The following is a 72,089-nucleotide window of genomic DNA, read 5'->3' as shown; positions in this document are numbered from 1 at the left end:
AACGTCATCACCTGTTTGTCTGATGCAGCGGGTCAGAGGAGAAGTAGGCTGACCCGTTTGGCGTGGCGCGAGGAGCACTGCGCAAGTGTTACACACTGAAGGATGACGATGTCCATTCAGCATTGCAGATGTTTTCCTTGTGCTCTGTAAACACACCAAGACAGACTCACATTAATAGCTGTGTCACTGTCTGTGTTCTGCTGTTCTAACTTGTTTGTTTAAGACCAGAATTACATTAATTGTGAACAGGCAAGCTAAAACTATTCATCATCACACACTACTGTTTATATTGGAAACAATAATTCTCAGGCCAGGTTACTGATGCTACAATGGTGCTACAATGCTAGCGCGCCATTAGCATCCGTTAACTAAAAAGCACTAGCCTTAATTAACTGTCTTCTCATTAACTACTACACACTTAACTATCAAAATATAGCACCGCCAAAGCGAGCGACCAAAACATTAATATATATGGCGCTTTTATACTTTTCTTACATGTAAACAACAAAACAGTCTCACATTAATAGCTGCGTCACTGTCTGTGTTATGCTGTTCTAACATGTTTGTTTAAGACATTAATTACATTAATTGTGAACAGATAACCTGAAACTATACATCATCACACACGACTGTTTATATCTGTCACGGGACACAACATGTAACTGTCTAATCTTTCATGGAACAATGTAATTCTCAGGTTACTTATGCTAACATGCTAGCGCGCGATTAGCATCCGCTAGCTAAATGGCGCTAGCCTTAGTTAACTGTCTTCCCTTTAACTACTACACACTTAATAACCATCAACATATATCACCACCAAAGCGAGAGACCATAACATTAATATAGATGGCACTTGTGTACTCTTCTTACCTGTAAAGACACCCTGGCTGTGTCTACTACAACACACTTGAGCACTTCGAGCACTGACTTTCAGTGCTCGAAGTGCGCCACACTGACAAAACCAGCAGAATTCAGTGCACTGAAAGTACCCGGATGGTGCACTGCAAACGGGCAAAAAATGTAGTGTAAAACGAGGGACACTACTCGCCCTAAACGGCCGCCATCTTGGCTACGTAGCGGAAGAGGAGGAGCCCTTTCGCCAGCTTTTCATTTTATTTCTAAAACAATGGCGGACAGCTCAAGCGGTAGACCACGAAGCTACAGACCGTACATGTAAGTATCAGCGGTAATTACACATTGTACTGGTATTACAATGTACTACTAACATGCCATTCTCAGATTAGTTAGCATACCTAGGTAGCATTAGATGCCATTGGATCTGCATGGCAGTTATGATAAACTAGCTGGGTAATCCACCACCCGGTCCTCTTGCCAGTCCGACGAAGGTGCACTTTTATCGGACACTTCGCTTGACGAGCGGGGGCAGGTCGGCTCCAGGCGCTTGCTCCAGCGGCAAGTCCGACGACAGATAGCTATGTCAGTCATCGGACAGTGTTAAACAACGGCTGTTCTGTTAAACAATCGAAATAGCAATTTTAATAATGGATTAACAATGGATATGCTCAGTTTAATAACGGGTTAACATGACACATAAACGTTGCCCACGCCGCCCGATAATTAATACCGTTACGATAGCTATCTAAGCTTGTTCTAGAAATAATTGTAGCTTTCAATCATCGTTGTGTGTTTTTTTAATGTTGTGTATGTATGTATTTATTTAAATGTAATCGTGGTCTGGGACATAGCACTGAATGGCTATCCTATTTCTGTTTTCTGCCCCAGAGACGTTTCCTGGAGGTGCTGGTGCTGGCTGGTCCTCTGCTGCCCTCCTGACATCTGCATCTGGCTCCAATGACCTCTGGCACAAACCTCACATCCACCTCCAGGGCCTTTAAGAAGATGGACCGCCATCGCGTCTTCAGTATCCCGAAGGACCTCTCCACAACACACCTCGCCTTTGACAGGCAGCAGTTGTAGCTTGGAGGTGGTTGTGGACAGGCTGCCTGAAGGGGTCATGAGGCAGATGGGTTGGGACAGGCAGGGGTAGCCACCATCCCCAAGGATACAGTATCCTGGTGGAGGGTATGACTGCTCATAGAAGATGGGGCTGTTATTCAGGACCCTGGCATCATGCTCTGAGTCTGGGTAGCCCACACGCACATCTATGAATTTTCACTTATCATCACAGATGGCCTGCAGCTGGATGGAATGAAAAAGCTTCCTGTTAAAATAGCAGGCAGCATCCTCCGCTGGGTGCTTCACTCTGACGTGGCAGCCATCAATAGCCCCCACGACTCTGCTGAAGGCTTCCGACCCAGCTAGACGGGCGAAGCGGGCACCTCGGCGTGGGAGTTCCTCTCCTGTAGGGTGGCGGACAACGGTGTCCAGGAGCGTAGCGATCTGCCCACTCATCCTGTGCACCAGCCGGTGAACGGTGGCCCGGGGCATGTCGAAAGCCCTGGCCACCACCAGATAGGAGGTGGTGCTGGCAAGCCAAAAAATAAAAACTAGACAGGAGATCTCGGGGCAGCCATGAGGGCGTTGAATGACTCTCGGGTGAGCCTGAAGTCCACCCTCAAGTCACTGTGGCCATCAAAATACAACGCCAGCAGTGGCATTGCAACATTGATACGGCAGCGCCGCCTGGGACTGGGTGGCTGCTGTAGAGTGTGTGGGGAGGGGAAGGGAAGATTATATTAATATGTAAGTCATTTTATCAATAAAATGTTGTCATTGAGGTTTTGTAGTCTTTTATTGCATTTTCTGATTTATATTAGAATTGATGCATGTTTGTAACAATAATTAATATGCCTGTGTGTTCAATTGCTAATTGATTCCTGTATCAGGGTAAACTTCACTACAACAGAGATGTGTATAAAAGTACAGTCAGTCAAAGTAGGCCTATTACTGTGTGAATTCAAGCAGATGATGCCTATCATTTCAGTGGATAATTCTTAAAACTAATTGGAATCTGGGACAAACATGTACAGATTTGTCATGTTTTATTTCCATATGGTGTGTATGTGGATTGCAAAGAAGAAGGCTACTTCTGACAAAGATAATTGAGAATTTTGCATACCTAGCTAGGAGAATTTAATTGCAACTACTACATGAAGCTATGCTGTGAAGGTAAGGCAAAATCACACAATTACATTTACATATACCATCTCGACTTCAGCCAGAAGGCGGAGGCTCCTGCCGCGATTGTGGAGGTATCGCAGTTTCCACATGGGGTGGAGAAAGGGGTAAACAAGGGACAAAAAGAGGGCAAGAAGTGCATTCATTTTGTCAGTTTAAGTGTTAGGGCAGGGGTGTCAAACTCATTTTCACCGAGGGCCACACCAGCCTCATGGCTGCCCTCGAAGGGCCGGTTGTCACTAACATGGAATTCTAACTACTCCAGAACATATTGTTAAATAACTGTCTTTGCATTTGTTTATTGTTTATTTAGGTGTACTTATATAAATGTATAACTATATATGCAAATGTATTTAATATTATAAAATAAATCTATTTAATTTCATTATATTTATTTTAACCCACATTACTGTATCAAAGATCAAACGAACATTATTACATTAACTTTGTTAAAAGCTTTGTCACAGTTGAGACAGGTGGTTCTCCACTGGTCTGGGCAGTGGTTCTCCACTGGTCTGGGGCTGTGGTTCTCCACTGGTCTGGCTTTGGGACGCACTATCACCCCTGAATGACAAGCTATGACCGAAATCGAGGGACAATTTTAACTTCTCAAATGTATTTAATGAAAAGATGGTGCAGTTTGAACCTGAGAGTTCAGAATATCACAGTATGCTCAAGATTCAAGATTCAAGATGTTTTATTTGTCACATACACACACAGGGTGTGCAGTGAAATGAAAGTGGCAATGCTCAGCAGGAATGTGCAAGGGCAACAAGTACACACTATTTACAAATAAAAAACAACACAATATTTACAGTAAGTGTGTGTGTGTGTGTGTGTGTGTGTGTGCCTAAGAGGGGCAGTTGTGTGGGTCTATGTGGGGGTCCTGGTGAGGTCGGAGTTCACAATCCTGATGGCCTGAGGAAAGAAACTCCGTCTCAGTCTCTCTGTTCTTGCAGCGTGACTACGGAGGCGCCTGCCTGACCGCAGCAGCTGAAACAGTCTGTTGTTGGGGTGGTGAGGATCCTTCATGATCCTGCCGGCTCTGGTTCTGCACCTCCTGGTGTACAAGTCCTGCAGGGTGGGGAGTGTAGTTCCAATAGTGCGCTCAGCAAAGCACTACTCTCTGCAGAGCCTTCCTGTACTGAGCGGAGCAGTTGCCAAACCAGGCTGTGATGCTTCCTGTCAGGACGCCTCTACAGCTCCAGAGTAGAAGGACTGAAGGATCCTCTGGGAAACTTTAAATTTCCTCAGCTGCCTGAGGTGGTAGAGGCGCTGCCTTGCCTTTCTCACCAGAGTGTCTGTGTTTGTTGACCATGTCAGATCCTCGGTGATGTGGACTCCCGCCACCCTCTCCACAGTAGTCCTGCTAATCCCCAGTGGTGAGTACGTCCTCTGTTGTTGTACCTTCCTAAAGTCCACAATCAGCTCCTTAGTTTTGGTGACATTCATGATGAGGCTGTTGTCCCGGCACCAGAGTGACAGATCAGCAACTTCCTCCAGGTAGGCCTTCTCGTTGTCGGAGATCAGGCCCACCACCACTGTGTCATCCGCAAACTTGATGATGGTGTTGAGCTGAACCTGGCCACACAGTCATGTGTACAGGGAGTACAGTAGGGGCTGAGGACGCAACCCTGGGGATCCTGTGTTCAGGGTGAGGGATTTGAGGTGTGTCTGCCCACCCTGACCACCTGTGGCCTGGCGGTCAGGAAGTCCAGGATCCAAGCACACAGGGGTGTTCAGTCCCAGCTCAATCAGCTTGCCGGCCAGTCTGGAGGGACTATGGTGTTGAAAGCTGAACTATAATCAATGAACAGTAGTCTCACATAGCCCCCTCTGGCTGTCCAGATGAGAGAGTGTGGTGTGCAGTACCTGGGAGACAGCATCATCCGTGGATCTGTTTGGGCGATAAGCAAACTGCAGCGGGTCCATGGAGGAAGGAGGAAGGCGCAGATGTAGTCCTTTATCAGCCTCTCAGCATTTCATGACCACCGAGGTGAGGGCCACGGTCGGTAGTCATTCATACATGCTGGAGAAGCATTCTTGGGCACAGGGACAATAGTGGATCTCTTGAAGCAGGCGGGGACCACGGACTCAGCCAGGAGAGGTTGAATATTGTGGTGAACACTGGAGCTAGCTGGTTAGCACAGGTCTTCAGTACTCGCCCAGATATGCCATCTGGACCTGCAGCTTTCCTGGTGTTCACCCTCAACAGAGCCCTCCTCACACTGTGCTCGGTCACAGAGAGTGTGTGTTCATCCCCAGCGGTAGAACTCACCTCGGCTACGCTTACGGTGTTGTTGTGTGGCGAGCTAGCGCTGTTGTTGCTAGCCTCAAACCGTGCATAAAATGAGTTCAGGTCGTCCGCTAGGGATGCGTCGGCACTCACCATTGCGCGGGGTCTGCTCTGGTAGTTTGTGATAGTCCGTAGCCCCTGCCATAGGCGCCTGGTGTCGCGCTGCTCCATCTGTGATTCCACTCTGTCTCGGTACCTCCTTTTGGCGTTCTTCACCGCCCTCCTCAGTCCATAGACCGCTGCCTTGTACTCGTCCATGTTGCCGGATACAAGACCGGAGTTATAGGCAGCAGTACGGCGTTCACAGCTTGACGGATGGATCTATCAAGTCACTATTTTTGACTAGGAACTACCGTAACTTTTACCGTGGGGACGATGGTGTCCGTTAGTTGCTATGAGGCTCATTGCTACTTCCGCTGCCGCCACTGGAACGGGATTGGACCATGTCCCAGTCGACAATACTCAGACCGACCTGTAGCCCAGCATCTGGTTGGTCAGACCACCGATTCGTTCCTCGTCACTACCGCTTCCCGCGATCCTTTGTTTATACTCCGAAGCAGAAAATGGCGGCATGGTCTGATTTCCTAACGGAGGAGAGAGACAGCCTTATAGCCTCTCTTGAATGGCGTATAGCAGTGGTCCAACGTTCTTTCCTCTGGTAGCACACGAATGTGCTGGTGAAAGTTCGCATGACTTTTTAGGTTTGCCTTGTTAAAGTCAGCCACCACCACAGCCGCTGGGATACTTGTTCTGATGCCGACATAACACATCATGTAGGTCCGATAGTGCTACGTCGGTGTCCGCTTGGGGTGGAATGTAGGGGGGTGGGGTGGTGCCCGAGCTGAACTCCGGGAAGGTAGAATGGGCGGCATGAGATCGTCAGATGTTCCAGGTTCATGAGCAGGAACGAGAAAGAGTCTTAATGTTCTTGGGATCGCACCACATGTTGTTCGTCATGAAGCAGACCCTCCACCCTTAGATTTACCAGACTCTTCCGTTCTGTCTGCACGGAAAACAGAGAAGGACTCGGTTGGACATATGGCTCGATCCGCACCAGCGAGGTCAGCCAAGTTTCCGTCAGACAAAAGATGTTACAATCCCGCATGTCCCGTTGGAATCTGATCCTTGCCCTAAAATCATCCATCTTATTTTCCAGAGACTGGACGTTAGCAAGAAGGATGCTGGGCAGAGGTGGACGGTGGGCTTGAACTCTCAGTCTGTTCCGAATTCCGCTCCGTTTCCCTCGATGTTTTCGTCGTCTTCCCGTAGTAGCGGCTCCACTGCTGTTGTTGTGGTTCGCTCAACAAAACTATTTAGTAATATTCCCTTTTACAGTCAATTATGAACCAACAAGTGAATCTTAAGGACACAAGGTAATACAACATACATTACTACTCAGTAACTTCAGACTTTAAAACATGTCGAAACAGTGCTTTCATGCATAAACATGAAAAAAGAAAGTCTGGTTTTAAAAAGCCTCAAAAGATGTAATTCATGTCTCACTCACTGAACCTATGACACATAAAGCTGCTCTACAAGTCAGAGTCTTGAGGAGCAGCTTTTATACACAAACTCTAAATAAATTAAACAAGGGTAATTAAAAAAGATTCACATATTCAACATTAACTTTTCATATTATAAATACTGAAAAACATGAAGCAGCACTCACTTCAACCTTAGTGACCACTGACGTAGACCTGATGGAGGAATTCATAATAGGGGAACTGGGGATGTTTGTTAATACAAAGTCAATGTGGTCACGCGCGCACGCACGTCTGGATGTCCGCCGGGCGCGTGAATGACAGGACGCGAAAAATGCGCCTCATTCGGGCTGATTTTTTAAGCTCTGGCGGTAAAAGTAGGCGAGACTGTTGAAATGCTCCGCGTAACGTGACAAATAGTCCGGCGAGTGACTCACGCGAGTACATTTAGTAAAGCAACGCAAGGGTTCGCCTCTCCTCTGGCGTGCACGCAGCATGAAGGAGCGTGAACAGACCGCAGTCCGCTGCAAAAAAAAAGACCTTCAGAATAAGAGCACAAGATTTTTTTCCTCCCTTTTTTAAGAAAAGGCATCATATTTATTTCATACCGTCACGGGCCACATAAAATGACATGGCGGGCCACATTTGGCGGGCCTTGAGTTTGACACGTATGGGTTAGGGTATCGCAAGCAGATTTGCATACGTCACTCCCGGCTTAATTTCGCGGGTGCCGTGAACAGATTTGCGTCCGTCACTTCCGCCAAGTGGTTAACGCAAGTGTTCCATTTGAGACAGCACTTATCAGCGACGCAGTGCACTGCAATACAGTGCACTGAATTGTAGTGCACTGTATTGCAGTGTACTTCGTAAAGTGTGCGGTAGTAGACACAGCCCAGGTCTCACATTAATAGCTGTGTCACGGTCTGTCTTGTGCTGGTCTAACTTGTTTGTTTAAGAATTACGGCGCCAGTCATGACAAAACTCACTACCGCCACCTACTGGCGAACACATGTATCGCCCTGCAGCTCCTTCAAGTGAAAGCAGGTGAGTTATAAGTTAACACAAAGCGTTTAAAATGATAATAACAAGATAATAAGGATGATGGGGGCAAGGTACTAACACAATACACTTCAATAACAATTCTGACTACAATATTTGCCCTTAAAATGTCCAGGCTGCCACACGAGCACTAAGTGGAGGAGGAGCATGTCGGGGCGAAATTCTCACAAGAACTCAAATAAATTCTCTGTCGGATATCAAAACACATTTGGGGGGACTTGATGACAGAGAGAGTAACTTTTATTCTTAAATGCTGATAAATAAAGAAAAATGTGGCTATTTTTTTATTTTCTTTATTCTTTTTCTTTATTTTAGATTAATTATCAGATTTATTTGATTATAATAATTTAGGATAGGAATATATAAGCATTTTTACTTCTACCTATACATTTTCAGTCGTTCTGTTTTCTATATTATATAGAATAATATTGTATTGCAATGATTGACTGAATAAAATACACAACAACAAAAACAACAACAAGTTAAAAGAAACTAAAAGTTAAGAGACGGTGACATCACCGAGTTATTCTAAGAAACATTGACATGTTTGGGAAGCTGCCTCCATTTCTTTCATCTTATATTTAGAAGCAGTGCGTGGTGTCATCAGCTCTTTGAGTTTTAAATTATTCTGTAACCTTTTCCAGGATGAGGCTGCAGACTTCACCCAAAAAACTTTTCCCCATTTCCGCTCTGGCATTTTGTGACGGTGAGCATCAGGAAGACTTGAGAAACCAAAGTGGATTTTCTGACACTTTTCCGCGTGATGAAGACACAGGTAGTCTGGGAGTAGACCAAGGATCGTCTGACACGTGAAGGTGGACCAATGACGGCACCTACGGGTGTCAGGGCGTCATCAAAGTTATTACATTCATCTTGAGGGAGATATGAACATCATCAATTCAGGTACATGAGAGGATAAGGTACATTAGGGAGTTAAAAAAAGAAGGAGCGTTTGCTTCCGGAGCAGCGTCCCCCGGTTCCCCCTGTCGGAGAACGGCGGCAACTGGGAGGGAGGGAGGAGAAAAGGAACAAGCCGAGAGAACCGAGGGGAGGAGAGAGAGACAGAAAAAAAGAGAAGCGACAGCAGCGCAGCGAGGAGGACGCGAACGCACCGTGGAGAAGAGGTGAGCGATGTGGTATGCCGAGAATCTTAGCTTGAATACGGGGAGCCGTCGCCGTCGCCTTCACAGTCGACCCGCTCCTTGAATTTGAGTAGAAACGTGAGTTGAACTTCGCCGTATTTTCCCGACGAGACTCATTGCTGTGGCGTCCGAAGGGCCCCGCTGTGTCGCGAGCGAAGTCGGGATGGTGGGGCGAGGAGACCGGGAGGCGGCGGCACCGGCGGAGGGGGGTGTCGGTGGGGCATTAGCGTAACCCAGCGTGTGTGTTTCTTTTTTTAAACTTAATTTTCGGGGGTGGAGGTGTGGCTGTCATGCGACCGAGTTCCCACGTAGTGTCGTGGAATGCAACGGCAGCGAGAACGGCCGCGAGCGGCCAGCCGTTGACCACGGCGAGGTTAGCTAACGACGAATCGACTGCTGTGTGGTGGGTTTCACTCTGGGAGGGGGGTATGGAAACTACGGAGCTGTAGAAGGACACGAGTGAAAGCGACTCTTAAACTCGCAGAAGGCCTATCTGCAGGTCAGTAGTAGTAAGTAATAAAGTAATAAACTAGCTTCTTCACCAAAAGTGACGCAAGCGGACCAAACAGAAAGCGTCCGAGCATAAACACATTCATGTACAGTACCTGTCAGAATGGGTTGTGTTCACTGGCCATCGGACCAAAACCGAAAAATATACTTAAATCTCCGTTCTATAAAATAGTGAAACTCATTAAATTCCTTACAATGTGATAAATTAGGAGGAGAACACGTTTGGCTAGTCACATTGATTCCCAATATTCTTTCCGTGAGTCGACTTGATGAGAGTCGACTAACCGTTTCAGCCCCCGGCAGGACGGTCGGTCCTCCTTGTCAGGCTCCAGAGATGCTCCGCGGCTGTGTCCTGTGTCTGGTCCCGTGCATGTCTGTGCTGAGCAACACTTTTAGTCATGAAGAGGTTCATTGTGAGACAAAAGTTGCATGAAGGAGGGTATTCTCTTGATTTACGTGGAACAGTCTGGGGGCTAAAGGCCACGCAGCCTCCCCCACCCCGCCCCCTGGGGCCCGACGCGGCTTGTGTCGGTGCATGGTGCTGGCTGGACGCGGCTAGCTAGCTAATGGTTTAAAGCCCTGCTTTGCTAGTTTCCCTCGAGATAACACGCATTGTTTGTTTAAAAAGAAGAAAGAAACACAGACATTTAAAGTCGTGTTTATGTCGTGTGATTTAAGGCGTCCAGAGAATGGTGTGGATAACTGTACTTGTTGTTTTACTTCTCATGCTTCTTACTTGTTATCCACGATAACTGTTGTGAAGGTGCAATAACGCGTGGGACCGTTAACGTTACCTAGCCACCGCGTTTGTTTCCGTCTCCCTACACGGAAATAACACGAAGTTGTTGACAGTAACACAAATTAGCAAAGGAACCGTCTGCGTTTTCTCTCTACGAATGCCCCACTGGGATTTCTCTCTCACCCTCACCGCCTCCCCGCCCTTCCCCTCCAGGTGACACCTCTTGAATTTAGCTTTATGAATACAACCTATTCGGTGCTGCACGCGAGACTGTGAACAGCCAGCGCGCGCTGTTTGCCAGGCCGTGGTTGTGGTGGCTTTACAGGGGTTACTCTGGTTTGCTAAAAGTATTAGCGCGGACTGCAAAGAGTGAATGTGTCACTGAACGCACCACCGGAGTTGAAATGGTGCACTGTCATCTTCCCTCCCTCCCTCCCTCCCTATCCATCCAGCCTCCTCGCCCCGCTGGCTTGCTCTTCATCCCTGGCCTAGCTCTGCAGTGTGTGTGTGCGTGTGTATGTGTGTTAGTGTGTTTGTTTGTGTGTGTGTTGAAACATGATGTCATTGCTAATTGCTCAGGGCTCCTGCGCTGTCCAGTCAAGGTTTATACTCTGCCCCCCTCTCCCTTCCTTTCTGCTTTTTTATAAACAATTAAAAAACAAAACATCAATACTCTTTCCCTTTATTTACTCTCCCTCTCTCTGTGGCGTTTTCTACACACCAGTTGCCGAGAACGGAAAAAGTGACATGGACATTATGAGTTTTGGGTCCAAGCTGCTGCGGTTCTGGCGTGTTTGTTTAGCTTTGGTGTTCTAAAAAGTGCCTCGCTTTCAAGATCCCCCCGCCCCCCCCGCCCCCCTTCTGCTGAGGTAACCTCTGTTCACAGAACAGAGACACGCATGTACACGGTGCCTGGACAGAAATAGCAACGCAGTAATGGAAGCCGTCACCCCGTAGAGCCGGGAGCTCGTCAGTCACCCAAAAATACCCAACGATATCTTGGCTAGCCCCAAAAGTGTTCTGCAGATTGGACGTAATTATGTTGGCATGGCAATACATTTGTATGTGTGTGTGGGGTATTGGGGACTTTCTTGCCTCGCAGCACCAACCCGTTCAACTCTGTGTGTGGTCGAGGTCGTGCACAACAGCTGATGAGAGAGGACGAGGAAACCGTGCGTGAGTGTGTGTCTCTGTGTTTGTGTGTGTGTGTGTGAGCGATCAGATAAAGAGCGTGGAGATCCGTTATCAGCACCCTGCTTCCCCTGTGAAACAATACCACCGGTCCGCCCTTGACCAAACTAGTTTGTGTGTGTGTTTGTCTGTGTGTATGCGGCCATGTGCATATTTGCACGTCAAGTTTCGTCCCAGGCTGCCGAGATAACCAGACTGTGGCTTGTTTGCGTGTGTTTATCTGTGTGTTGTTGCCAATCTCTGTTGTTATGTGTGTGTGTTTGTTTATGTGTGTTGTTGCCAATCTGTCTCTCTCTTTCTCCTCATCTCTCTCTCTTCACTTTCAGCCCCCCATCGATGCCTCTCAAGAGGCATATTGTGCCCACTGTCAGGCAGGCTGCAGTGTGTGTGTGTGTGTGTGTGTGCATTGTTGTAGCAGGGAGCAGACAGCCGTGAGGTGTGTTTGAACAGAGAAGGAGCACAGAGGCCCAGTTCATCTTGGAGGCTGTGAAGCTGAGCGACAGGGCCCCCCGTCTGTCCCCCGTCGTCCTCCGTCTGTCCCCCGTCTGTCCCCCGTCTGTCCCTGCCTGTCCCCGCCTGTCCCCCGCCTGTCCCCATCTGTCCCCTGCCTGTCCCCCGCCTGTCCCCCTGCCTGTCCCCTGCCTGTCCCGCCTGCCTCTGCCTGTCCCCGCCTGTCCCCGCCTGTCCCCTGCCTGTCCCCGCCTGTCCCCATCTGTCCCCTGCCTGTCCCCTGTCCCCCGTCTGTCCCCTGCCTGTCCCCATCTGTCCCCGTCTGTCCCCATCTGTCCCCCTGCCCCCATCTGTCCCCGCCTGTCCCCGCCTCTGTCCCCCATCTGTCCCCCCACCTGTCCCCCGCCTGTCCCCGTCTGTCCCGCCTGTCCCCCCTGCCCCTGCCTGTCCCCGCCTGTCCCCCCGCCTGTCCCCATCTGTCCCCCGCCTGTCCCCGTCTGTCCCCGCCTGTCCCATCTGTCCCCGTCTGTCCCCCGTCTGTCCCCGTCTGTCCCCCGTCTGCCCCCGTCTGTCCCCCATCTGTCCCCCATCTGTCCCCCGTCTGTCCCCGTGCCTGTCCCTGCCTGTCCCCGTCTGCCCTGTCCCTCGTCAGATACAAACTCTCTCCCGCTCTTTTGTTTATATGTTTCTGCTCCCGATGTTGTCTTTTCTACTTGACTGCACTTTCTCACGTACTGTACGCTCCAGTTCAGCTGCAAAGGGTTTTCCACCTCTCTTTCTCTCTCTGCCCCCCCGACTTTCAAACCCGTAGAGGAAGAGGCTGAAGAAGAAAAAAAGGCCTCACGGTCTCAAGACAAGGATGGACTTGGTAGTCTTGACTTATGACCCGCCCTTGTGCGTTCACCATGGACCCTGTAGAGAAGTGGACGTAGTCTCCGTGACGTCATCTTTTGGTTTGGCCCCTTTTTGAAGCCTCGCGTTCGGCATTTTGGCCGTCGCCATCTTGGTGCTCTTCTTGTCTGGCAAGGTAGCCCCTCCTTCTCCTATTCTCCCTCCTCTGTGAAATGCTGCAGCAAGCCTTGCTCCTAGCTTCTTCTTTTACATTTTTTTTTACAGACTCTCCCTTCTGTCGTAACAATTAACCTTGGTAGCTCAGAATTGTATGAAAGTCCATGACGTGCGACAGGAATGTTGAATCACGATCGCAGTCGTCATGTGAATCTGGGTTCCTGACCGGACGCGCTCCTCCTTACATTCAACCTCACATCCTGCTGTGGAGGCGACAATAAGTCAACATCTGTGCCGAGGATGTGATTCATACGACTGCCACAACATGAACTCCAATAAAAAATACACAATTTAATTAGTTTTGTAGACCAGCTTTGAGATGACGCGACACGGTCCTGGAAATGCTGTGTCATGCCCGTCCAATATTGATGCCCATTTCAGAGAAGAATGTGCTGCTAGTGTTGGGGGGGGGGGGGGGTGGACGACAATGGCTTCCACTGGTTGGAAGGGAGAAAGAGACGGGCCGTTGTGTGACAGGACGAGAGCGAGGGAGGGGATGATTTAAAGTATTGCCCAGGGAGCGATCGTTGCAGTGGCGTCTGTGGTTCCTTTGGCAGTGAAGGGACATTCCTTTTCTGATGAGTCACTCTCTCTCTCTCTCTCTCTCTCTGATATGTTTTCCTTCCCCACATCTCTTCAACCCCTCTGTCTCTCCTTCTTATTGTCTTGATCTCCAGGCATTTTGTCAAAACTTCCAGCCGATCAGGTCGGGCCAAGGTCCTGATATTAGTGCAATCTCGTGGCGTTATCGCGGAGCGCCACAGGCATCTCTCATGAAATGCGAGATAACAAGGCCACGTTGAACTCCCCAAAACACACACACACACACACACACACACACACACACACACACACACACACACACACACAGTTCGAGCTGTGTTGTTTGTGTCTAGACCCCCCCCCCCCCGCCTGCATCCTCTCGGATGTTCTGCCCCATCTCGGCTATATTTAGGACCTACAGTCTCTTCATCGCTGCCCTCGCCTCGGATCCGACGGGGGCTTTTTTACTCTTTGTGTTTTTTTTCACTGAGAAAGGGAGTAGGATAAAACATTTAAAAAAAGAGTCACACAAAAAACGACTACTAAAGTCAAATAGGAATCAGAGCGAGAGAGAGCGAGAGAGAGAGCGAGAGAGAGCGAGAGAGAGAGCGAGAGATAGCAGACTAAAAAAGAATAAGAATGAGAATAAACTATACAATATCCACACATCATGACAATATATATATATAAAACAATGTAATAAAATATACACTTTTTGAGACTATATATATATATATGTATATACATACAATATATATATACAATATATATATATAAACAATGTAATAAAATATACACCATGGCCATAGATATTCACAGAATATGTTCTGACGCGGTATCGCTGCCTGGCGGTAGAAGGGTGAACAGTTTGTGGCGGGGTGGTTATGTCTCTTTCAGCCCGTTTTTGGCCCTGGCCGCACCGCTGGTGTATATGTCCAGGATGGAGGAAGCTCCAGCGATGTACTGTGCCGACCGCACCACCCTCTGTAGTGCCCTACGCCCAGGGCGGTGCAGTTCCCGTACCAGGCGGTGATGCAACCTGTCAGAACACTCTCGATGGTACTGGTGTAGAATGTTCTGAGATCAGGGGGCCATGTTGAATTTCTTTTCACCACGTGAGTGGTGCGTGGTCCATGTGAGGTCCCTGAGAGATGCACTGAGAACTTGAAGCTGCTGACCTTCTTGACGTTGAGGACGAGGCTGTTCTCCTGGCCCCACTGTACCAGTGAGCACCCCACCTCCCTGTAGGCTGTCTCGTCTGCCGCCGGTGATCAGCCCCAACACTGTTGTGTCGTCAGCAAACTTGATGATGTGGGGCTTGCATATGGCCGCGGCCGTGGTGGGTGTACAGGAGTAGGAGAGAGGGCTCAACATCAGCTCTGGTGTGGTACCGCCATCCTCACCACCTGGCGGCGGCCCGACAGCACGACCAGTATCTAGCTGCAGTCCACAAGCAGCATTCGCGACAACAGTTTTCTCCCTCCAGGTGGATCTGTTTTGACTATGCAAAATGCCCATGGGTCAGCGTGGCAGGCAACATGGAACAACTGGGCGCGCCCGGGATGTGGTCGGGACCGGCGCTGCCTTCGGAGCTTGCCGCTCACGTCGAACCGAGCAAAGAATGTGTAAGCTGCTGGGAGGAGGTAGGAGTTCTCTTCACCTCCACCTTGTTCCTGAACTCCGTCAGCGGTGTTACGGCGGCGCGGTGCAGCGCGGAACATCGCCATTTATCAAGTCCCGCCACAATGAAAGCAGCTCTTTGTTCTGGCAGATGATGCAGTTGTCCTCATAGCTTATTGTCCAAAGACTGTACATTCGCCAGCTCGCTTCCCTCTCGGCGGCGACGTTGCGGAGAGAGAGAGAGAGAGAGAGAGAGAGATATGCATGCTGGGAGCTTGCAGCGGGTCGAAAAACAAGAGGAGAGGTTTAGCTGTAGCCAATTAGCGGTACTGGGAGATTCTATAAGAACCTCATGGTTGTTGTCTTGTCACTTGCTGCATGAACCTGTTTGTTGCTCTTGCGCACACACGTCACTTATTTAGATTTCTTTTAAAGACGGAGAGTTTTTTTAAATTCAGTCGCCAAAAACGACTCCGTTTATCACAGCCAGAAATATACACAAACATTCCTGAAAAAACACATCACATTCTGCGCCCATTTTGGACAAGCTCTGGGAAGCCTCGACAGAACCGCAGGCTGAGGAGAGGAGAGGCTGCAAAACAATCTCAATATATCGGGCACTTGGAGCCTCCTTTCCTCCTACACTGGTCACGCTTTTGGACACTAACCCAAATGTAGGACGTGAAAGAAATTCATCTTTTTCACGATTTCTGGCATTCTAACCGAGTGTCACAAATCCCAAGAGGCCCAAGAGGCGTTTGAGTTCCCAATGCTGCTCGCCATGGCTGTCCTGCTCTTGTGGCGGTGCAGGACACATTGTCACGATAATGGAGAAAGAGGAGGCTGATGGGAACGAAGGCGTGTCGGTCGAGTAGGCCGCGCGTCCTCATCCTGCTCGGCTGTGCGGCGTGACGGACCTCTGGGGCTAACGGCGCTGTCGGCGCGAGGATTCACAACGTGATCTAGGACCAGGACGTGCTCTTATTGATCCCTCCCACTGTGTGTCATTCTGGGGTTTGTGATGATCAGAGGCAGTGAACCGCGAGTCTTGCATTAACAAACACAAGTCTGGCGTAGTGGGGCACTGAAAATGTTACGTAGGCCGCAAATAATGAACATTTCTCACGAAGAGGAGACGTGTCGAAGAAAAACCTCAGTAATAACAGTTTGCTGCTGCTTCAAAGAAATCCCCCCCATGGGATTAATAAAGTCCATATCTAATGTAATCTAACAGTGATGAGAGAGTAGGGCCCACAGGCAGCCGACAGACTGGATCCCAGACACGGCCAATGGGGGGCCGACACATGTTGTTCTGTTATTAATGATCAAAGCTCCCTATCTGCAATCATTTGTTATCTACGAATATTCCTAAACTGGAATGAAAACACCTCGCTGCCCACAAGCCACTGGATATTATCATCATGCAAACTGCTGAAGAAATGAATGTGTTTTTGTTTTATTGTTATTAAATAACAAGCAGCTAACGTCTGCATTCAAAAGAAGGGACTCTTGTTTCTCCCCGGTTGGGGATGAAGGCGGGGCTTATACATATGTGGAGTGCGAGAGCGACGTGGAGTCATCTGGACAACGCCGTGAAACGGGAGTTTTACATGGACGGATGAGCCCCCCCCCCCCCCCCAACTCTGGTATCCGAGGCATTGTCGAGAACCTAGAAGTTGTCTCAGCGCTTCGTCGTGGTGTCAGGCCCGTTTGCTCTGAGCTTGAAGCTCTATCGAATGTCTTTTCCTTTTACATGTGAAGCTTTGAGTGGTGTCCTGAGACCATTACAGGGGGAGAGAGAGAGAGGGGGGGGGGGGTAGAGAAGCTGGGACTATTGCTCACACTTTCTTCTGCACTATATTAATAATAATAGCTTGAATGTCGATGTCGTCCACGACGTGTCAGAAGCTTCGTCTAAAAACACCGCTGGACGTGGCTCTGCGTGTTGCTACCCTGCCTCTACGTGCGTGGCCCTCAACAACATCGCGTCAACGCGCTGACCACACGCCCGGCTCACGAGTGTCCCACGCCTGAAAAGGGGGACGTCCCTCCACCTCCTCCTCCTCCTCTCGTGGCGCTCTGCTCCGTGTCAGCGGTGAGCACACTCTTTTCTCTTTCCTTCCCCTCCCTCAACCTCCCCTCACCCACAGGAAAAGCTGGGAACAGGGAGGTAGGGGGGTTAACTCGCTCCCGAGCCTCTCAAATCCAGGAAATTCCTCCCTGGGCTTCTGTTTCTAAAACGTTTCTTTTTCTTTCTTTTTTCCCCCCACGTCACAGGATTCCAAAGTCTGTGAGAGTGAGAGTGTGTGTGTGTGTGTGTGTGTGTGTGTGGTGAAAGTCTGTTTCAAAATGGCCATCACTCACCTTAATTTGAGGTGTGTGTGTGTTTTGTCTGTAATCTCTGTTGACCAATTTGAGGTTTTTGCCCCCCCCCCAGAGACATGCCTGAGATTCTTTTGGCACACCCTGGAAATTCCTCAGCGCTCTCCTTTTCTTTTGTGGTCCCTCTGTCTCTCGCTTTCCCGCCCGGGGAAACCACGGCGGAGGAGAAGTGGTACCTACTGGCTGTGTTCGTACCTCTCGACACATCGAGGCGTTTTCAACTTTAAACGACAGCGTGAACCAAGTGGAATCACAGTGGAGCTATTTCTATCCGTCCTTCACACCGTACAGCCGCGAGGGCGGCGTACGGCCACGGGGGCACACTCAGACCACAGAGCTTGTGTGTGTGTGTATTTTCTGTCTGTATAGAAGACTGTTTGCTTAGGCTGCAGTCTCAGAGTTGTGTCACTTTGTCTCAGTTGTTTCCCGCTATCAACAATAAAAGGATGCTCACACACACACACACACACACCCAACCACACACACACAAATACACATGCACACTGAGCCTGGAGAAATATATTCTCTGCTCCATCGTGCACGACAATGGACCAGTCACCAGCCATCTGTTAGCTTTGTGTAGGGCGGATTTATGTTTTTTTTATTTTCTTGTAGCTGCAAAATATGTAGCTCTTCACATGAGGAGACTAAAAGTAACCCGAATATAAACGTACACGATGCAAGAACCTGAAATGAATAGAGCTCTAATTAGAAAATGCCGCATCACCACTTTTCTCATGACCGTGGTTGTGATCATAAAAATGACCTGTTGGTGGATCAGAGTGAACACATAGGCACATGAAACAACAGCAGGCTGGTCCTCAAGCCATTTCAAGGTTTATATCATGAAAAGGTCTTACAAATAAATTGTGATTCATACAGGGAGTTCAATATGCATAGTTTTGAAAAATGTCTCAGTATGTTATGGATTATATCACAGCCATAGTGTGGCTATGCAGCCTAAATTCTGCTAACCCCCAAAACAGAAAAAAACAGATAATAATAATATTATTAATAATATGTGGCCACACTAGTGGTTCAATTCAGTTTATTTTGTATAGCCCATTATAAAAAATCACGAATTTGCCTCCGAGGGCTTTACAATCTGTACACATTGACATCCCTGTCCCAGGACCTCACATCGGATCAGGAAACACTAGAAAAACCCTTTCACGGTGAAAAAAGGGAAGAAACCTTCAAGAGAGCAACAGAGGAGGATCCCTCCCCCCAGGATGGACAGAAGAATATATGTCATGTGTACAGAAGGAATCATTACAGAGTTAAAACACATGCAATGAGTGTGACAGAGTGTATGAATAGTTGGTAGTAGGCATGGACTGTGAAGAGCGATCCTGCTCCATGGCTCTGCTTAGCAGCATCGCTAACCTCTCAGTCTGGCTTGTGGAAGCAGTTTGCAGCTCCATGAGGATCCGGCCCACTTTGTCTGCAGCCAATGAAAATAAATCCAGTGAAGATCTGGGAGAGTTGCCCGCTCTTTCACAAGCTGGTTTAACATGTTCACATCCTGATCCCAAAAAAAGTTCGAAAAAAGGACACCCAGCTGTGTTTTCTATTCTGCACACCGTGCCTCGTTGACGCCACAGCGTACATTTTTCTTTTGTTCCCGACGGCTCCACTCTCTTAAATGTGCCTTTAAAAAAAATATTTGGCAACAGATGGGGTTCCTCACAGGCAGAGGGGGAGATGAGAGTAGGCGGAAGGAGAAAGAGGAGGAGGAGGGGGGGCTGTAAATCAGGGGTTTGTAAAGAGAAACAGAATGAGAATTTACAGACCTTCTTCACTTTTAATAAGAAAAGACAGCAATTCTCTTTTAGACAAAGGAAAGAGGGGAGGTGTGTGTGTGTGTTGGGGGGGGGGACGTAGGAGAGGAAACTGGCAAATGGGGATACAGGGAAGAGGTAAAAGTCAAGTGGGATTAGCAGAGGAACTGGACTAGCTAGGAGCCTTGAGAGGGGAACGGGCGGGGATGGAAGGATGAGAGGCCTTCTAAAAGCAACCCACCTCTTGGAGAGGTGGAGTGTTTGCAGCTGCTTCCTTCATTCTTTTGGGGGAGCCAGCCCCCCCCCCCCACCTAACATTATCGCACACAGTGACAACGCACACAGGGAACAACACGCACATTCAACAGCACACACTTGGTGGTCGGCCAGAGGGTCAGGAGTCAAAGGTCAAACCGGCATGATGGGACACATCCTCGATCTTATTACCCTCAGCCCTGTGTCTCGGCTATTGCCCCGCAAATGTAACCGTTTACAGGCGGGTCCATGTGGAAGGTTCGCCCTCATATTTACTACTGTGAGTGTGTGTGTGTGTGTGAACCAGTGTTTGTCTTTGTGAGTGCCAGGCTGCCAGCGCTGCTGCCCTACCCACACCCTGTAATCACGCCTAGACCCCGTTTCCCCGTAAAGGCACAGCACAGGACTGCAGGGAGCTCGAACAGGCGCCGCGATCCCTGTCCCCCCGGCCAATGAGACGGTACTTGAAGTCGCAGCTCCGGCGCCGACCTGCTGCCGAGCTGCAGCTCCACCCGAGTGTCAAAAGCATTACAGTTTCACATCTGCAAGAAAGAATTGTCTGTAGTTTGTGTTTGGACAGCGACACGTTTACGGTGGTTGAGGCTCTAGTCCAGCACACAATCTTACCACTTTAACCTAATTAAGTCACTTTCTGGCACACGCACAAATATAGTGACAGTCTGAGCAAATTTAACAAAGTTATTTAGATTTCTTCGTAAATGGACCTGTCCCTGTATAGCGTATCTCTCGTCTTCCAACATCTCAAAGCTACATGACATCATTCACACATTCACACTGATGGGAGGAGCTGCCATGCAAGGTACCACCATCAGGAGTAACTAACATTCATTCCCATTCATACACTGTAGGCACAGCTACAGTTAAGTGGCGTTAGAGTCCTCTTCAAGAACACATCCTACATGGACGAGATGAGCCGGGGTTTTAAAATGACCAAAAAATCTGATCTCCGCTCGAGGCGAAATGTCGACAGTTGAGTTGCATCGTGCTCTGCAGATCTTACAGATACATATTTGAGCCTTACATCACACAAACAGGTTTCACACAAAGGCTTTGATGAACTGAGGTCAACTGACTGACCACACACCTTTCTATTGTCTTTATATACAGGATCAATGGGGGTGGAGGGGGGAGGGGCTGTGTATAAAAAAGCCCTGTCATTTCATAAAGTGATCTCTTAATGTGACTGTGAACGACCGTAAACACAGTATCACTTGCCATGACTCAGGACTCAGTAGACCGCGATAACACATCCCACATCCCACCGGAGAAGCCGAGTCAGCAGCAACATGTCATGGGAAAGGATTCATAAGTTGTTAGTGTCGACAGACACCCCTTCATACAAATACTGTCTCGCTGTTCCCAGGTATGCAGACTTGTGGCGGCAGGAATCGAGCATCCGAGCTGCACGCCCTGACATTTTTAATCCCACAATGCAAAGTTTCTATTTGATCATTTCTCAATCGCTTCATACATTGTTCCTGTTTTTTTATACGTTGTCGCTTTCATTGAAAAAAAAGTTGTCTGACAGGCAGGGTTTTTCCTGCATAGAGAAAATGTGGGCGCGCGCCTAAGCCGTTTTCCCGAACGCCTCTGACAAATCCCGAGCGCCTAAGGCAAAAAAAAGTCTGCGATGGAAAAAACCCCAAAACTGTGTTCATCACGTGCATGTCAGCGAATATGTTCTCAATAGTATGTTTCAAGGAGGCTACAGCCGAACCCTCGTTCTGTTTTGATCAATAGTAATCGAGTTGATAAGCGTGTCTTCTTGTCTGATCAATACGCAACTGTGAGGTGAATGGACAGAGCGACACAGACCGTGTTTTTTTGGGAGCACCGAAGACTCATTTTTACCCAGGAAAAACCCTGGACAGGACATCATCTCTTGCGCTCCAACCATAAGCGAAGCGCCATGACAGCACACACAAACGATACAGCGGCTCTGCTTCCATGGTTTACCTTTCCACCACAGCGTGGGTAGCAGCTAGCAGTTAAACCAGATGTGTCTCTGATATCCGTGAACCGTCCTGGCTCAGCAGAGGGCCGGTATGTGGGACGAGCCAACCAGCTGTGTGCAGAATGCCAGAGACTCAGAAAGCCCTTGTGGTTTTGTGGGGTCTCCAAAGTCTTCAGTCTTTAATCATATTTAAAAATATGACTGACGAGTGGAATTCATTATTTAAACTGGAAAAAAACATTCATTAACAAATACACAGCAAAATAGTGTTGTTGTGTTTCTTACCTGGACCCCATCGGGAGATCGGGGTTTCAATCGAGGATGTTCAAACGCAGTCTCATGGCCGTTCGTGAAATAGTCAGGAAATGGACGCCTGTTTTTGTGTACAAGGACACAAATTGTCGTTTTCTTTTAGTGTTGCTCGGAGGTTTAAGAAAACAGTCACAAACGTTAGGTTTAGGGAACACAACTACAATACGGTGTGGAACACCGATCTAGTGTTGGGAAGTCATTTTTATTGGACCCAACCACCTCCCCTTCCGCCCCCCAAAAGTGGTCTTTTTCAAAATGCAATGCTACGTCACCAGCTTGTATCGTTGCATACTCGCTTGGAAATGTTTCATTCATAATTGATTTTTCTGCCTTTGCTCTGAGCTACACGGAAAATACAAACAATTACTGTCCATGTACACGAAAGCAATAGAGAGCATTTTGTGATTATTTTATAGCCTGAAACTGGAGCATCAGGGAGGAGCGACCACCGGTAGTTTCATAGACTGCTTATCAACACACACTCAAATGGTTCAGTACTAGGTACATTAACAAGAATAAAACAAAAGGTCAATATAGACCAGGAGATTATTTTGTTTTAAATGTTTGTCGTCGGAAATAAAAACAGTTGCATGTTGTTTTTCCCTAAATGTCCACATCTTGAGGCCCATGGCCAGATGTTGCCATCGCTCCACAGGCATGAAAACAACAGCTTGTAATGTATTTGCCCGGCGTACTTTTGAGAATATGCGGCAGATCGACCTGCCTCATTCCACTTTGTGATCGAGCATGCACAATGCCATACATATATAGCGTAGCTAATTACACGGCAACATTATTGCCGCCTTATTTATCGACGGTGACAAATAGATCAATGAACTCTCCTTCGGGGGAAGCAACAGCTCACGCAACGCACTGCAGGAATCTTGATCGATGGGGATTCAAAGGCTTCCCTCTGCCATTCTGTCCACTGACAAGAACTCCTTCTCTCCATATGAATCATAACACTGAATTATGTCACACTGCAGACGAACGAGAGGAATTAGTGTGGAGTGGGCGGCGGGGTGAATCTCCACGTTGCTGCATTTAACATCAGCTCCAGTGTCTGGGCCGGTTGAGGATGAGGCCTGATAACCAAGAGCCCTGATGGCAGTTTGGATCCGCATGCACGTAAACATCTGCATGTTCCCGCAGGCGGCGGCACACGCTCGCCCTTCACAGCTGTCGCCGTCGTGCAGGAGCTTTGTGGCTGTAATTGATCGGATCCTTAAATGAGGTTGATTAGGCATTTGGAGTTTTATCCTTGCGACGGTCAGTGTTCGCTGATACTGAAGCGAATGGATCCGTGTGATTGGGATGACATTTAGTTCCTCAAAAATCATTCCAGGTGTTGTTGTTTGTCCAGCCACTCAGCCGGGAAGAAGTGGAATTTCTATGGTCTATTCCAACTCTGCTTATTATCTCTCCCTCCATCACTCATAGCGGTTGTGTGTTGGTGAGAAACTGTCCACAAGTCTTGACTGCATTATAGTGTGTGTGTGTGTGTGTGTGTTGGTTGTTGGGAGTGTAGAGGGTGTTTACAGGGCTCCTGTGGCAGTAAGTTTACGATGGTTCCAGTCAGCAAAGGGTTGCACCAAAGAAAGAAATATGAGCTCTATACAAAATGAGCCTCATGTTCACACACACACACACACACACGTTTGATCGAGGTTGTGAATAATTGATGCTTCTTTATTATTTGTCCCCCTGGTGTCCTACAGTCCCTTTTCTCGCTCCCTCTTTGTCCAACCCTCCCTCTCTCTCTCTCACTCTCTCATTAATCCTGTTTTATGTTTGTCTCATCCTCCAGGACAACGCTGCCTTGCTGAAGCCCCCACGATTGGATGCGGAAAAAAATACAACCACTAGCAGTATGGACGCGCGACTTCCTGGAGTTTCCCACAATCCTTAGATCTCCGGTGAGTCCGCAGCTGCGCAAAGAGCGTTCAGAAATTCTCGTTCTTCTTGTTGCGACTGAAAGTAAAGCTGCTTTCATGAGTTACGAGCGCTGCTGTTGGTGTTCATGCAGATCGGCCACTTTAGAGCATCTTTTTACTTAAAAAATGAATAAGAAGCTTTCTTGGGATGCTCGGCTAAGCAGACCCCAGTGGATAAACTTCAACTGACTTTGAAGCAGCTAAAGCAGAGCAAGTTTAAATCTGGTGGAACCTTGTTGTTGAACTTAAAGCTTGCTAAATGCATTTCATCATATCCAGGTTGCCGTTACTGCTCCACCTGTTAGGTACTACCTTAGCACCACTGCTAGACATTGTTATATGCTGAACAAAATATAGAAAAAAACTACGTAACCATCCACATTAGAATTGGATTGACCGGGAAAACCCTTTCCTCCGTACAGTCGATGACTGATCATAGACACAACACAAGGAACAATTCTTAACCAGCAATCAGCCCTACGACTTGTTTACTCTCTGTCTGATTCTTTTTTTATAATTTCCACCGTGACTGGAGTCCCTTCACTGCCTCACATGTGTTAGGGCGTCTCTATAGAAACCAGCTGCTGTCGGGTTTCTACCCGGGTGAATGTGGTCTCCGAGGGCAACCAAGGGAGGACCAAGAATGCTTTACATTCTTCTTCTGATTGTTATTATTTCTTCTGATTGTTATTATTTCTTCTTCTGATTGTTATTACTTCTTCTTCTTCTTCTGTTGGGATGTTCAGATCTGCAGCTGAGTCCGCTGAACCCTGAATCGCGACCAGCACCGGTCCTCGACTGACCTCCTGTCAGGTACGACACACGCTGCACTCAGCGCTCAGTTGGAATAGAAACGCCCCTCCATGCTGGCTCCATGCTCCATGCTCTTCACAGAGCGGTTACCCATCGCCGCTCTACGCTGACTTTTCCCAGGAATGTAGAACGTACGCCCGGCAGTAGCCTGTACTTTTCTTATTGTCAACAAATCCCACGCCAAAAGCAAAATAACCTCAACACACTCTCCTCTCCCTGCGTTGACCCTGTGTGGTTCTCCTGGAACAGCTGGAGAGTCTTCAGCGAAACACGACTCAAACCGGATAAATAGTGTGTTTGTTGGGTGCTATTTCCATCTGTGGATTTGGTGCGACAGTATTTAGAGAACCGGGAGGAAAAGTATACACTGCATCAAAAATGCCCTGGCATCAGGCTTCGGCTTAACAGGCAGGACTTGTTCGTAGTTTTGACCTTTCTTTGGGATTTGTAGTCAATAAGAAAACCAGACTTTAAAAAAAGAATTTAAACGTAAAGGATGTTTTGATGCATTCAGCAGATTGTTTATCCACTACTGGAGCTGTTCTTTTCTTTTTTTCAGTCGGGTTCAGAAATGTCTAGTAAACCCTGTTTGTGTTGCATGTTATTCCTCTCCTCTGTGCACCTTCAATGACTGAAGTTAAACATCTGTTCTCTAACTCTCCTTGTGTCGAGAGCCAGGAGTGAATATTTACACGCGTGTACGTTACACAGACAAAGAAATCGGTCTTGGTGATTGGTGCGTGGCAATAAACATGCAATACTAAAAGACATCATTTAAGAATAAAAAAAACATTGATATTAAAATATGATAAAAAAAAGAGAGTGTTTAAACGGGTAAATGTTAAAATGGACCTGTACTTTTATTGATCTTTTCTAGCCTTCCGACCACTTAAAGCTCTTTTACACTACTTGTCATCATTCACTCATTCACACCCATTCATACACTGTGGGAGGAGCTAAGCTTCCACCTGCACATCAGGACTAACTAACATTCACACACACACTTCAAACACCATTGGCACAGCTACGGGAGTAATTTGGGGTTTATTGCCTTGCAAGTATGTTATTAAAGTGAGTATGTATAGTATCTATATGTGTAACTTAATATATTATTGTATTTATGTTTTAAAATGTATTGGGGTTGTTTTCTGCTGTAAGAATATCACACTTTTTATTGGAACATATCCTAAGTAAGTGAGCAATGAGACGGAGAGCAGATTACTGCAGCATGTTGTGTTCAAGGTCCTCCCTCTCTCCCTCTTGCAGGTGACCCCTGCCTTGTGCTGTGATGATGTCGGTGGACGTGACCAATCGCAACTGCCCGGCCGCCACGCCTCCCACCTCGCTCAGCCTTCGCTCCTCGCACAACCAGCTGCTGAGCGGCGACGTCGTCCGACAGGGCTCCGCCACGCCCCCCAAGTGTCGCAAAAAGTACGCCCTCACCAGCATCCAGGCCGCAATGGGCCTCGGGGAGGTGGCGGCGGCGGCGGCTGCTGCGATGGCTGCGGCGTCTTCATCCTTGCCAGCGTCCCCGTCGCGGGCCTCGACCGCCAACAACCTCAAGCTGGCCAAGAACGGAGCCAACCAGCTGCGCAAAGCCGGCCAGGATCACAACAAGAACACGACGGACCCAGAGGCCGAGGCGACGGCAGACGAGTTCAACGTCAACGTGGCCGAGGAGCACGGCGGTCACGCTCTCACCAATAACGACCCGGATGAGGAGGAGGAGGAGGAGGAGGAGGAGGAGGGGGAGGAGGAGGAGGAGGTTGAGCTGCACTCAAACACCGATGCGGCCCCCGAGCAGAAGACTAAATCAGACACGGACTGTGAAGTCAACGCGGCCGTAGAGCTCCAACTGAACGGCAACACGACGACAGACATCGACACAGAGGAAAGTGATGACATCAGCATACTGTCCGAGAAGGAGATGATGTCAAGGATGAAGATCGAGGAGGACGGAGACGAGGCGGCGGAGGAGGAGCAGGAGAACGAGGAGGACAAGCCTCTCCTGTCGATGCCAAGTGAGCCCCCCGTTCAGAAGTGCATCGTGTCCCCGTGCCTGGAGCTCATCTCAGATCTCCGCTCCAACCTCAAACTCCAAAGGGAGGGGGGCAAGGACTCGCCGGTTCCCCCTCCGCCCTCGCCGCCCAAGCAGGCCAGCCCGGAGGACGTGCCCCTGCTCTCCGTGGCCTCATGTTCCTCTTCCTGCTCCTCCTCTTCCTCCCCGGATACGAAGAAGGACAGACGGACGGGGGCGAAGACGGACTGCGCGCTGAACCGCATCCAGAATCTGAACCCCAGCGACGAAGAGTTGAGCTGGACCACTCTGTCCCAGGAGAGCAACTCCCCGCAGGAGACAGGTACGCATGGCGCCACAACCCGCTGCAGAGGTCCACAGACGCACACGCTCGCTTTCCATGGGAGTGTCGGCGATGCCGGTTTGTTTCTCCCTCCTGTGTTGCGATGTCGTTTCCTTTTTGCTGATGACATGTTTCCAAGTGTGTGTGTGTGTGTGTGTGTGTGTGTGTGTGTGCGTGTGTAAATATGTATACAGAACTCAGACACTGCTGGAACAAAGTAACAAACACTTTGGCCTCCAGTAAATCTCCCAGAATCCCTCTGGCCGGGACAGGAAGTGCCCTCACAAACTTATGGGTGGTTAGCAGGCTATATCCGCTGCATCCTGTTTCAGGCTGTGTCCCTGCACGTGTGTGTGTGTGTGTATGAGAGAGAGAAGGGCTTGAAGGATAGTTATAAGTCATTACAAAATCTTTGTGTCTTTGTCTTTGTTTAGAGAGAGAGAGAGAGAAGCTTTAGCTCCCTATAATCTTATGTATGGTCCCTTGCTGAGTTTCATAATTTGAGTGTATGATAAATATGTTAAATTCTTCCAGAACGAAACGCTAGAAATTGAGGACATTGTGCATTTTTGTGTTCTGATCCACAATTTCGTTGAGCTTTATTTAAAACATGTGGTGGTTGTACAGCTATTAGGAATCCATCTCTTTCCTGTGAACACAAATATGCGAACATGATTAAATGTCCGGCAAGTGATAATAATAATGAATTTATATAGCGCTTTTCTAGACACTCAAAGACACTTAAGTAGAGCAAGTCAAATAAATGTGACCTTTTTTAAGGGGCCGATGATCAGTAAAAAATATGTAATTGGGAGGTCCCCATCGATGCTTTCTCGTCGCTGAGCCCTGGTGATGCTAACATGTGAGCTTCAAATCGTAATCACAGTGAGCGTACGCAGGCTCCTTCCAGTTATACGACACTCCGTTCAGGCTTCAAACACCAAGAAATTGGATATCGTGCAAAGGTGGTCTTGTAAAATGTAGTTTGTGGGGGGGGAGACATTTGAATAAATGTAATTTATTTAAAAGATGTTTTCAAAGCAAATAATTGATTTGATTGTGGGATGTAATGCAAACTAGAATGGGCACTCGGTAGAGCGCATACCTTCGCATATCACAAGATTGGGCATTGAATTATGAACATTTTGGCATTAGTTGCATGCCAATTGGACAAAAATGGATCGTGCTATGGTAAAAAAAGAGTTTGACCTTTCCATGACCTTGACCTTGACCTTTGACCCGATTGATCCCAAAATCTAATCAAATGGTCCCCGGATAATAACCAATCATCCCACCAAATTTCATGCGATTCAAGAACATTTTGACCTGTTCATGACCTTTGACCTTGGCCTTTGACCCGATCGATCCCAAAATCTAATCAACTGGTCCCCGGATAATAAACAATCATCCCACCAAATTTCATGCGATTCGGTTCAATACTTTTTGAGTTCTGCGAAAGATTTTGACCTGTTCATGACCTTTGACCCGATCGATCCCAAAATCTAATCAACTGGTCCCCGGATAATAAACAATCATCCCACCAAATTTCATGCGATTCGGTTCAATGCTTTTTGAGATTTGCGAATAACACGCATATAAATAAATAAATAAATAAATACACGGCGATCAAAACATAACCTTCCGGCATTTTCAATGCGAAGGTAATAACCACTATCGATGAGAATAACAAAGGTGAAGGAAATCATTTAGAATTGTCAACGTAACGGTTTTCGCAGTGTGTTTGTCTGCTGGGCGAGGGGAGCAGAGGGGAGCAGCCGAGCTTCAGGCCGCTGTCTGTGGATCGATGCTCCGGATCGACGGGCGCTGCAGTCGCTTAGTGCAGACGTATTGTCCTCTCGAGGGTTTTCTGCCGATGGTCCTGATCCTGACATCGTTCTTGTTGTCGATATCTAACACGTAGTCGTACATGCTGCTGCTGCTGCTGTGTGTGTGTGTGTGTGTGTGTGTGTATCCCCTCCCCCGTCTGCCCCTCTCTCGCACAGCGATGGCGCCGTGTTGTTTTCCCAGGTGTGTGTCACATTCCTCTGTGGATTGTTTGCGGGTTGGAGGGTCGGTACGACGTCGCTTTCACACTGAGGAGCCAAAACACACATGCATACACGGACGCACACACGGACGCACGTACACACACACACACACACACACACATAATGAGTGCAGTACCGCAACATGTGAGAATAAGCTGTTTTCTTTTGCCAGATGTTGAGGTACTTTTTTCTCTCTCTCAAACCATCTCTTCAAGCTCAGTTTACCACGGTCCCCTGTTTTTTTTTCTCCCACGTATGTCTCCCTTCCTCTCTGCTCCTCATCCTCGCCCCTCTACTGGATACACTGACTGAAAGATGATGCGTTATTGGGTTGCCAGGGACAACCAAGAGAGGCTTAAGGGAAGGTCAAACAAATGGAGAAAGTGTCGACATTTGATGAGAACGATTTTGCCCGTGTCTTTCCGTGTGCGTCTGTGTGTGTCGGCATAGGAATGGGGGGGTGGGACAGGCTTAATTGAGCTGTAGATGCTCCAGATGTCGGGAGAGGAGAAACAACAACAGCTCAGCTGCAGAGGGATACACTTCCTCCATCTCTCTCTCGCTCTCTCCCCCTCCCCCTTTTTATTCACTCATTTCTCTCCTTACCTCGTGCTCTCCATGCCTCTCTGTCTCCCCCTCTCTTGCAGTATCTCCCCCCCCCTCTCTCCCTCTCTTCCCGTCCCTGCCTGAGCTTTGCTCTGTTTGGTTACAGCTCTGCTGTGTGAGAGGCAGCTAGCTCACTATGATGCTGGGGAAAGACTACATGCTGGCCATTGTGATTGTCAATTACGAGGGTAGGTGCCTCTGTCGGGAGTCGGCTGCAACCTACAGCGTGGGGTTTAGAGTTTAAACGCGGTGCGCGTGTGTGTGCATATATGTACACACACATACAAAGGTGTGTTTGACATGCGTGTGTGTGTGTGTGTATACATGTTTGTATGTATGTATGTGTGTGTATGCGATGTGTGTGTGCATGTGTATCTAGTGGTGCGTGTGTGTGTGTGCGTGCACCAACATGGGTATGTGTGTCTCTTCCAACACAGGGATAAAGTTTGTCTCTGCAATGGTGTCGTTCTCTCAGTATCTGCCACTGAAGTCTGTGGTCTGTGCATGCTGTGTGTGTGTGTGTGTGTTCTGGTCATGGTGCTCTATGTCCATGCTGTGTGTGTGTGTGTTCTGGTCATGGTGCTCTATGTCCATGTGTGTGTGTGTGTGTGTTTGTGTGCACGCGGTGTTGTTTGACAGAAAATGTGATGTATGTGCTTTGTAATGTGTTCCCCCTGCTCTTCACCCTGATAAGGAGCTGCATGCTAATGGGGGCTAAGTGCTACGTAGATCTGCTGTGGCACGTTTTCCCCACAGGCCGCATGCTTTAGCCCCCCCCCCCCCCTGTTCCACAGTTGCAGAGTGGGACTGCTAGGAGTGAGGCATGATGCACCATTTGTTTCCCGAGGGTATCTCTGACCTGTTCTCTGACCCCCCCCCCCCCCCCCCTCACTGAGCAGACTCTCAGGTTCTCTCTGTCATAGTTGCTCTGACCTATTTCTTTTGCACATAAAAGACTGCAACTCCCAGCAGGCTCTGCTTCACGGCTCCTTGCTCTTAAGCACAGCTCCGATAGGGGTGGGGGGGGTGGAGGTATGTCTACTAAGAACGTATGTGCGCATTTCCCTATTTAGTTTTGAGACATTTCGGTTTCCATTAAACCAACCAATGTCTTCAATAACTGTGTAATAACTCCCCAGTTGCCATGGTGACATCTGGCTTGCTGCCGTGGCGACAAGCCCGTAGGCTGCATTTTATCTGCATGGTCAGCAGTTTGAGAACTCTTTATGTCACACACACACACACACACAGCACAAGCTGACCAGTCCCTCAGAGCATACAGTATATCACCTTTATGAGTTGCTACATCAATGTCACACACACACACATGCCATCAATAGTGTGTGTGTGTGTGTTTGTGTGTTTGCTTCAGCGTGTGTGTGCTTCGGATGACTTGCCAGGAAACTGCAACCTTCAGATGAGATGAAATTTAGTACAGGAGTGATATACTTAATCTGTGTGTGTGTGTGTGTGTGTGTGTGTGTGTGTGTACGTGTGTGTGTGTGTGCGTGTTTCAAGGTAAACTCTGTATTTCCCCTCACATTCCATCACTGTCAAATAAATTACGGTACCGGCCGTCTGCTCTCTATGCTGCCGGTGGGTTGTGTTAGAGAAGGGAGGTTTACATTTTAAATTACAGTAAGTGCCGTGTGCCTATTGGGCCAGAGCTAATACTTTGTGCAGGTATTTGAATGCAGTTCTTTATTATTATTATTATTGTTATTATTTCATGTCCGTAAGCTTCATTCAGTTGAACATGGAGTTATGTGTAATGCTAATAACGGTTCTTTCATGTTCTGGCTATGCCCTAAACTCGCCAACTTTTGGTATTTTTAAAGCTTATGGTGAGATGTTTGCGGCTCAATTTGACCCAGACCCAATTTCCGCACTCTTTGGCTTAATTCCAGAAGAAGTCCGTGCCGTTTACCAAATAAAGCCAATGTGATCATAGCCTTCACAACGTTCTTGCTCGACGTTTGATCCTTCTGAGATGGAAGCAGCGCCCCCCCCCCCCCCCACCGTTCCCCATTGGATCAAAGATGTCATGTATTTCCTGACACTTGAAAAAATCAAATATACCCTCAGAGTGTCTTCCCAAACCTTTAGTAAAGTATGGAGACCTTTTCTAGTATACTACGACTCCTTACAAGAACCTCTCGACATAGACGAAGGTGGAACCGCTCCATAGCAACAGTGAGCAACCCCCCGTCCCTTTATTTTTCTTTTCCCTTTAGCCATTATCGATTCTCTTTTTTTATGCAACTTCTCACTTTATTATTTTTCATTTCAAAATTGCTTTACGTTACCTGATGGATTAATGTAATTATTTGACTTTGTTTACATCTCCGTCTCCTGAATGTACCTGAAATTACCTGAATGTATTGTATAAGTTCCGTAGCCTGTAACCCTACAATGGGTGGGTGGGGTCGGGAATGAGGTTTTAAATTTCAATCTGTAATTGCCCTGAGACATGTGTGAATCCTCTTCCCTGGTGGGATAACAACCGTGAAAATCAATAAAACATATTTAAAAAATAAATAAAAATAACGGTTCATTCCACATGCATAGAGCAAGTGAATACGTGGAAACGTTTCTCCGGGTATTCAGGAGGAATTGACTTTGCAACACTGATACTTTCATCGACAACGCTGGCAATAAAGATACTATGTGCTTTATAATGCACCGAACAATTATCGGGTTAGAGTCAAATTTAGAGCGGAGGCTAAATTCTTAGAAGCTAAATGAACCACTGCAGACGTGTGAAACAAAATGGCACGAATAACGTGGTGTGGTGTGACGTGGTGAACTTTACTGGTTTCGTTACCTCCGAAGAATAATTAGCACATTTCGTGGTGTTGTGAAATAAAACGTCAGCGTTTACTGCTGCCCTCAGTCTGTCTGAGGACAGGCACGGCTTGATGAAGACAGCTGCAAGCAGAGGCTGGTAATCCCAGTCAGCTGTCAATATTGTTGTGTTTGTGCGTGTGTGTGTGTGTGTGCGTGTAAGGAAAGTACTCAAGCGGACTGTGACCTTTTCCCCGGGTAGATATCTGGAGCGAGCAGTCCTTCCTGACCGACCCGGACCTGCCGCCAGGATGGAAGAAGATCACGGACATGGCCGGCGTCTACTACTGGCACATTCCCACCGGCACCACCCAGTGGGAGAGACCCGCCGCTCCAGGGCAGACCGAGCCCCAGGTCCCGGGGGAGCGCTCCCTGGGCTCGCTCAGCCTCTCGCCAACTCCAGATCACGAGGTGAGGGATGGAGAACCTCGAGCTGACACACGTATTATGTCTGAGCCGTAAAATAGGCAAACGTTTGATTCACTGATATTATCTTGTGCCTCCAATGCATTGAAGTTACAAATAAAATCAGAAACTGAATATGAGAACATGCTGCTACTACTCTGTGGATACTATTCGCTGATTTGCTACTTCATTAGGTTCACCGAGCTAAAACAAATGCAGGCAAACGCCGCGGCACTCCTAAATACATTGTGTGTGTGTGTGTGTGCGCTCCCCCCAATGCAGGCGTGCCAGGCAGAGGTCTTCTTCAGGGGCTCGACTCGCTCGGACAGCTCCACCTCGGACAGCTCGGTGGAGCCGCTCTCCGCTCACGAGCCCGTCCTCGCCACATGCGGCTTCGTCAACAGCTGCTACTATGTGAGTCACCGGCCCGGGCCGCGCGTCGTGTCTGATCGCTCGTCAGAAACGAGAGACGGAGACAGTTGGGTGGAGGGAGCGAGACGGGGTGGAAGGGGACGCCGTCGACACCGCGGTCGAGCGGAGTCCGATCAGTCAGTGAATCATGCAGGAATGATGGAGGGACGCGAGGAGAGGAAGGGAGATTGATGGAGAGGAGCACGCTGTAGATACCATATTGATCCAGTGAGAGAATGGACTGACGTTGACAGATCGACGCGCCGCAATCTCCTTCTGACCAGAGCCAAAATAGCAGACGGACTTTTTAAAAAGGTCTTAAAAATGTTCCTCTCTGCCCCTCCAGCCTCGCTCCACATCTTTCCAGGGGATGCCCGATCCAGAGTGTCGCTCCGAGCTTCTTGAAGACGAGGACAAGGTAGGATATCGCTCTGCTCCCCTTCTGCTGACCGCTCGACCGGTGCTCTGCTGTCGGCCCGTTGGGTTGTGCTGAGTTTCCTTCTGTGCGTAAATGTGTGTGTGCAGCACAGATAGGGAAGATCCTCACAGCATCTGTGAGTGTGTGTGTGTGTATTTCACTGTGTATCTGTAGCACGTGCAGAGCAGGGAGTGAGGAGTTTGGACAGGGACATGTCTTACTGGCTTTCTTGCAAACTGGATATGAATTATTATTTGTATTATTATTATTTGTATGAATTTTATTTTAATGTATTTAATTTGCGGTTTGGGGTGCTTTTTAGCCTTTTGATTGAATAGGATATATAGGATATAGCGATAGACAGAAATTGGGGGTAGAGAGGGGATGAAATGCAGCAAAAGACGGCGGGCGGGGTCCGGTTATTTCCGCCGTCCGGTGAAGGTGTCCCCGTCCAAATGTCCGTAGCTCTACTGTCTGTGTCACTCTCCACACTCCACTGATCCAGAATCAGCAGACTCTCAGCAGCAGCAGGCCGTATGTTGGATAGGAGCACAGAGCATCTGATCGACAGAGATTCCTTTAAAAAAAAAATGTTTAAGTCTCGCTCGTCAATGCAACAGGTGTGGAGGGAGCCAGTGAGATAACGTCCTTCTTCTGTCTTTCTTCCCTTGCTACCTTTGCCCCCCCACCCCCAAAAAAATCAACTCCCCCCCTACCACCATGTGTGTGTTTGAACACTCTGTGTGTGTAGAAACAGGTGTGGAGTGAGTTTGGCGGAAAGATTGATAGCGAGGTGTGGAAGGCAAGTATAACGCTTTCCCCGCCACGCGGTATCGCGTGACAGGAAGTCACCGCCTTGTGCAAAGAGCATGCGTGGCTTTATTGTTCGACATAAATGCAACCGCACCGACAACAGCATCTTTGTCATTTGGCTGCAGCAAAACACACACACACACACACATGCGTGCAACAGTTTTTTTTTTCTTCACTCATCTATGAGATTGCTACACGTTAACTCCTTTCCCTCAATGCAGCATGCCCCCATCCCCCCTCCCCCCATGTGCACGTGAGACTCCATCTCTCCACACACCCCACACACACACACAAACACACACACTTATATTTTTTGGTTGCACGCTCCTGATAATGTCGTCTGTGCACCTCAGGACCTGCAGGCGGCCACGGTGAACTCCGACCCCAGTTTGAAGGAGTTCGAGGGAGCGACGCTTCGCTACGCATCGCTCAAGCTAAGGTGAAATGCCTGCCTGTATACACAGACACACACACACACACACACACACACACACCAGTTGCTTGAACTCTTGTGCTCCGTGTACTCTGTTAGTGTGTAATGAGAAGCAGGCCTCGAGCCGCTAATGGTTGCAACGGTAAAAATAGCACACAGATAACTGTATGACATTTATTTTCCTTTCAGGAACCATGCAGAAATGGAAGACGAGCAGTTCTGCAATGCCAACAGAGACCCAGAGACAAAGGTAGGAGGAGCCTTGAAACAAATGTGCTCCTTTTTAAATGCTAAATATTTTTCAAACACGCTGCTTTTTGCATTGTGACTTCTTTGCGTTGACTTTCATTCAAACTTTTCAAAAAAACTGTAAAACTGTTCCTGTGAATACTTTGAATACTACAGCAATGCTTGAGCTGTACAGTTACTCATATTTCTGAGTTATCCAAACCATGCGGAACAAAACCAACACACACGCTTCCTCCGTGACATGGTTCTGTTTGCAGGTTTTTGTCTGTTTATGTCCCACCCTGTTTGTTTATGCGCTGGTGTCTGGGTGGTGTCTGTGTCCATCGTGTCCATGCCTCTGGTCCAAGTGAGCCTGAGACATTAAGCAATGCTGCCCCCAAGTGGTGGGACCAGAGAACCACAGCCCAGGAGCCATCAGCTGAGATTCAAATAAGAACACTTCGAGATTTCAATAACTCTGATAGCTGCTCATGTCAGCATCAGGAATACATTCACTTAATCCTACTGATTAAACAGGAAAAAACAGTGACTTATAGGTCAGACATATCTTTCGCATTCTTTCACCAATTGCAGGTGAGGCTCAAATATACACAGAAGTGTGTGTGTGTGTGGCATCTCAGATTAGATTAAAAAAAAAAAATTCCAGCGTGACGCCGCTGTCTACTGCCTGTTTCCCTCTGTGTGTGTGTTGGTCTGGCAGAAATCCACAGTGCTTAGCAACAGTGACATTGTGATGAACACCAGACACTAACACAGGCGAACACCGGGATTCCTGGTCAGTAGCGCACCCACACACTTCCAGCAAATAGCTCTTTTCTAAGAGCTGAATATGAGGCAGATCTCACTCAACAATATCCTGTTTGTCTCAAATCGAGAAACCGATAACTGCAGTACACACACAGGCGCCATTTTACTTCCTTTAAAACATTTGATATTTATAATATTACTAATAAGTGAAAGTGAGATCAACAAAGTGAATGGCTTAGGCTGTAAAAGTTTACGCCCACATTTAGTTGAGAGAGTGAGCGATGAGTAAATGGATGAGAGGAAAGAGAGTCTTCCTGAATGAACCTCCGCTAATCTTCAGCAGTATGAAAACCTAAAACATCGTTTAGCCGCTCAGTCCTTTTTCCGTAAAAAAGAAAGAATTCTATGACAACAATATCTTGAAAACATATCACCACTCTAACCTCCGATGATGGGCGAGCATCACACAGAATGTTGTTGTCCCTCTGGGCTACTACCTGTTTGTCTTTCACCACGCGAGGAGAGAGGCATTGTGGGTCTTACCGTGTGAATCCTCTTGTCGTGTGTGTGTGTGTGTGTGTGTGTTACACGGTCTTCTGATGACATGATGTTACTACACGTCTTAGTCGTGACTCGTGGTAGAGCTCTGTGACTCACACGAGACAAACATACTTTACGCACCCTTTGATCCACAACCAACGGCTCCTGTGGCTCACTTCATGAGCCGCCCTCTTTCATGGTGGACCTCCGTAGTGAGCTCTGTGATGCGTATGTGACGGTGACATGGTGGCCTCGGTGTGTCCCCTCAGTGTTTCGCTGTGCGCTCTCTGGGATGGGTGGAGATGGCGGAGGACGACTTGGCTCCCGGAAAGAGCAGTGTCGCCGTGAACAACTGCATTCGGCAGCTGTCCTACTGCAAGAATGACATCCGAGACACCATCGGCATCTGGGGAGAGGTAAGGGGGGGGGGACATTAAATAGGCAGAGCCTGAAATGTGTGTGTGTCGAAAGATGGAGGCAGGGAGGGGAAAGTGAAGAGAGCGAAGTGGAGCAACATTATGAAGGCTTTTCCTCCACTCATTGTGTTTAATGTGAAGCGATAGAACAGAGAGAGAAAGAGAGAGCTTCATCCTTTTTTCAATAACACACACGCTTCAGGCAAACTTATTAAGGCACGTCAAAGAAATGGTTTGAGCTCCAGGAAATAAGGGTTGTGTGTGTGTGTGTGTGTGTGTGTGTGTCCTTCCATCCAGGGAAAAGACATGTACCTGATGCTGGAGAACAACATGCTGAACCTTGTTGACCCCATGGACCGCAGCGTGCTTCACTCTCAGCCAATCGCAAGCATCCGGGTCTGGGGTGTCGGCCGGGACAACGGAAGGTCAGTCACGCTGGCGACCACTTCTTTTTTTCTTATATTGATTAATCCCGCCTTTTGCTTGTCTTCATGATTAACCATTAGCGCGTTGGGGTTTACCCAGAATGCAACCGCGTGCTCTAAATCATCTCTAAACATCTCGGTAGTGTCTGATGAAGCAGTCACCTGGGTCGTGACTTATTGAGGCCTTGTTGTTGTTTTCCCGCACTTTAATAATTGATGGATTATTCACTCATTTAAATAAGGTCGATCGCTCAGTAAGAAAAAGAGGTCAGGGTGGAGGGCAGCGGACGGCTGCTGTGGTGACTCATGGTGAAGGATAAATTCATCAGGACAAAGAAGAATATGGGGTGGGGGGGGCTTTTATTCTGGGTCCCCCCCCCCCCCCGGCTGACTTTCTCTCCGAGCCTCACTTTCATATCCAAATCCACCCAACGCCACGTGGTGATGCTGCAGCTGCTGGAGACCAATTCTAATGTAGGTTAGCAGGTAGCGGTGGGTAGCTGCTGTATAATTGGAGCTGACACACACACACAGACACACACAAACACACGCACACACACACACACACAAACATGTACACGCATAAGCAGGAGTGCATATGGGGAAGGAGCCAAGGCTAAAAGCTCTTGGCATGTGCAGAACTGCAGAAATCTGTTGCCTCTGGGTTCTCTCTCATTAATTTCTCACACACACACACACACACACACACACACACACACACACACGTGGCTACAGCGCTGTATGTTATAGTATATTTATAAGATTAGCCTGTCAGATAAAAGGAACCTTTCTACCATCCACATCACATATAGCATGAGAGTGGGAGCGCTGGGAATACCTCAGCTGCAGCAGAGGGAGGAGGAGGAGGAGGAGGAGGGGGCGTGTGTTGGCGAGAGGGAGAGAAGGAGAAAAGGGAGAGAGGGAGAGAGGGGGGATGGAGCAGCCGGAGGGGGAAGGTGTGGTTAGTGCTCTCTGGGTGTGGAGCGGGACAGGTTGAGGAGTTGAGTCTGCGAGCAGTCGCCGGTGTGACGCCCCCCGTACAGACGTGAGTATCTCTTCATTCACCTTCTTTCATCCTGCTCCGGGTTCATCTTCATCACGAGGTAGAGGAGAGCGTAGCATCCAGCACTGCCATCGGTCCGGAGGAGAGCCGTAGCCGGTGTGAGGCGTGCACTGTTTCCACGGGAACTCGGGCGGTGTGAAAATCTGACGTGGCCGATGAACCGAGAGCGGCTCGATTGCGAATAGATGAAGGGGGGGCGGGGTCACGTTCCTCTGAATCTGGAGTCAATATTTACGATGCTGAGGAGCTCCAAGCTTGCCTGAAACACTTCCATGTGCGTGTAGGAATGCTGTTTGTATTACGTATTATTTATTCACGGCTTGTGACCCAGTGGTCGTGTCGGCATAGTAACCGTCCAACCTCTCCCCATGTGCCACGAAACTCATTATCGCCAGATATAGATGACAGATTCACACGGCAACCTTGACATTTTCAGGGGTGTCGGCATGATGAAAAGATTTATAGTGGGAAGGAGATACCACCCCCCCTCTTTCCTTCTGACTTTTTATCTTCACTCTTCATAGGGGTTTTTCATTCTGCCCTCGTCTTCAAAGCTTTTATGTTCCTAGTGCACATTGTCCCAATTTCCTCTCATCATTTCACTTTTCTTCTCGAGATAATGTCTTTTAGAAACTCAGTCTATTTCCTTTATAAAATGTCCTTCACGAAATATCTGCCGCCAACTCATCCAGAGCATCTTTCTGGCTATTGTTCTCTTTTTCCTTTGCACCTTATTCAAGTTATGTCCGTTATTTTTGTAATAAATATATTTATATTTATATATATATATATATTTCTGCAGGGCAAAATATTAAGTTTGCATAACAATAACCTGCATTGCTGCTTTTCTTCAAACTGTTCCTGGGAAGTAGCTTCTGCACAGAACAAAGACGTGTGTTTTGGAGTCGCTCTCTGCCTCCTGACCCCCAGCAGGGGGGCTGGTCTGAAGAATTTGGGTTGTTCTTTCCCCATCATTTTTATTTCCACTAACTGGCTTTGTTTCCTCCCTTGCTTCCTTGGACAACAGAGAGAGGTAAACACATTCCTCCCCCCTTCACTCCCCCCCCACCCCTACATCATCTCCGTCATCCCGTTATTGTTTCATTTCCTCCGTGTCTCGTTCGTCTCGTCTTCAAAGTGGTTCCAGTAGCGATGTGCAGGTGTGAGGAAGTGAAAGGTGACCTCCTCTGTCCTTGTCTGTCTTATAGCACACACACACACACACACTCCCCCCCCCCCCCCCCCACACACACACTCTTTCTTTTCAGGAGAGTTCCCCCTGAGGCGCCGGGCTCAGAAATCTTGTTACCCATCAGGCCCGTGTTTCCTGTGGCTCGGCATATTGAAGCACACAGCTTAAAGGAATTTATTTAGATGGATTTTCTGTGCACTCGTGAATGACGTAAATCAACGTGTGCGCGTGTGTGTGTGTTCTGTACTAGTTTAATTTGTTGCCGCTACATCTTCGTTCCACTCTCTCTCCCCCTCCATCCTCTTGCTTTCATTCCCTCTATTCAGCTCTGTAGATGTCTTTCCCCTGCTGTCACTCATTCAGCTCCCTCTTGCATCACACTGCTCTATGGATCCCTAGGGCCCATCGACGTGTGTGTGTGTGTGTGTGTCCTGTGTTCATCAGACAGATAAAAGGTCAGCTCATCTTTCATCCGGCTCCACGAGTTGTCTGTGTCAAAGCTGGACACACACACACACAGCTCGTCTAGTCCCCCCCCCCCCCCCCCGTGATGTCCCCCCCTCCGTCTGTGTGTCTTCACTGAGCCGTTGTTCTCTTCTTCTCAGGGACTTTGCATACGTGGCGCGGGACAAAAAGACCAGGGTCCTGAAATGTCACGTGTTCCGCTGTGACACGCCAGCCAAAGCCATCGCCACCAGCCTGCACGAGATCTGCTCCCGGGTGAGTGGTTCAGACCGGGGGCCCGATGCCGAGGCCCGAGTTGGGCTCCGGGACAGTGACTTGAATGAAGCTCCGGCTTGTTGAGAGAATGTTGAAGGTCATTGTCACGATCAGTTTTACAAACGGAAGGGAATCAACTTACTTTATTATAATTGATTTTCTACCCAGAATAATAATGTTAATACTTATATTAGAACACATTTTAATTATCATACAAATTAGATTAATATTATTTTTGTTCTAATTATTTAAAAAACAATCATGAAAATAATGGTATAATAATGTATTACCAGTAGTTTGGGCACCTGAGAGATAATGTATTTATTTTCTCAGTTACAGACAACTTTTATAATATTTATATTCCATAGTCTCTGCACACATTTTAATCTTAGCACATCTAATCTGCAGAGTCCGACAACAAGATTAAAGTCATCTAAAGTTTCTCCTAAAACACAGTTATCACAGAGCTGCCAGATTCATAACAATATTTAAACCACTCTTCTTTTCTTTTTTTTCATTGTTGATGCTTAATTCACCGAACTCGCCTGGAATAATAGACTTACCTTTTGTTCCCAATAAAACACACAGTGTCCAACATTGAATGTGAAGTCGGAGAAGATCTTTAAATGTATGCAGACTCATAATCCGAAGTCAGTTTTGTGCAGCATTAAAAAAAGTTTTTTATAACCGATCCCTCGTCATGACGGACTATTAGTTTGAGGAAAAAGGTGAAGAAGGTACCGTTGGTCCGTCTCTCCAGCCTTCATGCGTATGTGTTTTCTTGGAAAGAGGTATGTGTGTGTGTGTGTGTATTAAAATATTTGGCAATGAATTTCATTTTCGATTCGTTGTGTCACGCGATTATTACGCCACAACAAGTCGCGGAGATGTTTGAGAATACAAAAAGTTGAGTTGAGCGCGGAGCGGTGCAACAGATAAAAGAGCAGAGCGGAGTTAGAGGACAGACCATAATGCTGCGTTGTGGAAGCCAATCAGAGTTGAGCTGCTCCTCCGTTGGTGAATCTAACTGCTGCTGCAAGCGGCCGTCACTCAGAGTCGATGACATTCACGGAGCTGTGTGCGCCTACGGGTGATGTTATGAGCCCAGACACCAGGGCGTTAGATGTTACCACGTGTGTGTGATTTCCACAACAAGTATAACGTAGAAATAGTGGTTAATTATTCCGTGGCGGAAAAGATTTTTCCACGGAGCAAAGCAACAAAGATAAGCCACGCCCCCTCACCAACGCCAATGACGCGATTAAACCACAAATAGCCAGGCGAGTAAAGTCACGCGAGTAAAGCGTCGGTTCTGTTTTTGACTGAGTTCATACTCATGTTGACCAGTGGATCTCCAGGACCTTTCCATGACTTCAAACCAAATGTCCACCAAACAACTTGTGAAAATTAGGTGTATATATGAAAAAGTGAGAAGATGTAAACTAACAATGAGAATTCCAAAGCATACAGTATATACACTGCGTAAATGAATATATGAATATAACACATTTGCATTACTTTTTTCAATTCGATTTTTTTTAATAACTTGTCCAGGCCTAGAAATAACCCTTTAAAAAAATGCCATGACTTTTCCAGGTTTTCCATGACCGTACGAACCCTGTTTTGGATAAAGGGTTGAAAATTACGTTTTTTTATTTTTAAATCCGATTAATCGAAAAAATTGTCAACAGATTAATCGATTATTAAAATAGGCATTTGTTGCAGCCCGAGTGTGTGTGTGTGTGTGTGTGTGTGCCTGCCTGTGTGGCCTGCTTTGTGTGTGTGCCCACGCGCATATGTGTGCATGCATACAGGACTGTCTCAGAAAATTAGAATATTGTGATAAAGTTCTTTATTTTTTTTTGTAATTCAAAAAAAAAAAAAAAAAAATGCATTTTGGATTCATACAAATCATCTGAAATATTGCAAACCTTTTTTTATTTTTTTATTGCTGATGATTACACTTAGCTTAAGAAAACTCTAAAATCTATCTCATAAAATTTGAATATTTCCTCAGACCGATTTATAACAGCAAAACAAAATCAAACATTTGAAAATGTGTTTCCAGGTGTTTCGAGTTAATTAGACGATTCAAGTGATTTGTTTAATACCCTACTAGTATACTTTTCATGATATTCTAATATTTAGAGATAGGATATTTGAGTTTTGTGTGTGTGTGTGTGTGTGTGAGTGTGCTCCAGGTGAAATGAATAGACAACATGACAATGATATCAGGAGTGAAACTGCTGAGCTCTTTCATCTTTTTCTTCTTCTTTTTTTCTTCTTCTTCTTCCCTCCCTCCTCATCTTCTTTCACTTTCACACACGTTTTCTCTTCCCCTCCTTGACCTCCTCCCCCGTGTCTTTGCTGCGGTATTGTGATTCCGCATGCGTTGTTACACGCCGTTTCTTCATAATTCTGTGTCTGCCCGTCTCTCCAGATAATGACAGAGCGAAAGAATGCCAAAGCGATGGCGGGTTCCCTCCAAGACAGGATACAGGCCGGACTAGATCTCCCTTTACAAGGTAGGCTTCACACACACTGCACCTCCCTCAGCGTGCGTGTGTGTGCCTGTGTGCGTGTGGATTGTGACAACTGACATGCATCAACAGACGGTATCACATTGCATGCATTTAAACTGGCTTTTTGTAACAGCAGAAAGTCTCGTTTATATCTCACGTCGTAAAGTTTCACGGAGGCTGCAGTGAGCGAGCACATCACCCCATTTCTGTCGACCGTAAACGATCCGCTGCACGCGCAGCCGCACAAGCGCACCACGACATTTTGCCTTCGCCGAGGCGTTTCTGTGCACCGCGTCTCGGTGGGATCGGACCTCGGTGACCTTGAAGCCTGATAAATGCGCTGAATGCATCTAAAAACGGGACAAATCTCTGTAAATACTCGATGAGGCTTACAGTCTTCTTGTTCCTCTGCTTCGACGCAGAATGGCGTGAAATATGACCCACTCGTAAAATACATCGCTCCGTAGCTCTACAGATCACCACATGGTACCGTTAACAGTCGCTGGCCGTTCCCAGATTTAGGGGTGGACGGTCCAGTGCACCAGCGTGTGACAGTGTTCAATAATCTCAAATTTACAGAGAAGTCGTGGAGCGAGCTCCGCAAGTTTTTATGAGTCAGACGGATGGGAGCAGCCTGCCAGGAGAGGTCGGCGGCGGTAAAACAAGATTTCTCGGTGGGCTAAATGCTCATATCTCATGCTGCATATTTTTGGATCTGGACTGTTTCTCTCTTTGTCATAAAAATAAAAAACAGAACAACGAGCCTTTTCTGTCATCGCTCACCTTCTTCTAGACCGTGGGCTCGCTCTCACTCTGCCCGGGGAGGAGAATGATTGGCCGTGCCACATAGTGTCATTTTTATATTTACTCGTGATGGGACGAGACGCTAACCGTCCGGCGTGCCGGCTGACAGCCCGTCAACGCCCGCCGCCGCACTGTCTGCTTGAAAATGAACTCGGAGCGAACCGACTTTTTTTCCCAACACGACAGAACAGGAAGGTGCAGCAGGAGAACGTGTCATTGTGGTCCACTGTGATAATCCAGAGCACGGTTCTATTATATACTGAAAACAGTGACCACAAGGACACCTCGAGAGCCAAGGCCACGCCTCTTTGTTCGCAGTTTGTTCTTCACACTGCTACGCACTTTATATTTCTGTAATCCTGCTGATAAACAAACCAAACAAATAGGTACGGAATAACTTCATCGTTGTAAAGCAGAATTCAAGGATATGACAGTAACTTCCTTTGAAGTGACAAACAATAGAGAGAGTAAACAATGCATCTGTTAACTAAACTGAATAAACCAGAGGACCAGAATATTCCAAGTCCTCCAGCCTCGTTAAAATCCTTCACGTCTTGACATTTAAATGTAATAGAGGCCGGGGGGGGGGCATTATCCAGATCGTTTACTCTGCAGGCTACGCGTGGAGAACTCGCTCAGTGTGCGTTGCTGGTTGTTGTCATTCAAAATGTTCCTCCTGAACGTGTGCGTGGCTTCCCCCCCCATCAGAGTTCCCCACACCAAAGACAGAGCTGGTTCAGAAGTTCCAGGTGCTCTACCTCGGGATGCTGCCCGTGGCCAGACCAATAGGTTAGTTCACACACACACACAAACTCACACACTTGGCACTGTGAAGAGATGCAGTCTAACTTTAGGTGTGATTGTAATGTTTTTGTCTTTTTTTTTTTACATGCTCTGCTCCAGGCATGGATATCCTGAACGGAGCTATAGACAGTGTGATCGGCTCGTCCAGCCGAGAGGACTGGACCCCCGTGGCCCTCAACGTGGCAGACGCTACGGTCACCATCAGCAAAGACGAGGTGAGAGGCAGATCTGCCGAACTACAACCCCGACCTGTCCTGGTTTTTTTCACTCTGCTCTTTCCAGTTTTCTTTACAGGCAAACAAAATCTGATCAATCAAACTTCATACACAACAATACATGTATACAAGAAGTGGACTCAGCACTGGTGACATCACCCGTGGTTTGTGGATGTTTTGAAGCCTTGATTGAGTTTTCCGTTTTCGGCATCTTGGATTTTGAACGTCTCCATCTTGGTTGTTTCGCAACCACCAGAAGAGACCGTATTTAAACTGACGTAGAGAAACGTGATCCGGCTCTAGTAGAGACCTGTCAATCACCTCCGGCCGAATGCATACCCTGCTTTATGGTCGATTTGACTCTAATGGATCATACTATACTAAATGATCATCATAATGTATTGAAAACGACTTGAAACTAGAAATTGAGACCATAAACTGATGTTTTACAATGTTTACTGAGGGAATAAATCAAGAGAGAAGTCGAGTCATTTTCTATAGACTTCTATACAACCAGAGGAGTCGCCCCTTGTTGGTCAGTAGAGAGAATGCCGGTTTGGGCATGATGGGAAAAACAACCAGCGTTTTCTTAAAGTTTCTGTCCATCCTTGCATGTGGCAGTGGGACAGAATTCCTTCAGCAGTCGCCACAGTTTGTATCCGCCACTCGCACGTCACTGTTGACTCTAATGCGGAAAACACGGCACTCTGGCTTTTCATTGTCAGGCTTTACGGACATTGTCAACCATGAAAGGTAGGAAGCGGCCACCCAGAGCAAAAGTCCAAACAACGATGGACCTAGCAGATGACACCAAATGCCTTTTTAAAATGTAAATGATAAGCTGTAACATCAAGGCACATAAAGCCCATCTGCTCCGGCGGACCTGTTTATTAGAAGACTCCAGTTTTTTACGGGCTGCCTCCCCCGTATGAACATGTGGAACGATATGCCCGCCAGTGCAGAAAAAAGGTTGTAAATTCCCTCAATAATGTGTTTTTATGATGTCTTTCCAGTAAAATCACAATCTACATGTCTATGACTGATGAATCACCCACCGGTATGTTTCTGACCAGGACGAAGAGGAAGTGCTGGTGGAGTGTCGCGTTCGATTCTTGTCCTTCATGGGCATCGGGCGGAACGTGCACACGTTCGCCTTCGTCATGGACGCCGGTTGCCATCGCTTCGACTGTCACGTCTTCTGGTGCGAGCCCAACGCCGGCAACGTGTCGGAGGCCGTGCAGGCGGCCTGCATGGTGAGTCATCGAGCAGCGACACCGGGCTGGCGGCGCACGCTAGTTAGATGGTGGGAAATGTGTGTAACCGCGAGCGCGACGTCAATTCTGTGAAGACACCTCTTTTTTCTGCAGCTTCGTCCTGGGGCTGAAAATTAAAAGGATTGTGGAGGATGAAACTTAAATTTGGGTTGAAGAAAACGTCCTGCTAACGTTGCAACGAACATTGATGAAAAAGACTGGACGTGTTGCGTAGCACACACATCTTATCAAACCTCCTTGACAACATGCACACATACACACTCAGCACATGCATTCATATTATTGTGTATTTATCTTAGTCGCATTGTTTACGTCAAAATCAACACAAATGTGCAAATTCTCAACGACAAACCAATAATATGACATTTTTATAATCAAAAAACAATGTTTGGAAAAAATTCTAGATTTCTGAACAAAAATAAAGATTATATTTCAGACGTCCGTGGTTGTATTTCTGGACAACATTTCGAGCCTCTCTTGCTCGTGTCAGGTTTTTCCGTCTTGACAAATGGTTGTGTTGCTGCCACATCCATGTGCTCTACTGCGCTTGTGATGGGGTGAGGGGTGTGTCTACACACTGCCGCTGCACGACATTCAGGAGTTCAGCATCGGTCGTCTGGAAGAAGACGTCCTTGCAAGTGTTCTAGTATATATTTGAATTATGCTGCACATCGTTTGCTGCTTTACAGGAGAGGTTTGAAAGAGGAAATATGGACATTGTTTCAATGTAATAAACTCACCAAACCGTTTACAATATTTCTTTATCCATTATGATAATGTCCATAATCCCAACCCACAATGCGGTGTTTCTGCTGTAATGCGCCCTATTAGTGGAGATAACTCTTTTCCCTCTGCCCTCTCTGCTGTGGGTGAGTCGCAAGATTTGTCGACTGCTGGCTGGGCTATTGATCACACATCACATCTATGGATATATATGCACACACACACACAACCACACACACACACCCACACACTAAAACTGATTCACAGTGACAAGAATCACCAGTCATTACTATTGATCACAACTAGCAGCCTGCACCAGTCTCTCCCACAGACACTCAACAGCTTTAACTCTATTATTTACAATACCTCTCTCTCTCTCTCTCTCTCAGCTGCGGTATCAGAAGTGTTTGGTGGCACGACCCCCCTCCCAGAAGGCCTGTACCTCGTCGCCCCCCGGTGACTCGGTGTCCCGGCGGGTATCGACCAGCGTGAAGAGAGGGGTCCTGTCCCTCATCGACACCCTCAAACAAAAGAGACCCGTCACAGAGTTGCCGCAGTAACCCGTGTTTAAGCCCCTAACCTCCTGCCACGACCCCCCAGTCGTCATGGTAACTAGTCGCATCGCCACCAACACCCTTCGCCATCACAGTAACTATGGAAACACAACATGCCACCAGGGGGTTTTGGGGGAAGCACCTGTTCGCAAAGTCCATCGCATACTCTGAACAAAAATTGGAATTTCGCCTCCTAGAGTTTATCGGCGGAATTAAAATTTGTTTCCGCAAAATACGAGACAAAAAAAAGACTCTAATCCCACATCAAGAAGGAAAAAACCCACAGAGAAACACCCGATGTGGCGATCGTGTACATAGACGTGACTCTCACCCCCCGGCCCCCTCAGCGCAGAGAAGGAGTGAGGAGAAGGAAGCAAAGACTTAAGAGGAAGTAGGAGGCACAGCGTGTGTGATGAGCGAGCTCATTGCTGCCCGAGCTGCTGAACTCTCCGTGCTCTTATTGTATTTGTGTCTGTGCTGCCAGCATGACCTTGCACCCCCCCCCCCCCCCCCCACATGCCATTCAACTGGTTGTCCTGTTAGTCTGTAGTGCCCCCTGCCCCCCCCCCCCTTCTCATTGTTTCCTGTGGACTATAACGTGAAGTAGAAGGACAGAATCATGAAAGCGATCACGTCCGATTTACAGTCGGCCAGAAAGAGTGAAAGAAGGAAACTGCTTCCGACTAAAGAGGTTGATTCGTCAGTCTACACGCACTAACCTGATCCTGCATGAACATTTTATATCAACGTGAACCATTCTAGACAATATCAATACACTGCTGCGCTGCTGCTTACTGGAGGGTGAGAAATCCGAAGCCACGTTGTTGTTGTTGTTGTTTTCTTTCTCTGTTTCTCGTCAGCTGTGCAAGAGTCAGCGTGGAGGGTCGAAACGAGCGGTGAACTTTTCACCAGAAACATCCTACATGCACTTCCTGTTCGCTTGTTGTTTTTTGTTCTTTTGTTAAACCCTTTGGGGAAATGACAGACCACAGCCATCATGGAGAGGGAGACACAGGGATGGACCGATTGTTCCTTTAAATCCCCCCTCAGTCCTCAGAGACTTCATGTCCGCTGGAGAAAGGCCAGAGGAATCATGCGTAGAAGACGAATGGAGGAATGTGTTTTTGTACCTGAGGAGGTGCGAAGGAGGACAGACGGGCTTCACCTCCGGATTCGGCAGTTTGTTTTTGGAGTGGACGGCCTGACAGAGACGTGTTGACTCAAACCAACAGGACTCTCCCGGGCCGCCATCCATGTCCATCGTTCTGTTCACTTGAATACACCTTCTCAGTCGTTTCTTACTGTACCACTGTTCATCAGTGCCACTTGATCACTTTTTGGTCTGTTAGTTTTTCTTCTCACAAATCTCAATTCAACACTGCTAGCTCCTCATTATCGCATATCTGACAAGCTTGGGTGTATGGTAATAACTAATGAAGTCTATGAAGTTGATTGCAACTAAAATCACGAACATATTTTAAACCCCTGGGCAGTTCTCTTGGATAAGGAAGAATATTATTACCTCTCCGGTACACATGGTGGAGCAGCGTGTAAGAAGGGGCTTCTATACATATGTAGATAAAATACAAATAACATGTTCAAAAGAGTTGTCTGCTCTCATGTAAGCTGCTGTTGTTGTGAGGCTACGTAGCTCACTGTAGCTAGCTAACTAATGTTATGGGTTTACAGGCTAGGTCAGAAAGAGCAGCATATCCTTTATCAGAGTTAAGGTTGTTATCTTTGCTAATGCTCAAATGAAACAACACCAAACTCACTAATACTACAGGGCTCTCAAGTGTCACGCATTGAGCGTGAGACTCACGCATTTCGGTCTTAAGTCACGCACTCCCGCCACACATCGTATTTCTCACGCTGAAAAAAACTCTCGGCTATTTAATGTTTTAAGCAACATGAGCTGGCCGCGCTGCCCTCACCGTGGAGGAATCAAGCGCTCCCCTGGAGTTCTGCTGTGAGGAGCCACTTATCAGCCAATCAAAAAAAAGAAATGGGCTACACAATAGCCAATCAGAAAAAACCCGTATCTGTTGTATCTGGGTGAGATTTAATCCAGCAACCAATGAAAATAAAGCATCCTGGATTTGCGCGCGACTGACTGGGGGGGGTGCTGATGGAAATATCACTCTTACCTGTCTTCAAAACTTGAGAGCCCTGAAATGTCTTTTGGCACGCTGTGCATGCAGCCCTCAAGTGTGTGTTTTCAACCGTTAGCTCTATCGTTAGCTTTATTAGCTAGTGAGTTGAGTAAATCTGCCGACGATAGTTTTCATATTTTAGCCACCAAAACCGACGCCCGCGGTTAAAATGAGACGGTGCTATCGTCTACGTCTGTGTGAAATACAAAGTATATATTCATATTTTATTGATAAAGCTTCCACCTTTTATTTTAAACTGAATGTGATGAAGTGAAGCTGGACAGCGTAGCAGCTAAAGGGGGCTCGGCGAGCGCTAACCGCCCTGCAGCTCCGTGTCTCGCGCTCAGCTTTTGAACCAGTTAGCCGCGGTGCAGTGAACCTGCAGTGTAATTGAGATTCTGGTGAGAAAATATAGCCGCATCACCTTCTTTTGTCACGAGGATGTTGAAATGTGAATGAGATGACAAAATGTGCGTGTACATAACTACAAATTTAATGTAAAATTTGGCATTAATCATTGTTATAAGCTATTATCTCATTTTTTAAATTGTCTGTAGTTACTTTCTTGTAATGAAATGCCTTCTTTTTGAGAACTCACCAAATGGCCGAAGTGTAAAATAGTGATATACATTGTTGTAGATAAGAAGAAGAAAAAATGCCAGAGCGATTAATGAAACACAGAGAGGTGATTGGAAATGTTCACAGTTTTATGCTGAATTTAACTGAGCAATTATCTATGCATTCTGTTGATCTCGAGAAAATGGAAAGCCGCGAAAAGCCTCGCATGCGCTTGGACGGTTGAAAGAACGACTATGTACTGAACAGAAATATTTTTTATTTTATTTATTCTATTTTATAAAGGTATATACTGATTTTATTAGTTGGGGCAAGTAAAGTCTCTTGACCCGGTGTCGTTGTCTCAGTCCCCGGTTTACTCACGATGCTACAACAAGCGCCACTTTGCAGGAAGAAAAAAGAAAAAAGGCAGATAAAGGAATATATCTTCACCTTGTACAGTGTACTGAGAGCCGGGAGCCCACCATTGGTCTCAACAGTTTAATGGGAGTCGAGAGGAAGAGGATGATGATGATGATCTGGCAGTGGTAACAATGGTGGACTCCCAGCGTCTCTGACAGACTCACACACATAAACGACAACAAACGCACACCTTTCCCACAGATGGATGTGTCGGCTTCTGTTAGCTGCTCACCAATTTGTACACTTTGTCAATGTAATCTATTGTGAGAATAAACAGCATTATAAAACACACCAGTCTGCCTCTGTGTGTCTGTGCATCAAGCAGCTAAAGGTTACCTCCTGCCAACGCAATGCTGCCAAGGATCCTTTTCCCTCTCAGATTGTTTTATTTGATAGTTTGAGAGAAGATGGCAGTAAGGCATTATTTCAGGGGAAAAAGGTGGGAAACATTTTCTATAAAAACAGAATTATTTTATTTCTTTCCTTTAGCATTTCAATCGTCTTGTTACCTCTCAGATCTTTCTTGCGCCAAAGGTTTGGAATTATTGATTTCAGACAAATGCCTATAACACGTCTCCAAAGGTCCCTTCCCTATTTTTCGGAACCCATCTACGAATTAAAATAAATGCTAAAAATAGAAATGGGATTCAATTTACAACATATAACAAATAATAATATGTGTGTTTATCTGTACTGTGTACCAGAGACGAAGAAATGACAAAGCTCAATTCCTTTTCACATATTTTTATATCTTACAATACAACCGTCTTAATATTTCAAATAATTTACTTGGGATTCCTTGCACTGACTGGAGTGTCAGAACTTGCCGATAATGTAATAAAGCACAACACTGGCGAACACAAGCTCTATAACGACGGCAGGTAGACCGAGGAGGGCGACGCCGATATCTGGGCGAGCTGAGAGTGAGAGGCCCGGAATGGACGGCGACGGGAAGAACTCTGGCTCCGGCTGCTCGCGGATCCGGAGGAGGGGGAGGAAATGCCTGGCAGGACAAAATCTGCGGGCTTCACCAGATCCTCTTTCCTAGGTCTGAACACCTTTCCTCTGTCCTTGAACGGGCTCTCCGGTCTCACTACGTCCTTTCTCGTTCCCTCTGCTCTTTCGGGCTCCGTGCTGCGTCCCTGAACCTGCTTGGAGGCCCCGTAGGGGGCGAGTGGAGCGGGCCGGGCCGGGGCCGGGGCCCGAATGTCATTCTGCTGCGATTTAACCGTCGGACTGTTGCTTAGCTTGTGCGCGAGGGCCGTGATCGGAGACAAGTGGTTGGAGGGTTTTGCGGAGGACATTAACGTCAGTGTGAGACGAGGTATTCTTCTGGGTTTACTTCTCGGAAGCCGCCTCTTGTGATGCGCTTGGTTGACTTTCGTCTTCGTGGATTTCGTTGTCCGGCTTTTCAGGTTTTGCTTTGAGGCTTCCGTAGTTCTGCTGGTTTGCCCCTTGAGCTTTCTCTTCCCTCCTTTCAGCCCTCTCGCCTTTTTTCCCCTCTTTCCCTCCTTGTCGACCTCCTTCCCCTCTTCTCTCTCCTCGCCATGTTCGCCTCTCTTTTCTTCACGCTCTGAAGCCGCGACCGGCTCTTCCTCAACCTCGCTTCCCATCTGCCCTTCTTGGCTCGAGGGGCGTGAGGGTTTGCTGCCGGCCGACGCGGCGCGACTCTTCTTGCTCTTCCCCTTTTTAGCGGGTTTTGATTGTTCGGGAATCATTCCACCCAGGAGGCCCTTTGCTGCCGCCCTTGACAGCACATCGTGGACCGTCTCTACCTTCGTGGGATCCGCCTGAAAAAGCAAGGGCAGCTTAAGATTTGATGGGAGGACGCAACACCATAAAATTACTGGTCTCTGGGGCTACGTAGCACCAAGGAGATCTATACAGCAAAACACCACGCTGTAAGCCGTAAAGTTAATCGGCAGAGGAGGGAGAGGAGAGGAGAGGAGGGATAGCAGGTTCATATACCGACAGAGTAGAGTGTGGGGCATCATTTGAAAGGCAACGTTATATTCAGGCTGGTCTCATCCAGAATCCGTAGCTACCTATGCGAAACAATGCGCCGTAATTTGAAGACATCCCCTGAATCATGTATGTTATCTACGTAATTATGAGCGAGGAACTATAAAGAAATTCTCTGTGTGGAACATGAAGTCGATGTTGATTTATTTTTCACGTAACTTTAGTAACGGCACTTTGGTAACTCAAACAGCAACTTTACAAAACCCAAACAAGTCGTTTTGTTGCCTAATGTTTCCTGCGAGGATGGAAGGAACTTTTTTTTCTTACGTTGTCATGTAACGAGCGGAAATTGAAACGTGTTGCTAGCTCGTTGGAAAACGCAAACAAGAAATGAGGAGTAACATTTCGTAACATATCATACGAACCGTTGTGTAAGGGTATACGTGAATAGTTACGGTCTCAAGCCACTTATCTGTGAGCAAAATGCTAACTTCATTGTGAGCATGTGTTTACCACGTTCACCGTCTTACGTTGTCGGGTTAGCGTGCTCCGCGACTGTTAGCTGATTAGCGCTACGTGAAAAGCACAGCTGCGACTTCTGAGTCTGTAATAACTCTGTACTGGGTCGTAAACCAAAGGATTGGACACATTAAGGGTTTGACCCGACGATGGCGCCGGACGAACTTCACGGGAACCAACGGGACTCCAGTCCCACCGGAGGGGAGCATGAACATCTGTACCAAATACCCATTCAGGAGACATCAAGAATGTCCTCTGGAATTATTAAAATGTTAACCTCACGGTGGGGTAGAGGGAGAAAGAAAAAAGGAAGGTGTGGCTAAAACTATAAAAAATGGTTGACTGTGGCAAACAAGAGGACTTATTTATCATATTGATCAAAATACCCTATTTCTTTTATGGTGGACCAAAGTGATGGAGCACCGTAGATTTTATTCAGCCTCAATGTTTAATCTGACTTTGGCCTGTATTTCACTTTTCTTGCTTTGTCAGCAGTATTTTCTCCAAGTCGTTCATGAGCCTCGCACCGTAGAGTCAAACGGCGGCACACTGGAGAGATGCGAGGGTCGGTCAGGGCCTCTTGTTTTCCAGAGATTCTTGGATTCCGATGTCTCTCGTGTATCTCGTGTATCCCTTTGATGTTTGAAAGAGAGATTGTTGCCTTACCTCCCCCATCCCTTGTAATCGACCTCTGGCACAGTTTGACTGGCGAGGAGCAGCGGTGTGAAACACTCCCGGTGTCCGACGACGATTTACTTTGACGTGAAGATCATTCGATTTTAAATGACTGCCCTGCCACCGGACAGGTGAGCAGCAAGACCCCCCTCCCCCCGAGTGTGTGTGTGTGTGTGTTTGTATTGGAGAGAAAAAAGACACACACAGGCACAGTTCCCTCCCTGCACCATTTTTTTTTTCGAGCTGCAGGGGATCAAAGGAGGAGCATCTCATTTCCTCCTGTACGTACGTTTTATGAGTGGAGCGAGATGAAGAAAAGAGGGGGGGGGGGTGTGTGTGAGGGGGGATAGAGAGAGCAACGAGGTGATGCAACGAGACCGGAGGGCTGCGAGACTGATACGGAAGAATTATCCATTCATCTTCGCCGTGAAGCACTGAAATGTTTCAGCGGCCCGAACGCATTTCATCTTTCACTTAAAAAAAAAAAAGCATTTCATGAGATGTTGGAATAACGCTGCAGTGTTTCAGGGAGATATCGTCAATGTGTGTGTGTGTGTGTGTGATTGCTTTGTGACGAGACCTTGCAGTATTGCTGAGACTGCACTCTTTTACTGTCCTTCTGCTGGGAGGTAGGCTCTCTGCGTCAACACACGCACACACACACACACACGCACGCACACAGACACACACCTCTGTTGTCCTCTAGATCCTCCAAACACAACCTTGCCCTCCACATGTCTCTCACTTCTTCTTTTTTTCACACTCTTTTCACACTCACCTGCCGGGACAGCCGAGCAATGAAGCAGCCGTTGGTGAACTGGGATGCTTCGAGCTGGAAGAACTTGGAGTCCGTTGTTTCCCCTGACTGGGAGCCTTCGGAGAAAATGGGGCCGTTCACCCTGAGAGAGGAAATATTACATTTCCGACTCGTATTCATCACTGCCACATTAATTCAGATACATATTGCCTCACAGAAATTGGAGCGTTGCACACAAGGATCAGCGATTTTGGGAAATTATACAAAGTGACCATAAATTATTTTGACAATCGAATATAGAAAATTGATGTAAAATTCTCAAAAAGCTACAAATCAACAGTTGACATTGTTGGCTCGACGCATTCGTAATGTGTTTGGACAGCAGTTCCAGATGTGAGAGGATCCTCAGGACAGGCATGTGCCGCTGTCACTGCTGGTTCCTGCATATTTTACATCTATTGCATCCTCAACATTCATTTGTTGCAAATGCTGCTTAACAATTCTCAGAGGACCAAACACGGTCTAAATATGGAGATGATGTGCCAATGTGACCTTCACATGACAAATGACCAATGTGAAGCTCTTTTTGGCTCTCGGCTTAAAGAAAATTTAGGCCCAGAGCATTATTTTTTTAAAGGGTGCAGTATTTTAATGAATTTTGTGGGCTTGAACTTTTATCGCGATAATAAACTGGTATATATAGTGACGTTTTTTTAATAGATTAATGTTAACAACAGTCTGAAAAGCAGCATTGCCCCACCCTCTCTGGTGACAGCTTCCGGTCTGTAACCACACCCACAGTGATGTCACTGTGTACACCTCGACTGCATCAAGGTGAGAATATTGGGATAGGTGAGAGGATGTTGCTGTTTTTAAAATGGTGAGTTTTCTCCAGGTTGTATACGTCTGCTTTATGGGCATTTTTGGCATCACAGAAGCAGCTGAGGTAATAATAACTAATATGTATTACAGAAATACACCAAAGAAACTAAAATATGTTAGACTTACAACACTTAATAATCAGAAGAAAACCTACAGTCTTCTTCATGCCCTGTTTGTCAGACCTCCCACTATACTTCAAGCATATGACTTAAAGAATATCAGAAAACAAAGAGGCAATGACACATCATTCTGCTCACAAAGTAGTTTGCGGTTTGGAGACATAGAGAGTGTTTTACTGCTCGGTCCTCCCTATCCCATTCCTCAAAAGATTCTAGAATGATTATTCGAGAATGAAGTCATTCTTTATTTTATGCAAAGCAACCTCGGGTTTACAAGCGGAGCAGTTTGCTGGCAGTTAAGTGTGTCTGGTATTAGTAGCTCTTACGGCGTGAAGGAGTGCCAACACAATTTTTGTCGCCCAGTAAACACAGAGGTGAAGCGGCCGCTGGTCGCCTCATTGGGACGTAGATAAAAGAGACATATATCATTGATATAATGACATTTGAATTGATGGGGAGAAATGAGTTGTGCGGGGCAGCAGACGTGAAACAGACTCTGAAATCTTCTCCACCACATTCACCTCGACTCCGGGATTAACCATCGTCCCCACGGCAACCGCAGCTCATCCTGTCGTCAAGGCCTGGTGCCTGTAACCTCCCACAGTAACACACACGCTTGTGCATACAGAGTGGAGATGTGAGATATGCTGTCATGTTTACACCACACTCTTACTTCTCACTATAAGCGTGTTCTGCAGTTACATGTGCAACACAGCATGATTTAGTAAACGATGATCCCTTTAGAGTCAAATAGACCATAAAGCAGGGTGTGCTTCAGGCTGGGGCTCCTGGGATTGACAGGTAGTCAACCACTTCACCGCATTGCAAGGATGGTCACTTCCTGGTGACCATACTTGCAAAAACCTAAGATGGCGTCAGCCAGATAGACAAACTTGAGGCTTCAAAACGGCAGACCAAAAACCAACGGGTGACGTCACCATGACTACGTCCTCTTCTCAGGGCTCTCAAGTTTTGAAGACAGGCAAGAGTGACATTTCCATACGATGTGTGGCGGGAGTGTGTGACTTAAGACCGAAATGCGTGAGTCTCACGCTCAATGCGTGACACTTGAGAGCCCTGCATTGTCATTGTGCGCATGTTAGCATGCTGACGCTAGCGCTCTCCACAGCCTCACAGAGGACCCTGAGTTTGGTTTAGATCAAAGACATGCAGGTTTTCTCCTCCAACAGGTTTCACAAGTCAACATCCTGTTAGATCTCAGTGAATTCAAGGCCTTGATGGACGAGCATGAATTCAGGGATCTGACAGTACCTCGTGGGCAGTGAGAGCACGGTTAGCTTCGGAGGGAGTTTTACGCTAAAGCAGACGAGCTTCACTTTGAGCTGATAATCACTGGTCGGGTAGCGGAGAGAAAAGAACTGTGTGAAAGCCTTCAGCTTTAATGCCTTTAAAAGCACCTATTGTTTTGATGTTCTTCTCCTTACATTTTTTCACATCTAATAGGCTACCTGCAACAGAGAGAGAGAGAGAGAGAGAAGGTGTGTGTGTGTGTGTGTGTGTGTGTGTGTGTGTGTGTGTGTGTGTGTGTGTGTGTGTGTGTGTGTGTGTGTGTGTGTGTGTGTGTGTGTGTGTGTGTGTGTGTGTGTGTGTGTGTGTGTGTGTGTGTGTGTGTGTGTGTGTGTGTGTGTGTTAACCTGAAGGGCAGTAGTTTGGAGTGAGTGTGTGCTTTCTCCAACACTCTTTCACCAGCTGCTCATTTTCCTCGGCGTACACTGAGCGTGTGCAGTAGACCACCGTCTGGACCTTGGAGACTGACAGAAAAGACAGCGCAGTAGTCGCAGGAGAGGTGCGTACACGCGTGTGCTGTGTGTGGCCACCCCTTCATGGATGTACTCACAGGAGATCGCGTGTGCCAGTAGCCGTGCCTGCTGGTTGGCCATTTTGTGAATCTTGCTCTGGGACACAGAGCTGTGACACAGGTCTGGCAGAAGGTCCCAGTCTGACAACAGGAGGGAAACCTGTTCAGCATTCCTACCAAACGGGAAAGTCCCTCAACGTGTCTCCGTTTGATCTGTGCGTACCTCCGTGTTCGCTGTGCATGGCGGGCACGGGGTCATTGAGAGCGGAGGATGAGCATCGGGGCAGCACGATGATGACCTTCAAGCGCTGCACGGCGGCATCCCACTCGGACAGGCCGGAGAAGGCTTCCGACAGGACTCGCACGTCTCCATCGGGAGAATCAGGAATGGAAATTGAAATCGAAAATATTCCAAAAATGCTGATCAAAATGTCCTTCGCGTACACTTTTTAAATAATTAGTATTCTCCCTGAAGTGCTTTCAAAGCTCACTCTTGATGTCCATCCGTACGAGCAGCTCCTGCATCTCTTCCAGCTGCGCGGCCGCGTGATCGGCGCCGCACACCAGAACTCGGCCGGAGCGGGCCGCCGCCGCCACACACACGTGGGCCACGGTGGTGGCCGAGAAGGACCCCGCCACCAGGACGTCGCCTTTGTCGAACAGCAGGGGGCGCAACGCGCTCACCGCCAAGCACAGGCTCCTGTCCTGCGGGACAATATTAAGAGACAGGCTGGTGTGGAGGACGGTCTGCTTTAACTTTATACTGTCCCCTTCTATGAAGGGAGATTTGTGTCTTTATTACGCGAACAAAAAAATGATTTTGAGAGCAAATTTCTGCTCTCAAATTAAAAACCTTTGCTCACAAAAAACCCCTGCGCTCTCCCTAAATAAAAATGCGCTCTAGAAAAAAAAACTGGGATCTAGAAACGAAAACCTATGAGTTGAGTTTGCAAGTAGTGGGCGGGGCTTATGCTGCTGAAAAGAGGAGTTTCACGAAGATTTAAAAAACGCTTGACAAAATGTTTCAATGTAGCCGCACTCCACACCTTTTTTTTTTTAACGACATGGAGGGCTACTGTGTTGACATGCAGCCACATGTTAGCCCACGTTACATGCATCCGGGTTATCAATTATTTTAATGCATGTAATATGCAATATGATGCCAGCTTATCTCCATGTCCTCCTCACCATAACCTCCCGTTAGCACAGAGCAACTCAAACCCACCAATAGAAACTCATCGCTTCAGCAGCGTAAGCCCCGCCCACTACGTGCAAACTCTATTCGTAGATTTCCTTTTCGAGAGCAGATTTTCTTTTCGAGAGCGCAGGGTTTTTTTTGTGAGCAAATGTTTTTATTTTGAGAGCATTTTTTAAAATTGAAAACAAAGCTTTTTATTTTGAGAGCAGAAATATGCTCTCAAAACCTTTTTTGTTTGTTTGCGTAATAAAGACACAAATCTACCTCCATACCCTCCGGTGTTGCTAATCAAGATTTAAAGCAAACTGGCTTCTTTGGTTACACAGAGCAGCAACTTTAAACTTACAGGAAAATAAAACAACAGGAAATCCGACTGTAAACTCTGAATCTGTCTCTCAGCAGTGAGGTAAAGCTGGTGGCTCGTCATGTTAACCACTGGAGGTGTTTGGTACATTCCCTCCTCTTTCAAGGAGCATGTTTTGGGTACTATTTTAATATTCATAAAAGACCATAATTCTGCTTGTAATATATTAAGTGGATATACAGAAACACATGTCCTTTGTGTTCCATTAGTACTGAAACCAGAACATTTGAGACCAAATGGTTGGCCAGCAAAGATGCGATTGTTTCATTTAATTTTGTTCACTTCTCCAAAAGCCTCTTGTTCACGCGCACACACACACACACACACACACACACACACACACACACACACACACACACACACACACACACACACACACACACACACACGTTGCTATAGTACCTGTGTGTTGAGTGCATGTGTGCTCGTAAGGCTGCGGTGCTGCAGCAGAGTGTGGCGCTGCTGGGGGAACACCAGCGTGTCCAGACAGAGAGCGTCTCTGCAGAACGCCGCCTCGCTGAGGTCCGTCGAGAGCTCAACTTCTCGCAGGCCGGCGCCTTGCAGCGCTTTGCACACTTCCTCGACACTGCGGAGGAGAGGAGACATTTCCTCGTGCGATTAAACGCTGCATTTGAGGCGATAAGGTCACGGGTTCTCCACTTGGCAGATCATCTGACTCGGTTGTGAACGGTGGTACCACTGCTGAACCTTCTGTTGGAGAACCCTGTGAACTTTAATCACCTTTAACCTCATCTGGCAATCCCCCCAAACGCATCATGTCACTACAAACATACAGTACAGTGTCACTTTATAAATGACCTCTGTCTTAAAGTTTAACATTGAAGTCACCTGTTCCCATAGATTTAACAACCCCTGTTGGTTTAGACCAGATGGCGATCTGCATTCTCCCTACTGACCAGTAGGGGACGACTCCTCTAGTTGTAAGTCTGATTGTTAAGAAGGCGACGAGAAAAGGATTCTACTCGACTCATTCCCTCAGTAAAAAATTGTAAACATGAGTTTCTGATCTCAATCTCTAGTTTCCAGTCTTCTTGCATGATTTTCATTTAAATGATGGTCCATGAAGAGTTAAACAGACCATGAAGCAGAGTTTGCTATGATTGACAGGTCGCTGCCGCTACCAGAGACCTGTATAGTGTCTCTACGTCAACTCCTCCGCATTCAAAATTCGCTGGTTGCGGAAAAAAATAAACATTGCGCGAAGGCCGTAATCCAAGACGGCAATGGCAAAATCACCAAACTCAAGGCTAAAAAACATCAGTCCACAAACCAATGTGTGATGTCACCATGACTACGTTCATTTCTTATCCATAGTCTATGGTTTGGACCAAAATAGACTTGAGTCTGCTTGAAAATAAGAGCAGCATGGCTTTGAACAAGTGTGAAATAAACAAGCGGCTGCATGCCGTCTCTTTCGGAGTGTGCGTGAGTGAGTGATGGCGTACCTGGTCTCCAGAGTATTGACCCACGCGTACAGCGGCAGATGTTTTGCTCTGCGCTGTTTGGTCCTCACAGGATCAGAGAGAAAAGAGGAGACGCTCTGCAGGTCCTGTTTCACTCTGCAGCGAGCAAGAGATGCTGCCAGCTTGGTTTTACACCTGTAATAAACACACACACACACACACACACACACACACACACACACAAACAAACACATTTTCAGGTCTTCTACTCCAAACTACAGTAAAAAAATAAATCTTGAATGCGAGATGCTAACATGTTCCAACTCCTACCACACGTACACACACACATACAAACACACACACACACGCAAACACACACCTCTGCAGACTGCGCTCCAGGTCTCTGACTTCCTGCAGAGGCTCCTCCCCTTCCTTTGCTGAACGGTCATGCATCAAAAAGCCTCGGTCCTGGAAGTCAAACAGCATGACCATCGCCAACGGCAACAAGTCGTCACACTGCAAAACATGAGTGCTTTCTTCATCATCATCATTCATCATCATCATCAAGACTATAACGATACAATAGCACAGGTGAAACAAACATCTCTGTTGCATCAGCAGTCCCAGTGAGTCACGACCATGAGTCTCACCTCAATGCGTTGGAGTTGTAACGTTATCAATTACACCGTACAAGCCAAAACGACTGCTGTCCATTATAATCACAGTCAGCGATACCACCACCCCTTTCATCTTAATAATGCATTAATCATTTTAACTGTTATCGTCTCTTAAACCTGGGGCCTCGATTCAACCAGACGGCTGAGTGAAGACAATGCGGGAGTGTCTTCAAACTTGTCTTTGAGAACATTTACATTGTAAACCTGAGCTCATGGTCTTAATCTCGAGTTTCTAATCTTCTTCAATACAGCATGATGTTCATTAAGTAAATGATGTTCCATTCCACCATAAAGCAGGGTATGATTCAGGGCGGGGCTACTGTGATTGACAGGTCGCTGCTGCTACCAGAGACGTATACGGGGTCTCTCTGTCACACCGCTGCATTCCAAATATGGTGACCTGTGGTAAAACAACATGGCGACGGCTAAATCACTAAATCCATGGCTGCTTCAAAACATCAGTCTCCAAACCAATGGGTGACATCACCATGACTACGCCCATTTCTTATATGCAGTCTATGGTCTTTTCACCCGCTTAGCCCGTTGGCGACGCAGGGAGCAGGTTAGCACATTCTCATTGGTCTTCGCACATTCACTCGTTTCACTGGCGTCCAGTGAGGAAGAGGTATAAGTGCCATAAAGAAACAACAACAATTGAAAAGCGACATCCAGTGTAGACATGGCTAGCGGCTAATTTACAAATCCAGCAGTTACAGCGCAAAATGTATATGAAATAGCGTTTCTGGTCACTTGGTGAATATGAGTCCATTATTAACTCTTCTTTTTTCTTCTCTGGTTTTGTTCTCCTCACTAATCTGCCTCTATATATTTTCTTACACTTCCTCTTCTTCCTTTTATGGTCACTTACACACTGTCCTCGCTCTCAACTCCTTTTTTCCAAGCATGTGTGTGTGTGTGTGCGTGTGTGTGTTGGGGGGTTGTATGTACAGTCGGCTATATTGCAGCAAAGAGGTGTCTCGAATCACAAAGAGCTGTGTGACTGGTTTTATAGTCCCACTTCCAGTCTAATCATCTCGCAGCCTGTTCTGTATGTTTTCACCCATCCCTCAATAAAACCATCCTCAACACACACACACACACACACACACTCTTTATCCATGTGTGTGCCGTCGCACAGTGTTTTATAATGTCATTTATCGTCTCCCAGTTGGGGAGTGCGTCTGCCTTCTCTCCTGTGTGCATCATTTGCCATCTCCAAGCAGCCCGACTGCGTACAGATCTGAATACAAATGGCCTTTAACTGCATCCTCGTCGCCCTCACTCATTTCACCTCACACGCCTACAGGACCGCTTTATTAGGTGACAGATAGCTCACACACACTTTAACAATTGCTGAAGTGCTTTTTGGTTTTAGTTTGAGGAGACTGTTTCTGCTCCTGAAGACGTTTTGGGGAGATCCCGTAAGTCAGAGTATTTCTTCACTCCAAAAAAAGAGTGAAAAATGACACTGAAGGCTTTTCACAACATAACAAGATGATTTCGCTCTTCTCCTGGTTGTAAGAGTTTGATTGACAGACACGTTTGATTGACATACCACCTGCCACGTATTTGTTTTATTTTCAAAGTGCCTGGCCTTTTCCAAAAGTTCTTCCAATGATGGCATCGGAGGAAACACCTGGCGGGTGAGAGGGACTCACAATATGCTGGGAAGTGTGGAAGCAGCTGTCAGCAATCATTTCCTCCAGTAAATCTTGGTCTAGGAGGAAAACAATGTGGTTAATGGCCAAATAAAACATATCAGATCATCATTACAGTAAGATGCATTTAAGGCCCATTTAAGAGATTGGGATTGGGCCCAACGTTTTCATGGGGACTATTTTTAAAGAATGTCGATCAGAGTAGCAAGGACATCGTTTCTGTCAAGAGAAGTGACTGCAAATGCTGCTTAAATATCATTATTTGACTGACATTACTGATATAACCAACTCATTAAAATGTTTTGTCCAATATGTTAGCGAGCAGCTGCTTATTTGCACATTCAGCGGCAACATTATCTTTAATTTAAAGTGGGGTTCCTGGTCAAATATTTACTGTTCTCTTTGCTCTGGTTTGGTCTTTTTCATCTCCTGAGAAACACGTCTGTCTCTTTAGCTGCTGGGCCACCAGTAGTGTGCAGTGTGTTTATTGGTTCGATTGTTTTTTGGGGGTTAAAGTCATGGGTACAGAATTGTCTGTTTTTTAAGGATGTTGAAATGCTCTGTAAAGCTGAGGGTAACTGCAGAGTTAGGTGATACCTCCATGTGAACCCCTTTCTCATTGTGTGTATTGGACCCATTGATCAGATACAAATATTCCTCAGTGTACCTTTAAGTGTCTTCTAAACTGCTTTCTGCAAATTCATTGTGCAATATCTCTGAACTTGGCCGAATCCAATTAAAACTAAATGCAGATACCAGATACACATGAAGTAAAATACTGTGTGTGCCTGCTGTAGTGCGTTCCTGTATATTTGTGTGTTTCCATGGCGTGCGCCCTCTTATCAACTCCCATACAGACATCTGCTGCACCTCCAGCTCAAGTAATTTGCAGCCCCACGGAGAAACGAAATGTGCGACTATAAACTATTTAATCTACAGTCCGCAGTTGAAGCCGCGATTCAAAAGTGAGGATTGGGTTTTTTACATATGCTGCAGCTCCACCGCCATTCATTATGGAGATAAGGCCTCCGTGCGGGAGGTGGGAAGGTTTCGCAGGGAAAGGCGGGAGAATAGATGGACTGTTTAGTCAACATCCTCTCCGGGCCCGGTGTGGGCTTCTGGGTAAGTCTCAAAGCTGGTGGCTTCTGTGATTTGTACATTTGAGTGTGTTGAAGGCGAGTTGGTAGGCCCGCCTCGGGGCTGCTCCGGCTCCGCTCTCTGGTCGCGGCGTGTCCGCCCCCCTCCCATAATGCAGGAGCTGTTGCTCCACCGGCTTCTCCGTGCGCAGCCGGCGGAAGATGCCTGCCGCCTGCAGGTAGGCCCGATCAGACGGGGGGGAGGCTGCAGAGAGAGGGGAAGAGATGGGAAATCAGACCGACAAGTGATACTGTTTGTTGGCCTTTCGAAGCAGTGAAAGGTTTCCATGTTTAGGATACAGTTTCAAAACTGAGGCGGCCGCTTTGTTTCATTTTGTTCTGCTTCAGCTGGCGCCTTCAGCTCAGCATTACGTGACTGCAACCTGAGGCCACACAGGTGGATTCAAGAGCCTTGTCTTCCCTTTCACAATAAAAGCCCCATCCCCTTTGTGTGCTTTCATCACCACACACGTTTGATCCGTGCACAAGCTCACGCCTCATGCTTGATGAGTCTCTGAATGTTGAGAGAAAGCTTTCATTACAGAACGTAGTTTTGAATATTTGTATCTTACCCGGCATCTGTAATGATGAATGGAGATGAGGAAGAGGAAGTAGAAATTGGAGGGACTCCTTGTGGCCTTGATGTGGGATGAAGATCTCAGATCTCGTGTTCACCTCCTCGCTGGAGCCCACTGTGAGAGAGGCAGAGAGAGCTCACGTTACACGCACACACACACACACACACACACACACACACTCACAAATGCGCACGCATGCACGCACGCACACACACGCACACACTCACAAATGCGCACGCATGCACACACGCACGCAACACACACACACACACACACACACACACGCACAGCAGCATATAAGGAAAGACAACACCAAACACTTGTCAGACACTCCTGTGAAATTGTCTCTCAACATTTCCGTCTTTCTGCATCGAAACAGACACAAAATCTTTTGTTTGCTTACAGAGTTGAATCCGAGCTGAGTAAATGTAAATAAGACGAGTAGCGTTACTCGCGGCCGACATGTGATCCGACTTCCAGTTTTCTATGAATGTGAGACTGAGAGGCTGCGGAGCACGCCGCGGGTAATTGGGCTCCTCCTGGTGCAATTAGGCCGACGGCATGAATAAATAATGTCCCGCCGTCCGACCCTGGACAAAGGTCCACCTCACATTGACCTGCCTCACTCATCGGCATTCAATACACACACACACATACACACACACACCCACACACACACACACACACACACACACACACACACACACACACACACACACACCAACAGATACTTACAAATACACACACACAGACACACACACAAACACACACATACAGACGCACACACACTTACACATACATACAAACACACACACACATACAGACATACAAACACACGCACACACACAAGCATAAAAAAACACAAACACACACAAACACACATAACACAGACAGACAAACACACCCCTACACACACACACACACAGACAAACATACACAAACACACACAGACACACACCTACACATATACAAACACACATGGACGCACACACACACATACATACAAACACACATACACCAACAGATACTTACAAATACACACACACAGACACACACACACAAACACACACATAGATAGATAGATAGATAGATATATACTTTATTAATCCCCAAGGGGAAATTTGTCGAGCCAGTAGCAGCAACACACAAGAATAAAAATAAAAATAAAATACAGACGCACACACACTTACACATACATACAAACACACACACACATACAGACATACAAACACACGCACACACACACGCACACACAAGCATAAAAAAACACAAACACACATAAACACAAACACACATAACACAGACAGACAAACACACCCCTACACACACACACACAGACAAACATACACAAACACACACAGACACACACCTACACATATACAAACACACATGGACGCACACACACACATACATACAAACACGCACACACACAAACAAACACACACGCATACAAAAACGGACACACAGACGCACACACATACATACACACACATACACAAACACACGCACACACACGTATACAAAAACATAAACACACACAGAGAAACACACACATATACACACACACACAGATATGAAGTAGCGTCTCAGGTTCAGGTCCATTCACAGTTTTTAGCTAACATTCCAACAAGAATCCACTTTTAATTCTAATATAAATGATCGTGTAACGTTTTCCGTTGATTTAATGGTGTTAAACTTAAGTTGAACATTTTAACTTTCTAACTGAACATCGTTTGAATTATTAACTCTCGCTTTGCCTTAACCAGCGTTAATAACGCCAATAAATTAGACGTGGGTCGCCTTCTTCCTGGTTTGGCCTGACCTCCATCCTCGAGGATATTAACTTGTTCCGGGATCACCAACATGACCTTCAATGCTGTCCACACATCCGGGAATAGAAATAAAAATACACCTATAGGCTAACTTATATTAGCAAATCGTCTCCTGAGTGTTCCTGCTTTCAGTTACTTTCCTATCGTAATTAGACATCTAAACAAGCTATATATATATATATATACATATATATATGTATATATATATATACATATATATATATACACAGTATATGGTCATGAAATTTCGCACGTAGATTCTTTGATATGTATAAATTAATATTACTCATGCTCCGATGGCAATTGGCGAAATTAGAGCGAAAAAGATCTAAAAGTGCCCTTCACCCGATAAGTCCGAACCAGGACACAGACACAGTACACGATGCACCTTCAAACCTCGGACCCGTGGCGTCCCTCGACTCGACAATGAGAAAAAGGATTATCATCCAGGAGTTCAGGGACTACTGGCTTCTAATTAAAGCGGCTTGGTGGAGAGAAACACAGGCAGAGTATGTAATCAGCTGTCACAGCCCTCATCAATGTTCAAGCACAAAATTGGAATTGACAAATGTGCAGCGTGTCCAATAAGGCCGGTGCAAATGTAATGAATGAATGAATATCAAACAGCAGTGATTTAATGAGTGCCAAAGCGGTTTCCTCCCCTCGGCGAGATGAACTCTTAGGTCCACTTTAGAGGAGCACGGCTGGAAGGAAGGGCGACAGCGGATTAGCAGTAATCAGCATGGGAGATGATGGGCTGTTTAAAATTGCATGGCGGGTCTTTTACCTTTGTCGCTGGGAGTCCTCCTGACGGGAGCCACGCAGATCATATTCTCTATAATATCCAAATATACAAGACCGGCTGGCAAACCTCTGACTGGTGATCCTCCGCCTGCCGTGTGGGCATCACGCAGAGCGCCCAATGGCTTCGACCCCTCTCAGCCTCTTTGTCATGCCTGGTTTCGTCCAGTCCTTAGTTTGCAGTACCATGGCAACAATATGATAATGAGCCTCTCATCTCTGTGACTGATGTACAGTAGAACTCGTCAGGTCAACTATACACAGGGATGTCATGTGTTGTCGCCCTGAGATCTCTTCTTCACTGTAGACAGTGGACGTCCGACCAGTTGGACTTTCTAACTTTATCACACTGTCTCCCCATGAGTGATGGGCAGATGAGGCCCAGATCGTCCTCTAGTGGGGAACGCTGGTGGCTACAATACTCCTTCACCTGAAAGATCGGAGTGCAAGGAAGCCTTTCGGGGTAGAGGGGAAATTGAAAGTGCAGCTCTGGTTCCCACCGGGTCGTTGCGTGCCGCCCACGCAGAGCACTCCTTCGATGCCAAGGAGCGCATGAAAGAACTCGCTCCGGGTCGTTAACCGTTCACTCTTACCAAAGGAAAACCAAAGCAACGCTGCAACGCTGCAACCATTTTTAAAAAGCATACTGAAGTGGGCAAAAAAAAACCATTTTGATACAAAATACAAAATTCTCCTCAAATATATGTATTAAAAGAAAATACTAAATACTGGTGCCAGAAAATGTAACAAAATACAAAACATGTATTTAAAATAAAGGAAATGTTTTTTTCTTGATTTTCCGATTTCTCACAATTTGGTATAGCAGAGCGTTCAGGTGTTGGCGATATAATGTACACACAGCTCTGGTGAACCCGACAACAAGGAAGAACGGTCACATAATGTCAGGGTAACTAAGCAAAGCTATTCAAAGACAACAACTTGATTGATTATATATATTTTTATTCATGGGACTTAACAGACCATAAAATATATAACAATAATAATGCTTCCATTTTGGTTCTTGAGATCCAACCACTGAGTTGCCAGTTTAGTTGCCTTTAAGAACGACTAACTTGTCATATGTTTCTGGTGTTAACCGCCTCCTGTTTTTTCTAAACTTTTAGACTTCTGGAAGGTAATTGTTCTACTGTGTTCTATCAACAACCAATAAACCATTAACACATTTACTGCTATATACACATCTGAACTAATCGCTCGAGTGTTTAATGTGTATTATACCATTTAAATTATTCAAATAGGCCATATGGCTGAGGCGATAATCGGAAGTTAGCATGGGTATATTAACCATTTTTTGTGGGAAACAGGCTGGGGTTTTAAAAGGTTAACAAATGGACATCTCCTGTCATACTACATATCATACGAGCTCCCAACCTCCCGCTTCCTATAGCTAGCTACTTGACTTTTACGTTAACTTGCTAAACACTGGCTATGCACTAGCTAAGACGGCATGCTAGCGTCATTAGTATGTTAGCATCGATCGCTAGCTTGACTATCCAGCTAGCTACAATAGGCAATGTAGCCAGACCCATACATAAAGTATACGTTCAGCTAATTGACATCTATCACACTCAGATTACATATTTACCTTGACAGACATTCTGTTAAACTTAAAGATCTGAAGACTGAATTTTTGAACAGATTTTTGATTCGTGGAGAAAGTATTAATACAAAATTACTCCACCCTAAATTATTTTGTTACATATTTCGTTTGATTTTTGTCGGCCATATCAAATACAAATTACAAAATACACAAAAGTAATTTATATACGTATTTAAAATGCAAGTAATATAAATACTGTCCATCTCTGTCTGTAGTAGGACTGTCATGGAGAGCATGAAAAGGATCTGGTTGGTCAATTGGCTAGAAAATGCTCCTTAATGTTCTGGTGGCTCTTCTAATGCTGAGGCTAAAATAAAAGTCTTACAAATGTGGTTGTGCATCCTGTTCCATCAAAATGTCTCTGAGTTTTTATACGGAAAAGTGTTGTGGGCATTAAAAGCTCCAAGGGGTGAGGAAATATAGACATGACATTCTTACATTTTGATTCATAATGACAGCCAGTGATATGTATTTTATGTTTTATCATGACAGCTTATAGAGGCATAACACATATTTACAGCCTTGTTTATCTTTTTTTGGTGGTCTTTTTCCCCCCCTCTCATTTATTTGGGAAAGTGGTTTCCCTTATCTACAGGAAGTGGGCCTTCCATTACAAAAGATTGAGAAGCCCTGCTCCACACTGTTTCCCTCTTCTCTTTTATCTGAATGCAGTTGTTTTTATTTCCATCGAGCTGGGACAAAAGCCCGGAGAACCCTAAATTTGAGCTGATAACAAAACACATTCTGTTTGTCCACGAAGTAGCTGCACTGGACAAGAACATAGTTCCAATGATATGATGGATGTATACAGAAAGGGAGATTATATCTTTGGTAAAGGAGCTGCTAATAGTAACAATATGTTACTATCAGGCCTGACTCAGTGGGTATCATGAATCAAAGCTGTGTGATGTCTGTATCAAACCAACAGGGGGAGACTGAGCCTTATGACTGCCATCCTGTGACCCACATCGAAGCCACGTTCTGTAAATATGAAGCTGCCTCTTCCTGTCAGTCTCTCTGCTGCACAGACCGGCCGCCGACTACACCCAGCAGGTTGACCCCCTCGTGGAGTCATGAACCGGCACGGATAAACACACAAGTTGGGTCTGGTGGTGTACTAGTGCTTAGTAAGCTGTAGAAAGCATAGGGGGCGGGGGGGGGGGGGGTCATCAGTATGTGGAAAAACCTCAGTGAGCTTTTTTTTGTTAGGGCGGGGGCAAATGAGCCTCACTCCTCTCCGGGGGAGAGTACAGCTGGGAAGATTATCCCGTCCAACACGCGTCATCAATGTCGCCTCACAACAGGCCTCCGGTTGCTCCGTGCATGTTGCGTTTGTGTGTCTTTGTGTGTGTGTGTGTGTGTGTGTAACGGCGTATTCAATAATCGGCCCGGTTGGAGACAGCGGGTCGTGCGGCCATAAGCCGACCTGGAATTTGACTCAATAAAGGTCTTAATCTTCACGGGAGGCGGCACGGCGCTGCAGTTTCTTCTCTTTCTTTAATCAATTTGCCTCCACAGACTCACGCCGTCCGACCTCTCACTCCAATTCCCCTTCGAGCACGTTCGACACTCACACTTTTCTTTAATGTGTGTGTGGATGTGTGTTGTCTCCTTGAGTGACCTTGAGTTGATCTACTGCAACAAGAAAAAATAGAGGGGCGCCGAGTATCCGGCGTCACACCCGTTATGTGATTGTTGAACATTTTAATAGGAGCAGCAGAGATTTACTCCCATTCTGGGCCACAAGAGCAGTGGGGTGGAGGATGCAGGGTTCCAGTTCATCCAGGAGGGTTCTTTCCCTCCAATTTGGGAAAAACAGGTCCAACAGGAAAAGGGCCTTCCTCAAACTATTGCCACAAAGTTGGAAACACAGTACCTGCTGATTTAGAGCAATCTCTTCAAACTCGCCATCCAACAGAATACATAACTCCGCCATCGACTCCTCAAAGAGCCCGACCGAAACTTATACATTGTGCTGGAAGTGCAGAATGGAAGTTGGATCTCATTAGTGAGACGTTTCTGGGTCAAAGTTATTCAAATCTGAGTTGATTCGGTGCAGTAATCCTGATGTACGTTCATCAAGAGACAGATGTCAAATACTCATGTTGTTGTTTCTCTGTTTACATTCATATGTTAAAAGTTCCACATATGTGATTCAGAGTATTAATATATCAGCAAACAATTATTAGCAATGTAAATACATAGAGGGGTCATTTCTACCTGAGCAGAGAATGAGTCTCTGTGTGTTGTAAGCACGCTACGTCCTCTTCCTGGTGTCCACCATGTTGCTCCGCCATGTTTCTATGGTAGCCCAGAACGAACAAACCAAACACTGTCTCTAAGGAGGGCCTTTTGCCTTTTTTGACGTTACCTGAAGGCCTCCGTAGTTCTGCGACACTTAAAAAGGGAGGGGTTGGCAGAAGCAGTTAACTTCACCACTAGATGCCATTAATTTGACACACTGCTCATTTAAAAGAAGGTTTGAAAGATAGGACCTCTGACTGAGACCTTTTTTAGACCTATATATGAAAATAAACATGTCTACAAATAGTAAATAGTGCCTGTTTACATTTCAAGCATAGTTAAGTCCTGTTAAATGTGTTTCATGATATTCTATTATGGACTGGGTTGCCCACGTTTAATATGCTCGTATTATAACATTGTAAATATATTGTTATTATTATATGTCTTGAACTTCTTGAGAATCTTCTTATTTTTATACCACAGACTGTATTAAATATTGATGTAGTCTCCTTGACGACACTCGTAGGTTTCTGAAAGTAAAACAATGAAGCTCATAGTGAGCTTGGGCCGCTGCATAATCCAAAAATGGGCAAAGAGGTGGAGCATGGATGTAGCTGAGGCGTGCCGAATGAAGCCAGCCGGTACAAAGCTAGGCCCTGTGCTACGGTGTTGCTAGCCAGGCTCACGCTAGCCCTGTGGTCAGGTGGCTCCCGGTTGCTGGTTGGTCGCAGTGCTTACAGATAATATAAAATATACAATCATTTACAGGCTGAAATGGCCCCCACCTGCCACTCAAAGCATCCTCACCCTTAATTATGCCAAACTTTGAGCCTTAATATAATTATCGCAGGTGACTTATATAAAAATGTTTATTCCTGCTGTAAAGTTGGGCCTATTAACCTTACAAGAAACATTGCTGCGATCATATTTGTGTAACATTAGATAGAAAGAGACGAACAACTAAGTCCCCAGCAGGGCCATGGGGATCGACTTGCTTGGGGAGCCAGCCTCGAGTGACCATTTGAAGAACTGCAGTTTTCTGGCACGACAGAATTGGCTTCATTTCTCCGCTGCGGGGTTGTTTCCACTGTCTACTCGTTGCCACGTAGCAACCCTTTCTTTAAAAACAGACATGTCAAGAGACAATGTCCATTAAAAGGCAAAACAAAGCATCAGACAGCTTCATAACAAAAAAACTAAAGTAGCTGGCCATACATACTTTTGGCCATGTAGTGTATCTATTGTGTGTGTGTGTGTGTGTGTGTAAGATATAAGTTGTGTTTGATCTCTATCTCTCTCATCAAGATCCAATTAGAATATATTAGACCCACATCTCTCTATTTTTCTCTCTTTCCTTCACACCACCCCCCCTCCCTCCCTCACACACGCACACACACACACACACACACACACACACACACACACACACACACACACACACACACACACACACACA

At 46.7% G+C, this 72,089-nt stretch overlaps 1 protein-coding gene, 1 long non-coding RNA gene and 1 pseudogene across 2 annotated transcripts; 2 read left to right on the top strand and 1 right to left on the bottom strand.

Annotated features, from left to right (window-relative positions):
* The first annotated feature begins 1,100 nt into the window (after nucleotides 1-1,100).
* Nucleotides 1,101-2,698, top strand: LOC130190316 (uncharacterized). The gene is made up of 2 exons (XR_008830940.1): nucleotides 1,101-1,173; nucleotides 1,744-2,698. It is a non-coding gene; the product is annotated as an uncharacterized LOC130190316 (long non-coding RNA).
* Nucleotides 2,699-25,920: 23,222 nt separating this feature from the next.
* LOC130189874 (amyloid beta precursor protein binding family B member 2-like) lies at nucleotides 25,921-48,532 on the top strand (the record flags this gene model as incomplete). The annotated part of the gene is made up of 15 exons (XM_056408861.1): nucleotides 25,921-27,010; nucleotides 32,711-32,919; nucleotides 33,196-33,327; nucleotides 33,671-33,742; nucleotides 34,494-34,544; nucleotides 34,909-34,994; nucleotides 35,178-35,238; nucleotides 36,794-36,940; nucleotides 37,238-37,365; nucleotides 40,226-40,340; nucleotides 42,781-42,865; nucleotides 44,375-44,455; nucleotides 44,570-44,685; nucleotides 45,759-45,938; nucleotides 47,072-48,532. Coding segments are annotated over 15 exons (2,724 nt in total), but the record flags the coding sequence as incomplete, so codon positions are not given.
* A 2,563-nt stretch (nucleotides 48,533-51,095) lies between these two features.
* LOC130189873 (putative methyltransferase NSUN7) lies at nucleotides 51,096-64,136 on the bottom strand (annotated as a pseudogene).
* Nucleotides 64,137-72,089: the final 7,953 nt, after the last annotated feature.

This window comes from Pseudoliparis swirei, chromosome 24 (genome assembly GCF_029220125.1).
Source record: "Pseudoliparis swirei isolate HS2019 ecotype Mariana Trench chromosome 24, NWPU_hadal_v1, whole genome shotgun sequence".
Classification (NCBI taxonomy): Eukaryota; Metazoa; Chordata; class Actinopteri; order Perciformes; family Liparidae; genus Pseudoliparis; species Pseudoliparis swirei.
This window is presented reverse-complemented; position numbering and strand designations above follow the sequence as displayed.